This window comes from Anomaloglossus baeobatrachus, chromosome 3 (genome assembly GCF_048569485.1).
Source record: "Anomaloglossus baeobatrachus isolate aAnoBae1 chromosome 3, aAnoBae1.hap1, whole genome shotgun sequence".
Classification (NCBI taxonomy): Eukaryota; Metazoa; Chordata; class Amphibia; order Anura; family Aromobatidae; genus Anomaloglossus; species Anomaloglossus baeobatrachus.
In genome coordinates, this window is record NC_134355.1 from 418,057,373 (window position 1) to 418,129,461 (window position 72,089).

The window sequence follows — 72,089 nt, forward strand, 5'->3', positions numbered from 1 at the left end:
AAGGTGTGGGGGATTATCTCTGCACTGTTGGAAGTTGTGTGTTACATTAAGAGAAAGCTTGAGGGTACAGTTGGAGACCCCAGATGAAATGGAGGAGGTTGAAACAGTGGAGAAAGTGATAGATACAGAGGTTTGTCCTGTAAGCCTTTCGGATCCCAAAATTTGTTTAGCAGCCCCTTGCCCACCTTCCCCCGCAGCCAGCAGAGTCATCCAGTGCCCAGTGAGCGAGACTTAATGCTCCTGGCAATGATTGCTCATCCAGGGTGAAATGCAGCCTGTCAGATACAGAGTTGTTCAAGCAACGGGTGATGTTGTCTGTAACATGCTGGTGTAGCACAGGCACAGCTTTATTAGAGAAGTAATGGCGATTGAGAAACTAGTACTAGGGGAGTGAAACATCCATCAACTTTTGGAAATCATCTGTATCCACCAAGCAGAAAGGCAGCATTTCCTTGACCAACAGTTTATATATAGTAAAGTTTAAGCTCATTGTATTGGCATGTGTAGAAGGAAATTATCTTTTATGTGACTACAACTGCAGGACGATGGCTGGCTGCTGTGGAATAGGGTGTACACAACAAACTGGTGGACTGCAAGGGAGATGTAGGCAGAGATGGTATGGTGGATAGAGAAACATATGGTCTACTCAGTGTCTCAGATGGGTCAAAAATACCAGGCATATATACTTCCGCAACAGCTGATGGGCGCTCACTCACCCCCTACTGTAACGGCTTAACAAGTAGAGGTTCTGCATCTGGAGACCTGTGTGAGAACACTTTCAACGTTGATGAAGGAGGAAGAAGAAGCAGACGTGGTAGATGGGGCAACTGGTGGTTTGGGATGTCCGCTAGACGGAGTTTTAGCGTAGTAAGATTGCCAGAGTATAGTATATTGGTAGAGCATGTGTCGGTTCATGCATGTAGTAGTCAAATTATTGGAATTTTTGCCTCTACGGAGTCATTGTTTAGAAACTTGACAGATAACAAAAGTTGGGTCATCATCCTTTGCGGTCTTAAAAAAGACCCTGGCTAGGCAACCCTTCCTGCAAACTGCAGCCACACAACCACTGCTGGCCACAGGCAACGTTGTGGCTGAGGATGCAGTGCTTGTCATGTTTACATCACCAAGTGGGATCTTCAACCTCATCGTCATGTCCTTTGTCGTCCAACTCATCACCCTCCTCTTCCTGCCCTGACAGCACAGTAGAGTATGTGTGAACCACAGGTATCTGAGTCTCATCATCATCCCCTCCACCTCTAGGGCTTAATATTTGATGATAATGGATTTGATTCTGCTTGTACCCTACTTCGTCCAACCCCGGATCCAACTGACAAAGATTTTGGGAGTAGGTGCAGATGCTTTCCTCCTCTTGAACCTGGGAATCTTTGGATCAGACCTCTGTAGTACCATGTGTGAAAAGCTCTGCAGACTTGCTCAAACAAGGGTAATTGGAGTGCCACCTCTGAGGACTGTACTGTGTGGAAAGTTGAGGTAGAGGAAGAGGAGGAGAGGCCACTTGATGCAGCAGTTGCCATTCACTGTTGCACATGTTCTTCATGGCCCTCATTTACAAGTTGTATAGCTGTGCCAAAGAGAAGTGGAGCAGATTGTCCAGTAACAGAAATTTTCAATTGTCTTTGGCTAGGACAAGCTGGTGTTTGTTCAGTAGAGTTTTAGAAAGTTTAGCACCTACCTCATGTACACCTTGAACACCACACTTATTCCCCCTCCACCACAACCTAAGGATTTCCCACTCATGTTTGATATATCCTTTCCCCTTTTAAGCAGCTATTTTACATCCCTTGTTCGTCACCTATCACTAAATTAACAATCACTATTTAGGTGATTAAATGACCATTTTAATCTGAAGCACAGATGTGGTCCTATTTAGATGCAAAAATAGCAATTTGGAGCTGGGGCACAGATTTGGCCCTGTTTAGTTGCAGAATAGCAATTTTGAGTTAGAACAAAGATGTGGCCCTACTTTGATGCAGAATTAGCATGTTTTAGATGGAGCACATATGTGACCCTGTTTAGATGCAGAAATAGCAAGTTTTAGCTTGAGCACGAAATTAGCTATCACTAGTTGATGAAATGCTGATTTGTGGCACACAACGTTCCCTATACTGTACTTCCCTATTCTACACTATCGTCCTACGTCCTAACTATCTTAACTACCTATGATTAAATCACTAGTTAAGCTAGCTGTCTAGGAACAGCAGCGGCACCACTGTCCCTAAGCTTTAGCAATCACAAAATGGCACCGATGCTGCATGTCCACATATTATATGCAGCGAGACGTGAGACTTAGGCAGCCAATGACACAAGCCCTTATGTTTGCATGCTCTGGATCTTTTCTGTGCCCTGATTGGCTACCCGAAAATGTATACAGAATGTTAAGAAAAAAAAAATCTGCTGCCCTCTAACCTCTTGCCACCCCTCCTCTCATCAAACATGTCTCCCTGCTCATCATACAGCACCAATGTAATAGCCAAAGTAACCTTAAAGTATTAAAAAAGTCGTGAACATTTTTCGAACAAAACTGAACATTGCCAACTTTTGAAAAAAAGTGTTTGGTTCTCTGAGCCCAAGCTGATCCAGCCAAAATGCATACCGAATTTGAGATTGGCAAAAGATTATCGAACAAATTTGCTTTTCTCTAATAGTCAATAGCTGGTGCCTGTGAATAGCTTTACTTTACTGCCTTTCTCAGTCACCAGAGCTGCATTCAAGGAATGTGAACTACAACTGAACTTCGTGGAAACATTTTAGTTAATAAATTGGTAAATGAGGGATAGTGTGAGGGATGTTTTATTCAAATGAACTATTTTTGTATGTATGACTTTTTTTTTCACTAACTGGATTAGTAATTGGGGTGTCTTATTGACTCCTCTCCATTACTAACTCCTGGGCTTTATGCTAGCTGACATTACACAGCTAACATCAATCCCAAAAATTATTACCCAATTAGCACCACAACAGGGCAATCGGGTGGGAGGAGCCGAGGAAAGCATGAGAATTGGCACATCTAATGTGATTTGCCAATTCTGTTGTGGCTGCAGGCTGGTATTTTTAAGCTGAGATGGGCCAAATAACCATGGTCCTTTTAAGTCTGATAATATTAGCCCCCACCTGTCTACTTTACCTTGGCTGGTTATAAAAAATTAGGGGGACACCGTGTAATTTTTAAAATTAATTATTTATTTACTTAGTTCCCAGCAGCAGCCTGGGAGTCTTCCGCATGTTGTTTCCATCCATTTCATCAATGTTTTTAGGGTCTTTTGGAAAAATGCTTGAGTTTCCCATTGACTTACATTATGTTCGTTACTTGAATTGAGCCTGTCCAAGTATTCGATCTGCTCAATTGGAGTAACGAGCACAAAAGCATTTTAATGCTCGCTCATCAGAAGTACTGACATAAAATGTGTTGGAGTACTGAAGATGTTAAATTCAAGTTTTTAGAATCTTTCAAAATAATATTATGGTAGGTGTAATCATTTATTCACTCTCTAGTAACATTATTTAGGGAAGCAAGAATTATTATTTTTTTTAACCTATAGCTATTGTGGTATATAAGTGAGACATCATTGGCTGTCAAGATGCAAGTAAACATTTTGATATAAATGATAAAAATGTTGCTTTACTCATCTAAAACATCTCCATTAGCAGAAGCCAAAATACAACATCAACAGCAAGTGAGTGTTCTGATATAATTGAAAATCCTAAAATGAGGGATGCAAATCATTAAAACGTAATTATCTAAAGAATGTGGAACCTAGATGAAAAAGTCAACTATGTTAAAGAAGACTTTCATGCCAAAGAAAATACCAAATAATCAAAATGAAATGTCAACAAAATTACCCCAAAATGATAGATGAAGATGAAAAAATGGCAGCACAAGTATCCAATTAATTTCTTTTCTGAAATGCTTACCAGTGAGAAATCTCAAATTCTTCAATCTTGTTATTTTTTTTATAGGAAAGTAGTGTATGCAAAATATGTTCATTGATTGTATTTCAGGATAATCTTCAGCAGCGAACCTGAAGTTGCAATAATTAGCAAGATAAATGTCTTGTTAATGATGGCAATACTGCTGTAGTGCTGATGATTTTCATCCCTGTGTCAATCATAATACATATTCAAGTTTTCAATCATTATAATACTAAACAGATTGTATTATTTATTATGCTGCTATTGGCTTTTAAATGTATTCTTCAGTTAGACATTGTTCATTAGTGTGTTTTGCCTCTATTGCCCAATTTCCCAATTTTTCTGTTCCCCTAATTTACCAGTGGTGTATAATCTCTTTAGTCTTCCTTGGTTTTGGCCTTTATATAACTTTATAGCTATAAAACATCAACTGAACAAGGATAAACAAATAATACTGTATATCTGCATTGTTTATTTAAAGAGAATAATTTGAAGAGAGTATGACAAACATTACACCCTTAACACAAATGTATCCTTGAACTCTTTAAGACCTGTAAAGCTTCTAGTCAATTTAATGATTATTTGCTTTGTTAATATATGTGATACTGATAGTGTTCCTTAATATACCGTGATCAGCGGGTATGCAAGCTGGCTGAGGTTAAAGGTCACTTGTATTAGTTGGGGCTAGGATAGAAGAGTCTATTTGATGATCTTCTGATTCATATACAGCATGGGAAAGGATCTGAGGTTACATTTTTAGATCCCAAATCAGTGGAGGCTGCTGCTGATTATAAATGGTTGAGTAGTGTGTGGCTTATATTCAGTAGTCGATGAAACCGGGGAATCCCAGCCAGTCTCCCACGTTGGTACTTACCAGACTTCAAACTATGTAACGTCTGTGATTGCTGGGAATCCCCGGTTCCGTCGACTCAAGTTGATGGCCATGCTGAACTCATTGTGCTTGCCTGCGTCAGATCACAAACATGACTTAGTTTGAGGCCTGGCAAGTACCAGCGTGGGAGACTGGCTGGGAATCCTTAGCTCCGTTGACTCTGTCGATGGCCATGCTTATATTCAGTAGTGCTACCACTCAGCTAATAAGTGTGCACTGAGCATTCATTGGAAGGGATGAGAGTCAGTCCTCAAATAGGATGAGAAATAACTGTAGAGGAAGCCTGCCAGTCAATGGGAGACTAGCAAGAATTGGCTGCATGACAGCACAACTCAGCAAAAATACTTGATAAGATCTCTAAAAGTTAGAGCGAATAAGTTGGTCAATAGAAGGTAGTTAAGAAACAAGTGCAACAGAATGTTACTAAGCTAAAGGGCATGATTATTAGCTTGGTAGTGTAGCAAGAGCTCTCGATGGAGCCAGATCTGATAGTACGGAAACATTTCCTAAATTTGCCAAAGGGGTTGTACATTGGCATACACATCTTGGCAATGGAACCAAACTCATCTTAACTGCATATTTACAAATCTAGAAAAGGTTAAAGTGACTAAGGACTGGCCTGTCATGGTAGTAAAAGGGAAATTTCACACATCTTGACATTTGTAAATGGATTAGGCAAAACTAATCCGGTTGGCCAGGACTAAACAGATAATGCCTATACTTTGGATTGACTATTAATATGAAATTGGTGGAATTTTAGACTATTAACCTCAACTAATCAGCTGACATTAACTATTGCAAGTGCTGGATATAAACAATGTACAAAGCGAAAAACACCACAGCTCTGAAAATAAACAGAAGTATATCTCTATTTACTTACAATTAATTGTTTAGTCTTGTAAGCCACTTTATGTTATCTTAATTTTTTTGAAGGTATTCTTATTTAACAAGTTATAAACAATGCATTTTGAGTCAAGATAATCTTTGCTACATCCCTATAAAATGATCATAACTGTCTCTATATCCAATCTGGATTTTTTTGCCAAGCTATGGATGGTATTTTCTTCACTGTAGCCATGACTAGAAACAATTAAGAGGTGATGTGTCCTGGCTATATCCAAAACAGTGTGGACAACAACACAGCATCTACAAAACTAAGCACAACAGCTTGTGAGGAAGCCTCAACGTTTTACAAAGGTGTTGAAACTAGTGGGGTTTGCCTGCACTACACGTACTACTTCTTCAAAGCTAATTCATGGGGGCAAGATTATGCCAGATGAAAAACAAAAACATGAGTGCTTATTATGGGGCACTGAAAGATGTCGGAGAAGGGCAACATGAGCCTGCAGATATACAGTGCCTACAAGTAGTATTCAACCCCCTGCAGATTTAGCAGGTTTGATAAGATGCAAATAAGTTAGAGCCTGCAAACTTCAAACAAGAGCAGGATTTATTAACAGATGCAGAAATCTTACAAACCAATAAGTTATGTTGCTCAGTTAAATTTTAATAAATTTTCAACACAAAAGTGTGGGTCAATTATTATTCAACCCCTAGGTTTAATATTTTGTGGAATAACCCTTGTTTGCAATTACAGCTAATAATCATCTTTTATAAGACCTGATCAGGCCGGCACAGGTCTCTGGAGTTATCTTGGCCCACTCCTCCATGCAGATCTTCTCCAAGTTATCTAGGTTCTTTGGGTGTCTCATGTGGACTTTAATCTTGAGCTCCTTACACGAGTTTTCAATTGAGTTAAGGTCAGGAGACTGACTAGGCCACTGCAAAACCTTGATTTTTTCCCTCTTGAACCAGGCCTTGGTTTTCTTGGCTGTGTGCTTTGGGTCATTGTCTTGATGGAAGATGAAATGACGACCCATCTTAAGATCCTTGATGGAGGAGCGCAGGTTCTTGGCCAAAATCTCCAGGTAGGCCGTGCTATCCATCTTCCCATGGATGCGGACCAGATGGCTAGGCGCCTTGGCTGAGAAACAGCCCCACAGCATGATGCTGCCACCACCATGCTTGAATGTAGGGATGGTATCCTTGGGGTCATATGCAGTGCTATCCAGTCTCCAAACGTCACGTGTGTGGTTGGCACCAAAGATCTCGATCTTGGTCTCATTAGACCAGAGAACCTTGAACCAGTCTGTCTCAGAGTCCTCCAAGTGATCATGAGCAAACTGTAGACGAGCCTTGACATGACGCTTTGAAAGTAAAGGTACCTTACGGGCTCGTCTGGAACGGAGACCATTGCGGTGGAGTACTTTACTTATGGTATTGACTGAAACCAATGTCCCCACTGCCATGAGATTTTCCCGGAGCTCCTTCCTTGTTGTCCTTGGGTTAGCCTTGACTCTTCGGACAAGCCTGACCTCGGCACGGGTGGAAACTTTCAAAGGCTGTCCAGGCCGTGGAAGGCTAACAGTAGTTCCATAAGCCTTCCACTTCCGGATGAGGCTCCCAACAGTGGAGATAGGTAGGCCCAACTCCTTGGAAAGGGTTTTGTACCCCTTGCCAGCCTTGTGACCCTCCACGATCTTGTCTCTGATGGCCTTGGAATGCTCCATTTTCTTTCCCATGTTGACCAAGTATGAGTGCTGTTCACAAGTTTGGGGAGTGTCTTAATTAGTCAGAAAAGGCTGGAAAAAGAGATAATTAATCCAAACATGTGAAGCTCATTGTTCTTTGTGCCTGAAATACTTCTTAATACTTTAGGGAAACCAAACAGAATTCTTGTGGTTTGAAGGGTTGAATAATAAATGACCCTCTGAATAAACTTTTCACAATTTAAAAAAAAAATAAAAAAATAAATAACATTCTTTTTTGCTGCAGTGCATTTCACACTTCCAGGCTGATCTACAGTCCAAATGTCACAATGCCAAGTTAATTCCAAATGTGTAAACCTGCTAAATCTGCATGGGGTTGAATACTACTTGTAGGCACTGTATATTACTACTTGTCTCTGCATTACAAGTCATCCCTGTACAAGACAAACATACTCTATGTCATGATTTACAGGAAATGTCCTGGCTGCTATGTTGGAATGCAAATAGGAGATAATGAGAAGTACCAAATAGTGATGGACAAATGTGCTCGGCACTGTTCTGTACTCGATTGATCACTAGTGTTCTCAGGATGCTCGATACTCAATTGAGTATTCTGCTGCTCAGGCACCCTGCTTGAGTCCCTGCCCTGCATATTTCCTGGCTATCAGACAGTAAACATGCATGGATTGCCTGCCATTCCTGCTAATGCCATAGCCATCTTGGTTACTGGCGTTACTGTGATTGGTCAGTCATATAGCATCATCAGGTCTACAATATATAAGACCCAGAGACATCATGTTTCCTGCAATCTATCTGGAAATAGTGTAAGCACTAGAGAGAGATTCTGCTGGAGAAGGGACACTGTTTTATTGCATAACAGTACCTCGTGCAGCAACAGTAAAAAACAGTCCGTTTCAGGGCTAATAGAAAATTATTCTATTTTCTAATAACACTGTTCTTTTTATGCAGTTAGTTTAGGCCAATATTTATGAGTAGGCATAGTGTATTAGAGGCATGTAGGCAGGGATTCTAGCCTTACAGACCATGCTGACACTTTAAAAATGTAATTTATTCTCTAATAATACTGCTCTTAGCTGCATTTAGTGTGGAGCAGACTTTTGAAGTAGGGGTAGTATATTAGAGGCATGTAAGCAGCTATTCTAGCCTTACAGACCATGCTGCTGATACCTCAAGTTTAAAGGGAACCAATCATCAGGATTTTCGTATATAACCTAAAGCCAGTGCAATATTGGCACTATCAAGCAGATTATCTACATACTATAAGTGGTCAGCTCAGATGTTTAGGCTTTCATATCCAAGAAAGTGAAGTTTAAAAAATTGTCATCTTTTTGACTGACAGTTTCACCACAGCAGATAATAACCGGGCAGGAATTCATCTTCCCCCCCCCCCCCCCGCCTGTTTTTCCCTTTCTCTGGCTCTATGCTAATTTTTCTATTCAGTAAGATGGCATCGGAGTTAGCACATGCACATAGCGCTTATCTCCAGCGCCGTCTTTCTGAAGCCTGCGTTAACCCCTGCTGTTCTATTCTTCCGACTGAGAGGGTGGCGCATGCGCCCTCGCATATTCTTCTCTCTTGTGACCGCGGGAGCGCGTGCGGTCACAACAGAAGGGGAGAACAGCTGATCGGAGGACACCGTTCCAACACCAGAACACCTGCCAGCACCAGATTGAAGAAGATAGAAGACCAGGATCGTGGAGGAGTGAGAGGGAATAATAGACATAGAGTCCCGAAGTGTGTCTGCGTATTTATTTCTAATAAAGTATTTTTTTTCTCTGTGTGGTGTCTGTTGTTAACCTTTATTGCAGATTCTAAATGGCCAGGTCAAACTTGGCCTGAAATTAAGAATATAGGGCTTAATACCACCTGGTAAAACAAAGCTGGTATTAACCCCTTATTAACCAGCGTGCCATCCAGCACCAGGGCTGCTGGAGAGTTGGATACAGCTCCAGAAGCTTGGGCCAATTTTTGTATCCAGCCAGGTACAACTAGGCAGCTGGGGAATGGAATCCAAAGCGCAGGGTGGCCCAAGCTTTCTGGGCCCCCGCACTTTTAATTGCAGTGCACAGTCGCACCAGAAAATGGTGCTTTCATAGAAGCGCCATCTTCTGGCGCTGTATACAACTCTTCCAGCGGCCCTGGTGCCGGGCGGCACGCTGGGTAATAAGGGGTTAATACCAACTTTGTTTTACCAGCTGCTAGTAAGCCCAAGATTCTTAATGTAAGGCCAAGTTTCACCCGGCCATTAAGAATCTCCAAAAAAAGGGTTAAAAAAAGACACCACACAGAGAAAAAAAATACTTTATTAGAAATAAATCCACAGACACACTCAGGGACTCCTTGTCTATTACTCTCTCTCTCCCTTCAACGATCATCCTGGTCTTCTTCAACCTGATGCTGGCAAAGTGTCTTGGGGTGGCATGGTATCCTCCGATCAGCTGTTCTCCTCTGATGTTATGACCTCGCCTGGACCCGCGCACAAACGAGAGCAGAAGATGCAAGGGCACATGCACCACTCTCTAAGTCGGAAGAATAGAAAAGCACAGGGTAACGCGGGTTTCAGAAAGATGGCGCTAGAGATAAGGGCTATGCGCAGTTGACAACTCCGACACAATCTTACTGAATACAAAAATTAGCATAGAGCTAGTGAGAGGGAGGAACAGGCGATGGGGGGCGGAAATCCAGATAAATACCCACCCGGTTAAAATCTGCTACGGTGCAACTGTCAGTCAAAAAGATGACACATTTTTAAACTTTACTTTCTTGGATTTGAAAGCCTAAACATTAGAGATGAGCAACCCCCCTAGAGTTTGAGTTTGGTTCGTCGAATGAAGGACAAGTTCGTCAAATGTTCAACGAACGTTCAATGAACCAACTCGAACCCCATTGAAAACAATGGCAGGCAAACACAAACACAAATCAACACATAGAAAACACCTTCAAAGGTGTCCAAAGGGTGACAAATAACTCCCAAGACACCACAAACACATGGGAAAGTGACAAACAAATATACTCATGTGAAAACCAAAGAGCTAGATGAGTAAAAAGAGGAGGAGACACAGATATAGGCATGTCATGCCCTTCTAAAATCATGTAAAACACAGCAAAGGGGACTCCAAGAAGATTCTCCCTTTTTTCCAAAAATTAGGCCACACACAACTCCTCAGTGGCATCACTTGTGCCCCAGTTGCAAACTTGACATGTTGATTTGCATCAAGCACATTCAAAAATATGCCAGCCTTAACTGTCCCCAGGATGACACCGGGGTAGCAAAGTCCTTGCTGATCCATGACTTGTTCATCTTGGATCATTTTTAAAAACACAGCTATTTAAACCGAGCAAAAACAACCCCTTGTTTATATAAAAGTAGACATTTTATTCAGACAAATATAACAATAAAGTGCAAGTTAAAATTCAATTGGTTAGTGCATTTTTTATAGTTAGAGGAGGGTCCTTGGGCATCTTCCCTATCCTTCCCCTTCCTGTCAGTGGGGGTCGGCACCCTAGTGTGTGACGTTGTGGTGCCCCCACTCAGCGTTGACTGATCCTCACTGGCCCTTTACTCAACACTGTTACAAGCCGCTAACTTTCATGAAGGGCCTTACCAAAGTACAGTGATTCTCACTCATGCCATATCCCCATATGATCACAATTCTATCAATGTGGCCAATTCCCCCTTCACTTTATCTCATATCTGGGGTGTGAATCCTGTCAGCCTATGGTATCTATGGGATTCAGTCGTATTTGTTATGCCGCAATTTATGATCATAGATAAACTAGCGTAATAGCACGTCCTTCACCGCCCTAGACGGTTCTCTGCCCAACGCGTTTCCCCTCCAGGACTTTCAATCAAACGGAGGTTCCTCAGGGGCTGTCCAACATTTAGGATCATTTATGTGGAAGAATTATATCCAACATATCAAGGGGCTAAATTCGTCCTTCAATGAGGAATCCTCAATTAAGTGAACAGAAGCTTTGCAATGACCATAGGTATCTGCCTATGCAACAGTGCTGGGATGACACCTGTTTCTTCTGTCCACCCAAAGGGTGTAGTTATTTCTCCAATGTGGAATTCTCAATCATTGTTGGTATTGTTGTATGGTAAATCTGGGCATCTGCCTGTATGGCAGTCGGTTAAAAACACAGCAAGGGGACTCCAAGCAAAGTCTCCCTTTTTCCCAAAAATTTGGCCACACACACCACTTCAGTGGCAGCACTTGTGCCCCAGTTGCAAACTTGACATGTTGATTTGCATCAAGCACATTAAAAAATACGCCAGCCTTAACTGTACCCAGGATGACAAAGGGGTAGCAAAATCCTTGCTGATCCATGACTTGTTCATCTTGATGAACGTTAGTCTGTCCACATTGTCACTGGACAGACGCGTGCGCTTATCTGTCAGCACACACCCAGCAGCACTGAAGACACGTTCAGAGACAATGCTGGCTGCAGGACACGACAAGATCTCCAAGGCGTAAGTAGCAAGCTCAGGCCATTTTTCAAGATTGGAAGCCCAAAATTAGCAAGGCTCCAGTTGCACAGTCATAGCATCGATGTTCATTTGGAGATACTCCTGTATCATCCTCTCCAGCCGTTGACTATGTGTCAGACTTCTTGTCTCTTGTGGTCTTGCAAAGGATGGTCTAAAAAAATTATGAAACAATTCCATAAAATTGCTGTTACCACCAGATACGGTGTTGCTGGTACGGTTTGACTGATGATGACTCGACAGTCCCATGCTTGGCAAGTTACAACTGGGAGATTCACTCTATGCACCACTGGTGTTTGGGGGAAAAGCCGAGCTAAAATTGCATAACAGCTTCTGCTGATACTCCTGCATACGTGCGTCCCTTTCTATGGCTGGAATTATTTTGCAAATTTGGACTTGTACCGGAGGTCTAAGAGTGTGGCAACCCAGTAGTCATCATTACTTCTAATTCGGACAATCCGAGGGTCATGTTGTAGGTAGTGCAGGAAGAAGGCGCTCATGTGTCTTGCACATCCATGTGGACCAAGTCCTTGCTGTGTTTGTGGTGGCGAGGTGATAACCGTGCTTCCCTCCTCTGACATTTCCCCCCAACCTCGAACAATTGATATTTGACCAAGGTCTCCCTCATCCGCTGAGTCCTTTATGCCCATCGACAGTTCATCCTCCATTTCTTCCTCGGCTCCTGCACCTTCCTCAACAGTTTGGCTGCTACCATGCGCCCTTGTTAATCCCTCTCCCCCACCGTCCTATGCCTGCCGCCTTGGTGATACTGAACATCTGGACCTTGTAGATGTTGGTATCCCTTGCTCATATGAATCCTCCTGTACTTCCTCCCCTTCCTCTTTTCCCACCCCCGACTCCGAATACTGTTTAGCGTGTTCTCCAGCATGTAAATGACTGGAATTGTCATGCTGATAATGGCATTGTCAGCGCTAAACATATTCGTCGCTATGTCAAAACTGTGCAGAAGGGTGCATAGGTCCTTGATCTGAGACCACTCCACCGGCGTGATCTGCACCACCTCTGCATCTCGTTGGCCCAGGTTATACGTCATAACGTATTGCACCAGGGCTCGGCGGTGCTGCGACACTCGCTGCAACATGTGGAGAGTCGAAATCCAGCGTGTCACCACATCGCATTTCAGGCGGTTAAACTGCAGGCCGAAAGACTTCTGGAGTGATGCAAGTCGGTGAGCTGCACCGGTTGAGCGGCGGATGTGAGCAGAGAGTGACCGTGCCCTGTGCAGAAGCCCATCTAGGCCGGGATAGTGGGTTAAAAATTGCTGGACAACAAGGTTCAACACATGAGCCATAAAAGGCACGTGTGTCACCTTGCCCCGGCGAAGGGCCGCACCCAGGTTTGCAGCATTGTCGCGCACGGCCTTCCCTGGCTGCAGGTTGAGTGGAGACAACCATTTACGAAACTCGGTTGTTATGATCCGCAACCATGGAAGACCACCATAAATCATTGGTAAAAGGTGACAAGAGCATTGGCAACTAATCTGGCCGACATCCCCTTACTAACCATCAACACTAAAAGTAGCTGAGGGGTGAAGTAACATCCTATGTACCGCGAACTCAGCCGGAGAACTAGCTATCCTAAAGGAAGGAAAGATGAATAACTCTCTGCCTTAGAAAATAGATAAAGAATAGCAAGCCCCCCACGTTCAAAGACTGCGGTGATATAGGAAAACAAAATACACAGATAGATGATAGGAGGCACTTTGACCCCTTAACGTACAGTGCATTATCCTTAAGTATCTGAAAAACAGCCCGTACTTGCCCAACATGAGAGTCCCAATCATCAGAAAAAATCAAGATGTCATCCAAATAGACAGTCAAAAATTTACCAATAAGGTCCTGAAAAATATCATTCATAAAGGCCTGGAAGATGGAGGGGGCATTAGTGAGCCCTAAAGGCATCACTAGGTACTCAAAATGTCCCTCAGGAGTATTAAAAGCCGTCTTCCATTCATCACCCTCCTTAATACGGATGAGATTATACGCCCCCTTAAGATCCAGTTTCGTAAACCATTTGGCACTCTTTACTCTAGAGAAAAGATCAGACATAAGAGGCAAAGGGTACTGATATTTGATCGTGATATTATTAAGAAGGCAGTAATCTATACAAGGTCTCAACGACCCATCTTTCTTAGCAACAAAGAAAAAGCCAGCACCCAAAGGAGAAGAAGAGGGCCGAATGTGCCCCTTCTCCAATGATTCCCTGATATATGACCGCATGACATCATGTTCGGGCACAGACAAGTTGAAAATCCGCCACTTGGGAAATTTACAACCCGGCACCAGCTCAATGGCACAGTCACAGTCCCGGTGTGGGGGCAGAGAATCAAATTCCTGGTTATTAAATACATCACGGAAACCAGACAAGAAGGCCGGAACATCAACTGCCTGAGCAGACGTGGACCACACGGAAAGGTCCTGATGCACACCTTGACAACCCCAACTAGCTACCGACAAGGATCTCCAGTCAGGAACTGGATTATGGGTCTGCAACCACGGAAATCCCAGTACCAAGGTATCCTGTAGATTATGCAATACTAAAAATTTACAAGTTTCCTGATGCGCTGGTACAACTCTCATAGGCACCTGGGTCGAAAATTGGGGTTTAATTTCTGCCAAAGGGGTAGCATCAATGCCCCTTAAAGGAATAGGAGTTTGCAAAGGAACCATTGGGAAACCACAGTCCCTAGCAAACCCAACATCCATCAAATTGAGCACTGCCCCTGAGTCCACAAAGGCCAATGCAGAAAAGGAAGACAATGAGCAAATCAATGTGACAGACGAAAGAAACTTTGGTTGCAAAGAACCCACAGTAACAGAAGTAGCCAATCTCCTTTCACGTTTAGGGCAGACAGAGATATTATGAGAAGCGTCTCCACAATAGAAGCACAGTTTATTCTTCCGTCTCAACCTCTGCCGACTAGCATTAGAAAGGACCCTATCACACTCCATAGGCTCCAAAGGCTGTTCCACAGGCACAAAACCAGCAGGTATCTTCCTGCGCTCACGTAACCACCTATCAATCTGAATGGCTAAGGTCATAGAGGCATCAAGACCAGAAGGGATGGGGAATCCCACCATTACATCCTTCACAGTATCAGCAATACCCTTCCGAAAAAGAGCCACAAGCGCGTCATCATTCCATTTGGTAAAGACCGCCCACAATCCTGAGGGTCACCACGCAGCAGGGAGATGACCTGCTGTACGGGATTCCCTGAGGACTTAGGGCGCAGGTCAAAAAATAATTTACAATTGTTTTTGAAGCTCAAAAATCTCGATCTATCTCCCGAAAAAAATTCAGGAACGGGAATCTTAGGCTCTGCAAGGGGAGTCTGTGCAAGATAAGACTCTATACGATGAACCTTAGCATCAAGATTAGCAACACGCTCACCCAATTCATCCATGTAGAAAAAGATCTTCCACGGAACCCAGAGAGAAAGAGGACAAACACCAAAAAAAATCTTTCAGCAGACCTTTTTATTTCCCTTCTTAAGAGTACCCTTTAAATTTGTTGGCCAGATGTACTGTTAGGATCCGGAACCATGGAAGACCAACATAAATCATTGGTAAAAGGTGACAAGAGCATTGGCAACTAATCTGGCCGCCATCCCCTTACTAACCATCAACACTAGAAGTAGCTGAGAGGTGAACTAACATCCTATGCACCGCGAACTCAGCCGGAGAATTAGCTATCCTAAAGGAAGGAAAGATGAATAACTCTCTGCCTCAGAAAATAGATAAAGAATATCAAGCCCCCACATTCAAAGACTGCGGTGATATAGGAAAACACAGTACACAGATGGATGATAGGATTAGCAAAAGGTGAGGCCCTGCTGACTAAATAGGACAGGATAGGAAAGGGACTGATGGTTGCCAGAGAAAAACCCTGCAAAAATCCAAAAACCTGATAGTACAAAAGGCCCTCAGATCGCTAGATCTGAACTCCGTCCTATACCAGGCGCTCTTGTCATATCAATGAACAGAAAGCAGGAACCATTACAAATTCAAGAAGCAACAAACACATGGACTAATAGGAGCAATACTCCAAACATAGCTGCAGCGAGCTTCCCAGCTAAGCAACTGGGAGGGAAGATCCCTGCATGCAAATAAAGTGACAATAACCACAGCAAATGACAAACTCAGATAAGAGCAAAAAGAACCAAACAACAAATAAAACGCCAAGCACTTATCTGGGGTAGATGTGGTCTGGAGCAGGATGAAGCAGGCTGGTGAACAAAGAACAACTGACATCCGGCATAGCCAGCTAGCAGACCAGGGTTTAAATAGGCAGAGAGTTAGCAATGGAAACGCCCATTGCTCAACACACCTGATCTCTGTCCAAACCATTCCTGGCAACAAGAGGGAGCCTCACAGCAGCAAAAGCATAACAAACATTCACAACACTCGGTCTCCAGAGCTGACCACAACTCCTCAGCTGTGTGACTCTTATTTCCCAGACATTTCAAGGTAAAGACTGCCTGATGCCATTGAGCTCTGCTGCCAGCATAGTAAGGAGGTGTGCGGGATTCCTTGTGCGCAGTTACAACGCGGGTGGCCTGACCAGACAGACTTTGGGCGGAGGTTGAGGACCCAGACGAGGTTTAGGAGGCAGAAGCAGTGGAGGAACTTCGACATACAGAGGATTGATGCACAACTCGTGGGGACGGCAAGACTTGTACAGCAGACCCTTCTCCATCTCTCACCATAGTTACCCAGTGCCCAGTCAGCGACATGTAATGCCCCTGTCCATGCTTACTGGTCCAAGTATCGGTAGTGAAATGCACCCTGTCACACACAGAGTTTCTCAAGGAAGCGGTGGTCTTGTTTCTGACATGCTGGTGTAGTGCAGGCACACCTTTCTTGGAGAAGTAGTGGCGACTGGGCATCTGGTACTGGGGCACTGCGACGGACATAGGGTCTCGAAAATCCTCTGTGTCCACCAGGCGGAAAGGCAGCATTTCTGTAGCTAACAGCTTGCAGAGGGTGAAAGTCAAACCTCTTAGCTTTTTCATGGCTAGGAGGAAATGGTCTTTTAATTTTCCACATCTGAGGGACCGAGATCTGGCTGTTGTGCGGAGATGGCGTTGAGTAGGGTGTCCCTGGAAAACTGCTGGTCTGTGTGGAAAGTGCAGGCGGAGACATGATGTTGCCTTCATCCAAATTTGGTGCTCTCGATGTCTGAGAGAACATTACACTAGCACCTGTTTCCCCTTCCAAAACCACTGATGACCTGCCAATCAAACTGCCTGTTGTGGTTAGAGGTGGAAGGTCTGCGTCGAAAAGCATGTGTGACAGCTGTCCCCACAGTCATAGAGAATGAAGAGCGTGCGGTTGCACTAGGCCGCATTGTAGCACAGTGAGCTTCCCACTGGGACTTATGCTTGTTATTCATGTGACGGTTCATGGACGAAGTAGTCAAACTAGTGAGTTTTTGGCCTCTACTTACAGATTGGCGACAAAGCTTACAGATCACATAAGTTGGGTGATCCTTTGCGATGTCAAAAAAGGACCAGGCTAGGCAACTATTAGAGCCCATGCGACCTGCAGAGCCACCCCGACTTGTGCTCAGAGACAGAGTTGTAGCTGAGGATGCAGTTGTTGACGTGCTTCCAGTACTCCGTCTTTGTCCAGGAAGGTGCAAGCTAACCTCGTTGTCAGTTGCATCCTCCTCCACCACCTCTGCTGACCTCCTTGAGTGCCTTACTGTGGGTTGACAGTAAGTGGGATCTACAACCTCATCATCAACCTGCGTGTTTGCACTCTCCTTGCCCTCAGACCTAACCTCTTCCTGCCCTGACTGATAGTTAAGTTGTCATTCCAATCAGGTATCTGAGTTTAATCGTTATCAGTATGTTCCTCATTGTCTCCACCAAGAGGTGTTACAGTTTGGGAATGAGGGTCTACATTATGCTCATAAACGTGGTCATCAGGGCCTGAATCAGACTCACAAAGCTTCTGGGCATCTCTGCAGATCATTTCCTAGTCTGTACTCACTGTAGCTTAGGAGAAGACCTCTGATTCCCAGCCAATAGTGTGACTGAACAGCTCTGCAGACTCACCCATCTCTGTTACAACATACTCTGCAGGGCGGGTGGAGATTTGAGAGCTGTTAAAAAGCAAGTGCGACCGGGGTGACTACTTAGGGGACTGTTGTTTTTTGGATGCTGAAGTTGAGGTGGAGGAGAGGCCACTTGTTGGAGCACTTGAGATCCATTCAAGCATGTTCTTTTTTTGTGCATCATCTACCTTTGATAGAGTTGTTCAGCTCCGTAAAAAAGGGAGCACATCAGATTGTCCACGGAAAGTAGTAGACATCTTACTTTTGCTGGAAGATGGCCTTTCTTCAGCAGATGTTACTGTAGCTTTGCCACCTTCCCCACGGACACAAACTTTTTTTCCTTTTCCAACACGCCTGTTCCCCTTTACACCAGCATCTGTCCTTTTGCCACTCATTTTGTTTGTGACCAGATTGGACACTTAAAATGTTGTAGCAAAAATGAAGAGGATGTGTACAATGCAGAGGTGGTCTAGCTTTATTGACAGCTGAAGAACCAACACTTTCTATCCCTGCCAATGACAAAATGCACCAAGGAATTGGCTGAGCTGATGTAGCCAGACGCTGTTATATAAACCCCTGCACAGCGTTGGCATGGACCTGCCTAGCAACAATTAGGTTAGGAAAAAAAAAAAAAGGCAATCGCCATTCTTTCAGCACTCAGCAGCACTGATCTAAACCCTGTCCCCCCCGCACACTATACGCTGAATTTTGATAATATCATGATTCATAGTTACTCACACTATTACAGTGAAAAGCCAGCTAGTAACTAGCTATGTTTTTTGGTGATCAAACCATTCTTGAACGTAACTCGAACTAAGAACTTTTAGCAAATCGTTCGAGTTCGTTGAACACCCCCCAAAATCACTCGAACATGAAATTGGCGAACCTCGAACATCGCTCATCTCTACTAAACATCTGAGCTGACCACTAATGGTATGTAGATAATCTGCCTGATAGTGCCAGTACTGCCCTGGCTTTACCTTATATACAAAAATCCTGATGATTGGTTCCCTTTGATCTATTTGCTAATAATAATTAGAGATGAGCGGTGTTCAAGTCGAACTGTTCGCCAATCTTAAATTCGACCTGTTTTAGGTGATGTTCGAGTCATTTGTCGAACGCAAACAATTATTTTCAAGTTCGACAGTTCAAGGTTATGTTCGATAATGGTTTGATCACCAAAAGTGTAACTGGCTTTTCACAGTAATACTGTCATTCAATGTTAATACAGTGGAACCTTTATTAACGAGAACAATCCATTCTGGAGTGTGCGATGGTTACCCGATACACGTAGTTCGCCGCTACTGGATGTGTATCGGGTAACAATTGCGACAAGGGAGGAACTTCCTCTGTCAGATGCTACTCAAAGGCAGCGCGCTGGCCAATCAGAGGCAATCAGCTCCTGCCTTTGACGTCAGCGCTCTGGCAGCGGCAGTTCCGGAATCGGTCGCGATGGTTACCCGATACACATCTTATACCAGCGAACTGCAAGTCCCAGAAGGCCATCGATGGAGTGGAAGGTAAGGTGAGCATAATATGTGTGTGAGCGTTCATGTTTGTGCATGTTTTTATGTGTTTGTGTTTGGCTGTCATTGTTTTCAATGGTGTTCGAAGGTGTTCGACAAATATTCGTCGAACGTTCGACGAATACACCCGCCGTTCGACGAACCGAACTCGAACACTAGGGTGGTGGCTCATCTCTAGTCATCAGCTGACCCTCAGCTGTCATGACAAACATTGGTGCCCCACGATCACCTCAAGGGTCCTTCAATGGGATGCTCTCCGTGCCAGCACACATTAAATCCCGCCGTCAGAGACTGACAGCGGGATTTAACTAGTTAATCAGAGATCTGCTCGCCACTGTTAGAGGCACATGTTGGCTGATCAGATCAACTGACATGTGTAGGGAAAGATGTGGGCTCAACGTGCGAGCCGGCATCAAATGGAGGGACATGATCTATGATGTACCAGTACGTCATAGGTCGTGATGGGGTTAATGGTGCCACACTCATCAATGAAGGTTTATCTTTACCTCCTGTTACATAAAACCATTGTAGTGCAAGATGAAGCTTCTTGCATACTTTTTTGTAGCCCTAAATACCTCCCTGTACAGGGACACACATTTTCAGGTTTTTCTCAGTCCTTTACTTGTTATCTTTTAACTGGGCTTTTTGCTTCTGCTTGCAATCCTCTACTCAGCTCATATGACACACTCTGTAAACTTTAAGCAAGTGGGCTTGCATCCTATTGCTAATACCACAATCGAATTAAGAGTTCACTCACATTTGCATATGAAATATGGTTTCATTGTCGCTCCTAAAACCGTCTTGGAGAGATATGCGAGTGTCATTAAGTATGTCATATGAGTGCATTTTTCCCCCTCGCCTAGCCTGCATGTGACAACCGTGTGACATCTGTGTGACATTCGTTTTTAACATAATCTTTTACATTAGACAACACTTTTTCTACTTTTTAGATTTGGGTCCCCTCTATTTTTGGTAGCCAGCTAGGGTAAAGCAAACAGATGGTATGAGGTGACCGCAGTTCACTGACAGAGGAAGTTCTCATACAGCACAGCATGAGAGCCGACAGTGGTTGCTCTCCAAGCCTATAAAGTTTGTTCTACGAACCCGATTAATAGGCTGGAACAGTGAGTCTGGGAATGTCGTGGCATCTCCACATGAATTACAATGGACCTGATTTGGATTATGATGGGGAATAAATTGGTGAATGAGGGTGTCTTTTGTCTTTATTTCTTTACTAATTCTCTCTTTCTGTGTCTATCAGGGTCACTTTTGTAGAACGTCGTGAGACCTCATTGTGGAATACAGCGGAACTTCAAGGCTTTTTATTTATTCTAATAAATAGGTGAATGAGGGCTGTTGTTGGGTGGTGTTTTTATAAATAAAATACTTCTTGTGCATTTTTTTCTATTTACATCTACTCTATAAGTAATTGGGGTATCTGATTGAGTCCTCCTACCCATTGCTATTACCAGGGCTTGATGCCAGCTTTCAATTCCCAGCTGGAATCAACCTATTATACTATATTTGCTACTGCACCAAGGCAACAGGATAAGCTAAATGATGCTATTTGGATTCAAATATGCAGAAATTCAAGCATCCACAATTTCGTTTCTCAAAATAAAATGTTTATAAAAACATATTTTTATTCATGCCATAAAATTAGTATACACAAATGAATGTCAGACAGTCATTCATTTGTTCATACTACTTTTATGGCTTGAATAAAAGGTATGTTTTTATGAACATTCTACTTTGAAAATACATTTTTGCGGATGCTGGAATTTCTGCACATTTGGATCCAATTGGTTTTGTAGCCAGGATCCGGCCAGGATCTCCATGCACCATACTCATATGAGCAATCTATGTTAGCAGACTTGAGAGTAGCTGATAATTTTTCCTTTTGTATTTTGTTCTAATGGATATGCCCCTTCTGGGACATCTGCGGACTGGGAAGGGACTAGAGATGAGCGAACTGGCCGTGGTTCGGCTCGAGTTCGGTTCGTCGAACGGAGGTCTCGTTCGAGTTCAGTTCGGCGAACGTTCGACGAACCGAACTCGAACCAATAGGCTATAATGGGAGGCAATCACAAACACATAAAAACGCATTATAAATGTACACATACAGTTAATAAACATTGCCATAACACTTACCGGTCCCTGCGATCCCTCCTGCACTCTGTCTCCTGCCGCTATTCCATCCGATGATCGCTGAATCCTCCCAAAGACCAGCACTGCCAGCAGTGATGGAGGACCTATCGTGACGTCAAAATAGCCATGTGACCAGTCACGTGGCTATTATCTCATTGGCCACAGACTAGTCACATGACTATGACTGACGCGTCATGTAGGACCTGTCATTGCACTCTCCGGTACAAGGTGCACATTTGTGTATCGCCGTGTACCGGTGACATGCTCTAGCACACGGTCGACTCCCCGTTCCGTTAGGGACCGGCTGACACAGCCGGTCATTAACGGAGATCACCATTGCCATAGCAACGCAGTTAGCGGTGATGTCACCGCTAACCGCGGCTCCGGGAATCACATGATCGGAGCCATGTTGCTATGGTAACGCGTCTGTCACCGCCAGCAGCCAGCAGCACTGATCTCTCACGGAGTGAAGGCTGCACGCTGCTTCCCGTGCAGCCTTCACGGAGTGAAGGCTGCACGGGAAGCAGCGTCTTCCCCCATGCAGCAGTGATGGAGCAGAGCTGCATTTGTTGAACGAGAAAGACAGAAGACCATGGATCGTGGAGGGCTGACAGGGGGTAATAAAGATGGAGTCTCTAATGTGTCTGTGTATTTATTTCTATTAAAGTATTTTTTCTCTGTGTGGTGTTTTTTTTTAACCCTTTATTGGAGATTCTTAATGGCCGGGTCAAACGTGCCTGACATTAAGAATCTCTGGCTTAATACTGGCTAGTAAAACAAAGCCAGTATTAACTCATGATTACCCAACAAGCCACCCGGCTCCAGGGCTGTTGGAAGAGTTGGATACAGCGCCAGATGATGGCGCTTCTATGAGAGCGCCATTTTCTGGGCCGGCTGCGGACTGCAATTCGCAGCAGAGGCGCCCAGAAACCTCGGGCTAACCTGTGCTGTGGATTCTAATCCCCAGCTGCCTAGTTGTACCCGGCTGGACACAAAAATGGGGCGAAGCCCACGTCATTTGTTTTTTAATTATTTCATGAAATAAGTGAAATAATTTAAAAAAAACGGGCTTCCCTATATTTTTGGTTCCCAGCCGGAACTGGCAACTGGGGGTTAGAGGCAGCCCGTGGCTGCCTGCTGTACCTGGCTAGCATACAAAAATATGGCGAAGCCCACGTCATTTTTTTGGTGGGCAAAAAACTTCTGCATACAGTCCTGGATGGAGTATGCTGAGCCTTGCAGCTGCTGTCTGCTCCTCTCCATACAGACAGACAGCAGCTGCAGAACTACAAGGCTCAGCATACTCCATCCAGGACTTTATGCAGAAGTTTTTTGCCCCCTGAAAAAATTATGTGGGCTTCGCCATATTTTTGTATGCTAGCCACGTACAGCAGGCAGGTACGGCTGCTCCCAACCCCCAGTTGCCTATTTGTACCCGGCTGGGAACCAAAAATAAAGGGAAGCCCTTTTTTTATTATTTCATGAATTTCATGAAATATATAGAAAACAAATGACGTAGGCTTCGCCCCATTTTTGTGTCCAGCCAGGTACAACTAGGCAGCTGGGGATTGGAATCCGCAGCACAGGTTGGCCTGAGCTTTCTGGGCCCCACTGCTGCGAATTGCAGTCTGCAGCCGCCTCAGAAAATGGCACTTTCATAGAAGCGCCATCTTCTGGCGCTGTATCCAACTGTATCCAATACAAAAAATGCAGCGGGAGCCCATATATATATTTTTTAATTATTTATTTAAATAACTAAAAACAAAATGGGCTTCCCTGTATTTTGATTGCTGGACATCACAGTGTTGTAAAAATAAAGCTTTAAAAAAAATTACGTAGCATAGCATAGGTATTTTTGATTCTCAGCGCAGATAAAGCAGAGAGCTATGGGTTGCCACCCCCATCTGCCTGCCGTTACCTTGGTTGGCAATCAAAATACAGGGAAGCCCATTAAATTTTTCTATTTAAAAAATAGTTAAAAAAAAAATGACGTTGGGTCCCCCCATTTTTGATAGCCAGCTAGGGTAAAGCAGATGGCTGTAGCCTGAAAACCACAGCTGGCAGCTTTACCGTGGTTGGGGATCCAATGTGGAGGTCCCCCCAGGCTCTTTTTTTATAATTACTTTATAAATATTAATATTTACACAAAAAAAGTAGGGTCCCCCCCAAAATGGATCACTAGCCAAGGTAAAGCGGACAGCTGTGGTCTGGTATTCTCAGGGTGGGAAGGTCCATAGTTATTGGGCCTTCACAGCCTAAAAATAGCAGGCCGCAGGCACCCCAGACGTGGCGCATCCACTAGATGCGCCAAACCTGGCGCTTCACCCCAGCTCATCCCGTGCCCTGGTGCAGTGGCAAACGGGGTAATAAATCGGGTTGATACTAGCTGTAAAGTCACCAGAGATCAAGCCCAGCAGTTTGTGATGTCATGGCGTCTATTGGATACCCAACATCATAAACTGTCAGTACTAACAAAAAAAAAAAATCGACAAAAGAAATTTATTTGAAAAAATAGTCCCCAAAACATTTCCTCTTTCACCAATTTATTGTAAGAAAAAAAATAAAGGGGTCCCACGATGACTCTGGACCGTCTAGAATATGGGGGGGAGACACTCAGGGAACGTATCCCCCCTTTTCTAGAAGTGCAGACCCTTCATGTGAGGAGTGTGGGTGCAATGAATCTGCACTCACTCTCCCCGGGTCCACAGCAGCAGAGTCCATGTCGTAATGGTTGCTACCAAAGCTGCAATGCCCTGCTCATGAGGTAAGGGCATGGCTAATCAGGAGAACTATTCTACATTTCCAAATATTGGTATTTGCTGATATTATTGCTATTCCACCTACTATATTTTGGGGATAGGATCTTGGAGATGGAATACCCCTTTAAGTCCAGTTATCCAGCTGAATGAATACTTAACAACAGAGCTCGCTATTTAGATGTGTTTTCTTGTGGTGTATAATGGACTCTCATGTTTGGTAGTCGTTCAGCAGGGAAACTATAAAAGCAAATCCCTCCATTTGGAAATGTAGTATATAGCTCTCCTGATCAATTATGTTCCTTACCTCATGAGCAGGGCATTGCAGTAATAATAATAATTTATTCATTTATGTAGCGTTATTAATTCCATAGCGCTGTATGTCTTTGGAGTGTGGGAGAAAACCAGAGTACCTGGAGGAAACCCACGCAAACACGAGGAGAACATACAAACTCCTTGCAGATGATGCCCTTGGTGAGAATTGAACCCAGGACCTCAGCGCTGCAAGACTGCAGTGCTAACCACTGAGCCACCGTGCCGCCCATTTAGCTTACAGATGCATAAACACCACTCACTTTGTCTGAACACAGGAAGCTGAGCTGACAGCCGCTCTGTGCATGCGGCAGTGTCTATTGTGAAGGAGAGGACCGTGGGGGGATCAACGCTGCACAGGTACCGTGGAACACCGGGGAACACCGGTGGGGTTATAGGGGGTGACCTGGCAGCGCCTGGGGAGGAGTTTTCTGTCGCATATGTCATGGCACATGCGACAGAAATCAGAGGAGTAGGGTGAATGCGGTCGGCGCGCTGCTGTGCGCGTGGCCATCTTGGATTTCTGGGAGGGCATCAGGGGGGGCACGTTGGCGACACCGGGGGACCGGAGGGAACCGGGGAGGAGATTTATCATGTTTGTTCATGCCAGATGGGAGATAAATAATTTTTTACCGGCGCTGTCATTTACTGTAACGTGATCATCGGTATACAGTGTATACCTGTGATCACGTGAGCGGGGACCAGAAAAACCGTCCTGAATCATGATCTCCAGGGTCTCAGCTAGCCCTGAAACCCCGGAGATTTTCTGACGCTGGGGGGCGTTATTCACTTATTTCTGCCTGCTGTTTATAAACGGCAGATCAGAATAAGGCTACATTCACACGACCGATCCATTTTTGTGGTCTGCAAAAAACAGTCCGTTTTTTTTCACGGGTGCATCCGTGTGGCATCCGTTTCCATTCCGTAGACGGTCCGTATGTCATCTGTTTGTCATCCGTGTGCCTTCCGTTTTTTTTGTGTACTGCAAAAAAACTGAAGGAGGGAAAATACATAAATTTACCCAGGATCCTTAGCTTCAACCTACATGAGGCGGTCACATGTTCACTCCAGTTCCATTTTCTACTGCTTTTCACAGCGTAGAGCGCTCTGGTGATTTTCCTGTGCTTGTACACTTCATATAAGTCTTTTCTGTCATTATAATGGCAGAAAGACACATAATGTCCCACTCTCCTGCATTTTGTAATTTTGCACCCTTTGGTGCCTTTCATGTGGCACTAAGGGGTGCTTAGCTTTGTATTTAGCCAAAAAAATGAAAAAAAAAATGACGTAGGGTTCCCCCTATTTTTGTAACCAGCTAGGGTAAAGCAGACGGCTGCAGACCGCAGACCACAGCTGGCAGCCTCACCTTGGCTGGTAATCCAAAACTGAGGGCACCCCACGCTGTTATTTTAAATTAAATAAATATTTAAAAAAAAAAAAACACGTAGGGGTCCCCCCAAAATTGGATCACCAGCCAAGGTAAAGCATACAGCTGGGGTCTGATATTCTCAGACTAGGGAGGTCCATGGTTATTGAACTCTCCCCAGCCTAAAAATAGCAGGCCGCAGCCGCCCCAGAAGTGGCGCATCCATTAGATGCGCCAATCCTGGTGCTTCGCCCCAGCTCATCCCTGGTGAGGTGGCAAACGGGGTAATATATGGGGTTAATACCAGATATTTAATGTCACCTGGCACCAAGCCCTGGGGTTGGTGAGGTCAGGCGTCTATCAGATACCCGACATCACCAACCCAGTCAGAAATAAAAAAAATAGACGACAAACACATTTTTATTTGAAAAAACACTCCTCAATACATTCCCTTTTTAACCAATTTATTAGAAAGAAAAACAAATCCAGGTCTGGTGTAATCCAAGGGGTTGCCATGACGATCCACACTGTCCCAGTCAATGAAGAGCAGGATGTTCCCCATTGGCTGGGAGAGCAGTGCAGTGACCTGAGCTAACATCAATGGGTCAGCCCAGGTCACTGCAGGGGATGACAAGTGCTGCTGTCAGCGAGGTACATTACCTGCGCTGACCTCTACTGTACTGCTGACAGCACCTGTCACTGAGTTCAATGACCGCCGCCTTCACAGCCAATTATCGCGAGAGGCCCGTGATGTCACCGCTAGTTAGTCTCGGGTCGGAAGCGAGAGAAGGTGATGTGACAAGCGGCAGCCATGGAGGACAGTGACAGCGCTGAGGTCGGGACTTCATCACCGCAGGTAAGCTGAGCGGGACCATGTGTGCAGAGTGCCAGGAGGACGTCAGTGTCGTGGACTGCATGGCTGGGGACGTGTGTGTGTGTGTGTGTGTGAGTGTGTGTGTGTACATGCCGCGTGCAGGAGGGGGCAGAGTGAGCTGAGCGGGGAAGTGTGGGCTTCCTGCACGTAACTAGGATAAACATCGGGTTACTAACCAAAGCGCTTTGCTTGGATACCCGATGTTTATCTTGGTTACCAGCTTCTGGCAGGCTGCCAGCGATGGTTCCTGCACACTGTAGCTGTGAAAAGCCCTGCTTTTTGCTGCTAGAACCGTTCTCGAACGTATCTAGAACTATCGAGCTTTAGCAAAAAGCTCGAGTTCTAGTTCGATCTAGAACAGCCCCCAAAATCACTCGAGCCGCGAACTGGAGAACCACGAACCGCGAACCGCGCTCAACTCCAGAAGGGACCAATAACTTTGGACCTTCCCACCTTGATAATTTCAAACCTGAGGTGTCAGCTTCACCTAGGCTGGTGAACCAATTTTGGGGGACCCCACTGTTTGTTTGTTTTTTTAAATTATTTAATTTTAAATAAATAATTAAAAATAACAGAGTGGGGTGACCTCTGTTTTGAATTACCAGCCAAAGTAAACTTGCCAGCTGCGGGCTGCAGGCTGCAGCTCTCTGCTTTACGAGCCGAGTGTCATGCAACTGTGATCCGATCTTGCAATGGAATAACAGGTGCAGAGGAGAGGCAAAGAGTGATCTCTCCATTTCCTCCATTGTCAGCCTGTGCATATATCACACTGCGCTTGGATGACATCCTAGTGTAGTCCGATGATTCTCTTGTACCAATAGATTTGTATAGCCGAGATCACAGACAATTGTGTGGCACCCCTGAGGCTTCAGTTGCCACAGAGTATTGCACTAAAATTTGGATGTAAAACTAAACTGAGGAGGTCAGTCCCGGTCTCACCACATTACACATTCAAATACACACCAGGTTGCCCTGTTCCCACTGGGGACTGGGCTAGGGTAGGGTAATAAATGGGTCGCCGACAGAGTGGCATTTACAGGATGCCCTCAACAGGGGCCCCAGTCCCACTTGCTTAGGACCTGGGAGGGTGAAGGTGCAGCCAGTAGGGGGAGTCAGGAGTAAACACAACAGTTAGGAAATTCTCCAGCAGGGAAGCAGCAGAGCAGACGTGCCTCACAGGTGCTCCGATGGGAAGGAGGAGAAAGTTCACAAGGTTGCCGTGGGGATAGTGAATCTGCTCCCCTCGGAACCGATGCTATGCATAGCGGCAGGACACTAGGGAACATCATACTTTATGTTGGTTTTCCATAATCTGCCTGGACGGGGAAATTTCAAGCTTCCCTGACCACACAGTGCCTGACAGCACAGTGCCATATAGGATCTGGGGTCTCGCTTCAAACTGGGCCCCACATCTGAACTGTGGCACCTGCAGGTAGGGACAAGAGTATATGTTGTGAAACCCAGGGTCCCCTCGTAGCTTCAGGCCAGGGGATCTACAGACAGGCGTTACAAGGAAAAACCCACCGAACACCAAACCGGACTGATCGCTGAAGAGATTCCGGTTCGACGGAGCCCATCATTGCAAGTGACCGGTATTACCTGGGTGAGCGGCATCGTTAAAAAGTGAGTAAACAACCTGGAACCACAGCTATAGCCTCTGACTCTTCATTACTCATACTGCCGTTCCCTGCCGCCATCACTACTCCACTCATCATCCTCCCCAGGCCCCGCTCTACCTGTGGAGAGTGATGCCATCTCTGTTGGCTACCACCATCTGCCCCAGAGGACAGCGACAACAGCGGTGGCCCATTCCTTGGCCGCATTACACAGGTGGCATTACGACAAAAAACACTTCACCACTACCCCCATCATCTCTCCCCTTCCATCTTCTGTATGCCTCGGGGCAACAAAGCCGGACTAGGCCGTCCGTAATGACAGTCGACGGCCTGGCGACGAGTAGGTTAAATGCACGTGGCTCATGGGGCGCTACAATTGCAGCATGCTGCAATTTTTTCCTCAGTCTAATTAGGGCTGAGGATAAACTCACAGATCTGAGCTGCCTGACTGGCAACATTAACATTAGGCTGAGTGCAATGAGAGATCTTTTCATACTCGTGCGAGTCATACACCAGTGTGATGCTGGCCTACCTCAGGACTCCACACAGCAGCTTAGTGGGTTAACTGTTTATACTCTACATTTACTACTTCATACATCACTCATGCTATTCAATGGCGTGTTGCCTGAGCATGTTAAACCAAGGTTATTTAGGCCACAAAATGCATTGGTACATACAACACCAAACCCTCACAACAAAATGGAGCACTTCTGTCACACATAGCTGTTGTGGCATAGATAGTATAAAACATTGTATTAGATATACGTACATTTCATAACAACGTAATGGTGTTATCAGATTCCTGAACAATTTAACTGGTAGCAATATGTGTTCAACTAGTAGCAGTATATAATATTTGTATAAGTATGACAAACCCATTTTCAATTTTCTTACAAGTAGGCAATGGGATAATATAATATAATATAATATACAATATAATATAATAAGTCACCTTTCAAATATCTGCTATGCTAATGCTGCCTGTCAAGAGTCTCAACTGTTCCTGCAGCTTGTAATGTCCTATACATCTTATCCTTCAACTGGTCATGTGCTCTATGCCATATCCTGCAGCTTGTCATGTGCTAAATGCCATATCCTGCAGCTGGTCATGTGCTATATGCCATATCCTGCAGCTAGTCATGTTCTATACGCCATATCTTGCAACTGGTCATGTACCAATTACTGGCTACAGTGAACAGATGCCATGTATGCCAGGAACCGAGGACAATGAATGGTTGGACCAGCCATGTGAACGAGAAACAGCATTGAATCAGTGGAAAATTTCAAAGGTGTGTTTCAGTTATTTTATTGCCTCATCATATTGATTGCTATTAAAGTGGCATATGTCAGGGAGCAGAATATTCATCAGAACTAAACATCTGCCCTTCTTTTGCTACAAAATGTGCCTACTGTGATAGCTATCACTCCATTGGCTAATTATCATTTGTGCATTCACAGGATCAGTTAATTTGGTAAAAAGAATAGAACCTTTTTATATTCTTTGCTGTTTTTCCATATTACCTCCTGAGGTGTATTGCATTCAGACTCTAGAGGTAATGAAGCAATAAGAAAATTAGATCTTAACAATTACTTTTTATTTCATTTCCATTGTTTATTACATAATAACAACAAATAATAAAAATCAGAATTACAGAATAATATTTAATATCAGAAAACTTGTCCAAAAATATAGAAAAATGAGAAAAGCAAGGTTTGGAGACACAACAAAATCAGAAAATGGATATACAAATAAATATTTATTTGTGTATTTTTGTAAAAATGAATTCAGTTGACTACTACTTACAAGAAAGCTTTGAAAAATAATGAGCTTTAAAAAGGAAAAAAAAAGTTATTTGTAGTTGTCATTACTGACAAAAGCAGATTGTTGTGCAAGCTTTAATGGTATCTGGCATGTCACCTACTGCTCCTGTTTACTGAGGTTTGGTAGGTAATTCCCAAATGATGTAAAAGTCTAGAATAAAAATACATAATTTAAACATATAAGAATCTCAGCAGATCAACACACAAGCTTCTCAAAAGATAAGTCACAAAAAGGAGTTTATTTTATTATTGTTGTCAACAAAGGAAAAAATATTAATCTCAAGAAAAGCAATGCAGATCAACAGTGACATCTAATGGCCCTAGAATCCTAATTATAGTCTTAGTTTTCTTTAAAAATGTAACATTAAATAAAAGAAAATTAAAATATTTCAAGATATTTTGTGTTCAAAGTCATCAAGATAGTAAGCCATTTACTACTTAGATAGTTTGCTTTTTTATAAAAAAACAAAACCATAAAATTTTGCCTAAATTTAGTCACGGTTGTTTTAAGCAAGCGTTCACCAAAATGTACCAGTAATAGAAAGACTTACATAGTGATGCTAACGCAGTTGCACTATGAAACCAGATCGTAATCAGGTGCCGCGAAACCTGGTATTGAATCCAACCGTGAACAGAAGAATCCCCTTTATAGTTCAGTATTGTTGTTATGCGTTCCCTTGAAATTGCAAGGCTATCGTCAAATAACTTGTAAAGACACATACAATATAATTGACTCATGTTACCCAATGTGTTCTTTTTCCCATTTTTCTTTCCAAAAAAATTGGGCTTTCCAATATTTCTCACAATTGCTCAATATTTTAGTAATATTTTCACTGTCAGAAAGTTGAAAGGGACACTATTTAAAGTGGTGGTTCACCCATATTTTTAATTGTCTAGTTCGATATTATATTGAGAAACAATGTTTCTCTCAAATACCTTGTGTTGGCAATAATGCATGTGAGAGGCACTATTGCAGACCACTGTTCCCTGTCCAGTGACATCTCCGTCAAGTGCCACACATGTCACATCTGTGCAGCCGGCTACAGTCTTCCAGACTCTGAGCTGTGAGCGGTGTTTCACGGCTGTCACAGCCCATCTCCTCCCAATCCCTCCTTCTTCCTCCTTCCTCGAAGAACGCTGCAAGTAAGAGACGCGCTGTGCTGTGGGGGAGGAGTGAGGAGGGAGGAGGGAGCAGATGGGCTGTGACAGTGAAACACAAGAATACAGCCGACTGCACGGATTTGACGTGTGCAGCACTTGACGGGGACGTCCCTGGAGCAAGAACAGCAGTCTGCAATAGTGCCTCTCACAGGCACTATTGCCAACATAAGGTATTTGAGAGAAACATTGTTTCTCAATATAATATAGATCTAGACAATAAAAAATATGGGTGAACCACCCTTTTAAGTCAAATTTGACCATCATATTTTGGTATCCACTAGGAAATAAATCATTGCTCTATTACAAACCATGACTATGTGGTGAACAGAGTTAGATTAGCAAAAGTTTGAGATTTTCTTTTACTATGCTATCTCCAGGGAAAGAAATAAAAAAGAAGTAAATGTTTTTTAAATACTGTTATGTTCTTTATGATCATCTTTTCAAAATCATAATTATTTGTTTTTCTGGTAACACAATCCTCTTCCCGACACATGACGTACTGGGTACATCATGGCTTATGTCGAGGGAATCACCGTCGGCTGCTGGTAGTGAGTCCCGCACATGTCAGCTGATTTGAACAACTGACATGTGCGGCTATCAGGAGAAGATGAATCCGTGATCCACCCACGCCTGTTAACCCCTTAGATGGCACTATTAAAATGTGACAGCATGATGTAAATGTCCCACGTGGTAAACATGCACGCACCTGCCGCTACCGGAAGTCACGTGATGTGATCCCGTGGAGCCGATGGTTGCCGTTGTTGCACAGGGTAATGTGATGACTCTTGTAGCTATCATGACTCATTTCCTCTTACGTCCGGCAGAGCACTGTCTGTAATAGGAGAGCAGCATTTCATCATATTAGAACTGTGCAGCTGTGATCTACAGAAATGAACAAGCGAACCTAAAAGTTTAAATCACTCCAATTCGCCCCATTGAAAATTAAAGGCTACAAAAATACACATATTTGGTATCACTGCGTTCCGAAATGCTCGATCTATCAAAATATGAAATCAATTAATCTGATCGGTAAAAGTCATAGCGTCAAAAAGATTCCAAATGCCCAAATTATTTTTTTAGTCACTTCAAATTTTTCACAAAATGCAATAACAGGCAATCAAAACGTAGCATGTGCAAAAATGGTACAGTTAAAAATATCAGCTTAAGATGCAAATAGAAGCCATCACTGAGCCCCAGATGCCAAAAAGTAAGAACGCTACCAGTTTTGGAAAATGCTGCAAAAAGTGCGCCACTTTTTTTGGACAAACTTGTGAATTTTTTTAACCCCTTAGATAGAAGTAAATCTATACATGTTTGGTATCTACAAACTGCTACTGAACTGAGGCATCACACTGAAACATCAGTTTTACCAAATACTGAACAAGGTGAATAAAATATCCCAAAAACAATTGTGCAATTACAGGTTTTTTGCAATTTTTCCGCACTTGGAAGTTTTTTGCCATTCCAGTTCACTAAATGGTAAAACTCATGGATTCATTTAAAATTTCAACTCATCCTCCAAAGGATAAGCCCTTATATGGCAAGACTGATGGAAGATACAAAAGGTACGCCTCTTGGAAGAAGGGGAAAAAACAATTGAAAAACAGAAATTAACCCGGGGGTGAAGGGGTTAATAAAACTGTATAGGCAAAGTAAATACAGATGAGGCTATATGCACGGCAAGTCTATTCGGCATCTTTTTATACAAATCTTATTTCAACATTACTATCAACTATTTTCACAAATACTAAAAAATCTATACTATAGAAGTGTCTTAGTTTTAATTGTCTCTTATTTATATAGGGAAAACAATATATTTTAAAGTAAAGACTTATCAAAAATACAAAGAAAACAGAAGCCATGATTCCAGTGCAGAATATGCATAATTCCTCTTCTGAATAATAGTCAAAATTCACCTTGGTTCTGATTAACATAAGACTTTTTATTTTTAAACAAAGGATTTTACTTAAATCAAATATCATCTATTTACTTTATCTATGTCAATTTATCTGTATGATGATTTCTGAAAATTTAAGGATATTATACAGACATTGGTCAAGTTAATAATTTTGCTATTAGAAAACGAGAAAACGTGTTCACCAAGAATAAGATAAAATAGAGTCCCTTGTATAACCTAAACATCAGCCTGTCCTAGAAATATGTCGGTAAGGGCTAAAGACTGAAGATTAGAGTTGAGCGCGGTTCGTGGTTCGTGGTTCTCCAGTTCTAGGCTCGAGTGATTTTGGGGCATGTTCTAGATCGAACTAGAACTCGAGCTTTTTGCAAAAGCTCGATAGTTCTAGAAACGTTCGAGAACGGTTCTAGCAGCCAAAAAACAACTAAATCATAGCTTGGTTTCTGCTGTAATAGTGTAAGTCACTCTGTGAATCAAACTATTATCACATTTCAGTGTATAGTGTGCGTGAACAGCGCCTTCAGATCACTGCTGTTTCTATAATGGCGATCGCCATTTTTTTTTTTTTTTTCTTGTCTTCCTTCCCTAAGCGCGCGCGTCTTGTAGGGCGGGCCAGCATGTCAGCCAATCACAGACACACACACAGCTAAGTGGACTTTGAGCCAGAGAAGCAACGGCATGTGTGATAGGATCTGCATGTCACATGTCCCTGCATTATAAAACCGGACATTTTCTTCACGGACGCCATTATCTGCCTTCTGCGTCTTGGGTGTCAGACATCACTGTCGCAGCTCCGTCATCCTGAGTCCTATAGCCGATACAGCTGTATGCGCTGCATACACAGCGTTAGACAGCATAGGGAGAGCACTTTATAGCAGTCCTTTTAAGGGCTCAAACCGGCAGGGTCAGAGTTAAGGTGACAGGTCCTGAAAACAGCGCCAGCGTCTGTGCAGCCAAGGTCAGGGATTTCCTCCCTGCATTTCACCATTAGGAGGGAATAGAAAGGCAGGCTTCCATTCCTCTACCCAGAGCACCACAATCCTGCCACTGTACCCTCTTGTCCTCTGCACACTCCAACTCATAACTAAGCCATTATACTAGCAAACACTCAGTGTACCTAGTGGCATCCTATCTGTGGCTATTGGACTTTGCTATAGTCCCACTAGTGCAAAGACATTTGCAGAGCACGTCTGCCTGCATTGCACACTACAACTAATTATAACTAAGCCATTATACTAGCAAACACTCAGTGTACCTAGTGGCATCCTATACGTGGCTATTGGACTTTGCTATAGTCCCACTAGTGCCAAGACATTTGCAGAGCGCCTCTGCCTGCGTTGCACACTCCAACTAATTATAACTAAGCCATTATACTAGCAAACACTTAGTGTACCTAGTGGCATCCTATACGTGGCTATTGGACTTTGCTTTAGTCCCACTAGTGCCAAGACATTTGCAGAACGCATCTGCCTGCGTTGCACACTCCAACTAATTATAACTAAGCCATTATACTAGCAAACACTTAGTGTACCTAGTGGCATCCTATACGTGGCTATTGGACTTTGCTTTAGTCCCACTAGTGCCAAGACATTTGCAGAACGCATCTGCCTGCGTTGCACACTCCAACTAATTATAACTAAGCCATTATACTAGCACACACTCAGTGTACCTAGTGGCATCCTATACGTGGCTATTGGACTTTGCTATAGTCCCACTAGTGCCAAGACATTTGCAGAGCGCATCTGCCTGCGTTGCACACTCCAACTAATTATAACTAAGCCATTATACTAGCACACACTCAGTGTACCTAGTGGCATCCTATACGTGGCTATTGGACTTTGCTATAGTCCCACTAGTGCCAAGACATTTGCAGAGCGCATCTGCCTGCGTTGCACACTCCAACTAATTATAACTAAGCCATTATACTAGCAAACACTTAGTGTACCTAGTGGCATCCTATACGTGGCTATTGGACTTTGCTTTAGTCCCACTAGTGCCAAGACATTTGCAGAACGCATCTGCCTGCGTTGCACACTCCAACTAATTATAACTAAGCCATTATACTAGCACACACTCAGTGTACCTAGTGGCATCCTATACGTGGCTATTGGACTTTGCTATAGTCCCACTAGTGCCAAGACATTTGCAGAGCGCATCTGCCTGCGTTGCACACTCCAACTAATTATAACTAAGCCATTATACTAGCACACACTCAGTGTACCTAGTGGCATCCTATACGTGGCTATTGGACTTTGCTATAGTCCCACTAGTGCCAAGACATTTGCAGAGCGCATCTGCCTGCGTTGCACACTCCAACTAATTATAACTAAGCCATTATACTAGCAAACACTTAGTGTACCTAGTGGCATCCTATACGTGGCTATTGGACTTTGCTTTAGTCCCACTAGTGCCAAGACATTTGCAGAACGCATCTGCCTGCGTTGCACACTCCAACTAATTATAACTAAGCCATTATACTAGCACACACTCAGTGTACCTAGTGGCATCCTATACGTGGCTATTGGACTTTGCTATAGTCCCACTAGTGCCAAGACATTTGCAGAGCGCATCTGCCTGCGTTGCACACTCCAACTAATTATAACTAAGCCATTATACTAGCAAACACTCAGTGTACCTAGTGGCATCCTATACGTGGCTATTGGACTTTGCTATAGTCCCACTAGTGCCAAGACATTTGCAGAGCGCATCTGCCTGCGTTGCACACTCCAACTAATTATAACTAAGCCATTATACTAGCAAACACTTAGTGTACCTAGTGGCATCCTATACGTGGCTATTGGACTTTGCTTTAGTCCCACTAGTGCCAAGACATTTGCAGAACGCATCTGCCTGCGTTGCACACTCCAACTAATTATAACTAAGCCATTATACTAGCACACACTCAGTGTACCTAGTGGCATCCTATACGTGGCTATTGGACTTTGCTATAGTCCCACTAGTGCCAAGACATTTGCAGAGCGCATCTGCCTGCGTTGCACACTCCAACTAATTATAACTAAGCCATTATACTAGCAAACACTTAGTGTACCTAGTGGCATCCTATACGTGGCTATTGGACTTTGCTTTAGTCCCACTAGTGCCAAGACATTTGCAGAACGCATCTGCCTGCGTTGCACACTCCAACTAATTATAACTAAGCCATTATACTAGCACACACTCAGTGTACCTAGTGGCATCCTAAACGTGGCTATTGGACTTTGCTATAGTCCCACTAGTGCCAAGACATTTGCAGAGCGCATCTGCCTGCGTTGCACATTCCAACTAATTATAACTAAGCCATTATACTAGCACACACTCAGTGTACCTAGTGGCATCCTATACGTGGCTATTGGACTTTGCTATAGTCCCACTAGTGCCAAGACATTTGCAGAGCGCATCTGCCTGCGTTGCACACTCCAACTAATTATAACTAAGCCATTATACTAGCAAACACTTAGTGTACCTAGTGGCATCCTATACGTGGCTATTGGACTTTGCTTTAGTCCCACTAGTGCCAAGACATTTGCAGAACGCATCTGCCTGCGTTGCACACTCCAACTAATTATAACTAAGCCATTATACTAGCACACACTCAGTGTACCTAGTGGCATCCTATACGTGGCTATTGGACTTTGCTATAGTCCCACTAGTGCCAAGACATTTGCAGAGCGCATCTGCCTGCGTTGCACACTCCAACTAATTATAACTAAGCCATTATACTAGCAAACACTCAGTGTACCTAGTGGCATCCTATACGTGGCTATTGGACTTTGCTATAGTCCCACTAGTGCTAAGACATTTGCAGAGCGCATCTGCCTGCGTTGCACACTCCAACTAATTATAACTAAGCCATTATACTAGCAAACACTTAGTGTACCTAGTGGCATCCTATACGTGGCTATTGGACTTTGCTTTAGTCCCACTAGTGCCAAGACATTTGCAGAACGCATCTGCCTGCGTTGCACACTCCAACTAATTATAACTAAGCCATTATACTAGCACACACTCAGTGTACCTAGTGGCATCCTATACGTGGCTATTGGACTTTGCTATAGTCCCACTAGTGCCAAGACATTTGCAGAGCGCATCTGCCTGCGTTGCACACTCCAACTAATTATAACTAAGCCATTATACTAGCAAACACTCAGTGTACCTAGTGGCATCCTATACGTGGCTATTGGACTTTGCTATAGTCCCACTAGTGCCAAGACATTTGCAGAACGCATCTGCCTGCGTTGCACACTCCAACTAATTATAACTAAGCCATTATACTAGCACACACTCAGTGTACCTAGTGGCATCCTATACGTGGCTATTGCACTTTGCTATAGTCCCACTAGTGCCAAGACATTTGCAGAGCGCATCTGCCTGCGTTGCACACTCCAACTAATTATAACTAAGCCATTATACTAGCAAACACTCAGTGTACCCAGTGGCATCCTATACGTGGCTATTGGACTTTGCTATAGTCCCACTAGTGCCAAGACATTTGCAGAGCGCATCTGCCTGCGTTGCACACTCCAACTAATTATAACTAAGCCATTATACTAGCAAACACTTAGTGTACCTAGTGGCATCCTATACGTGGCTATTGGACTTTGCTTTAGTCCCACTAGTGCCAAGACATTTGCAGAACGCATCTGCCTGCGTTGCACACTCCAACTAATTATAACTAAGCCATTATACTAGCACACACTCAGTGTACCTAGTGGCATCCTATACGTGGCTATTGGACTTTGCTATAGTCCCACTAGTGCCAAGACATTTGCAGAGCGCATCTGCCTGCGTTGCACACTCCAACTAATTATAACTAAGCCATTATACTAGCAAACACTCAGTGTACCTAGTGGCATCCTATACGTGGCTATTGGACTTTGCTTTAGTCCCACTAGTGCCAAGACATTTGCAGCACGTCTGCCTGCGTTGCACATTCCAACTAATTATAACTAAGTTACATTGTCAGGGATATTTATTCTTTATTATTCTGCTGTTAATAAAGCTAGACCAACACTGCAATCTTCACTACCTCTCAATTTTTACTACCACATTTTCAGTCCACAATCTTGTCGCAATCAACATGAGTGGCAAAATGACAGATGCTGGTGGAAAGGGGAAGAGGCGTGGTGGAAAAGGCAAAAAAGGTTTTGTCAGTGGGGAAGGTGGCAAAGCTCCATTATCATCTGCTGCAGATAGACCATCTACTAGCAAAAGTAAGATGTCTACTACTTATTGTGGACAATCCGATGTGCTCCCTTTTTTACGGACACGAACAAGAGGAACAAAGGTAGATGATGGGCAAAAAAGGAAAATGCTTGAATGGATCTCAAGTGGTCCAACAAGTGCCCTCTCAGCCACTTCAAGTACCGCATCCAAAAAACACCAGTCCTCTGAGTTGTCATCCCAATCACACTTGATTTCTCCCAGCTCTGAAGTCTCCATCAGCCCTGCACAGTATGGTGGAACTGAGATGGCTGAGTCTGCAGAGCTGTTCAGTCACACTATAGCCTGGGAATCAGAGGTCTGCTCCCAAGCTACAGTGAGTACAGAACAGGAAATGGTCTGCAGTGATGCCCAGAACCTTTGTGACTCTGATTCAGGCCGTGAGGACCAAGTTTCTGAGCATAATGTTGACCCTTTGTCACAAACTGTAACACCTGTGGTTATAGACAATGAGGAACATACTGATGAAGATGAGACGCAGATACCCGATTGGGATGACAACTTAAATATTCGGTCAGGGCAAGAAGAGGCTCGGTCTGAGGGGGAGGGGAGTGCAAACACAACAATTGATGATGACGTTCTAGATCCCACCTACTGTCAACCCCCAGTCAGGCACTCGAGGAGGTCAACAGAGGCGGTGGAGGAGGATGCAACCGACGACGAAGTTACCTTGCGCCTTCCTGGACAGAGTCGGAGCACTGGTAGCACGTCTACAACTGCATCCTCAGCCACCACTCTGCCTATGAGCATTATTCGGGGTGGATCAACAGGTCGCATGGCCTCTAAGCCTTGCCTAGCCTGGTCCTTTTTTCACATCGAAAAAGATCGCCCAACTCATGTGATATGTAACATTTGTCATGATTCTGTTAGTAGAGGTCAAAACCTCAGCAGTTTGACAACTTCTTCCATGAATCGTCACATGACTAAATATCATAAGTCCCGGTGGGAAGCTCACCGTGCTGCAATGCGGCCTAGCGGAGCGAACCATCCACCGCCCGCCCCTTCCAGTGCATCCGCGCGCTCTTCATCTTCTAGGACTGTGGGGACAGCTGTCACACCTGTTTTTCCACGCAAAACTTCCACCACTGTAACCGCAACAGGCAGTTTGCTTGTAAGGTCGTCAGTTGGTTTGGAAGGGGAAACAAGTGAGTGTGTACAGCTCTCTCAGACATCGATAGCACCAACGTTGGATGAAGGCAACATCATGTCTCCGCCTGCACTTTCCTCACAAACCTGCATTTTTCCAGGGACACCCTACTCAACACCGTCTACACACAGCAGCCAGATCTCTGTCCCTCAGATGTGGTCAAATAAAAGGCCACTTCCTCCGACCCATGACAAAGCTAAGAGGTTGACTCTATCCCTCTGTAAGCTGTTGGCTACCGAAATGCTGCCTTTCCGCCTAGTGGACACACAGGATTTTAGAGACCTTATGTCTGTCGCTGTGCCCCAGTACCAGATGCCTAGTCGCCACTACTTCTCTAAGAAAGGTGTGCCCGCGCTACACCAGCATGTCGCACACAACATCACCGCTTCCTTGAGAAACTCTGTGTGTGAACGGGTGCATTTCACCACCGATACTTGGACCAGTAAGCATGGACAGGGACGTTATATGTCGCTGACTGGCCACTGGGTAACTATGGTGATAGATGGTGAAGGGTCTGCTGCACAAGTCTTGCCGTCCCCACGACTTGTGTGTCAATCCTCTGTCTGTCCAAGTTCCGCCACTGCTTCTGCATCCTCCACCTCATCTGGGTCCTCCACCTCCGCCCCAAGCCTGCCTGGTCAGGCCACCAGCGTTCTCACTGCGCAGAAGGAATCACGCACCCCTCATTACTATGCTGGCAGCAGAGCGCAATGGCATCAGGCGGTCTTTAGCTTGACATGTCTTGGGAATAAGAGTCACACAGCTGAGGAGTTGTGGTCAGCTCTGCGGTCCGAGTTTAATAAATGGTTGTCTCCACTCAACCTGCAGCCTGGTAAGGCCGTGTGCGACAATGCTGCAAACCTGGGTGCGGCCCTTCGCCTGGGCAAGGTGACACACGTACCTTGTATGGCTCACGTGTTGAACCTTGTCGTGCAGCAATTTTTAACACAGTATCCCGGCCTAGATGGCCTTCTGAACAGGGCACGAAAACTGTCTGCTCACTTCCGCCGTTCAAGCGCCGCAGCTGAGCGACTTGCATCACTCCAGAAGTCTTTCGGCCTGCCGGTTCATCGCCTGAAATGCGATGTGGCGACACGCTGGAATTCAACTCTCCACATGTTACAGCGACTGTGGCAGCACCGCCGTGCCCTGGTGCAATACGTCATGACGTATAGCCTGGGCCAACGAGATGCAGGGGTGGGGCAGATCACCCTGATGGAGTGGTCTCAGATCAAGGACCTATGCACCCTTCTGCACAGTTTCGACATGGCGACGAATATGTTTAGCGCTGACAATGCCATTATCAGCATGACGTTTCCAGTCATTTACATGCTGGAACACACGCTAAACACTATTCGGAGTCAGGGGGTGGGACAACAGGAAGGGGATGAGCTACAGGAGGATTCATATGCGCAAGACACAACAACATCACCAAGGTCCAGACGTTCATCATCACCAAGGCGCCAGGCATGGGAGCATGGGGTACAGGGATCAACAAGGGCGCATGGTAGCAGGCGAGATGTTGAGGAAGGTGCAGGAGGACATGAAGAAATGGAGGACGAACTGTCCATGGACATGGAAGACTCAGCAGATGAGGGAGACCTTGGTCAAATTTCAGTTGAAAGAGGTTGGGGGGAGATGTCAGAGGAAGAAAGAACGGTTAGCACCTCTATGCCACAAACACAGCGTGGACTTGGTCCACATGGCTGCGCAAGACACATGAGTGCCTTCTTGTTGCACTACCTCCAACATGACCCTCGTATTGTCAAAATTAGAAGTGATGATGACTACTGGCTTGCCACACTATTAGATCCCCGGTACAAGTCCAAATTTTGTGACATAATTCCAGCCATAGAAAGGGACGCACGTATGCAGGAGTATCAGCAGAAGCTGTTACTCGATCTTAGATCTGCTTTTCCACCAAACAACCGTGCAGGTGCAGGGAGTGAATCTCCCAGTTGTAACTTGACAAACATGGGACGGTCTCGTCATCTTCAACAGTCTACACGTACCAGTAGGACCGTATCTGGTGCTGGTAACAGCAATTTTATGGAATCTTTTCATAATTTTTTTAGACCCTCCTTTGCAAGGCCACCAGAGACAACAAGTCTGACACATAGTCAACGGCTGGAGAGGATGATACAGGAGTATCTCCAAATGAACATCGATGCCATGACTGTGCAACTGGAGCCTTGCTCCTTTTGGGCTTCAAACCTAGAAAAATGGCCAGAGCTCGCAACTTACGCCTTGGAGATTTTGTCGTGTCCAGCTGCCAGCGTTGTCTCTGAACGTGTCTTCAGTGCTGCTGGGTGTGTGCTGACAGATAAGCGCACGCGTCTGTCCAGTGACAATGTGGACAGACTGACGTTCATCAAAATGAACAAGTCATGGATCCAGAAGGAATTTACAACCCCTGTGTCATCCTGGGGAGAGTAAATGCTTGTGGATTTTGAATGTGCTTGATGCAAATCTAGCTGTGAAGTGTACAACTAGGGCACAAGTGCTGCCACTGAATGGGTGGGTGTGTGGGGCCCAATTTTTTGAAAAAAAGGGAGACTCCGCTTGGAGTAACCCTTGCTTACATTGTTTTTAAAAGAAGCCAAGATGAACAAGTCATGGGTCAGCAAAGACTTTGCTACCTACCCCGGTGTCATCCTGGGGATGGATAAGAATGGCGTATTTTTGAATGTGCTTGATGCAAATGTAGCTGTGAAGTGTACAACTAGGGCACAACTGCTGCCACTGAATGGGTGGGTGTGTGGGGCCCAATTTTTGGAAAAAAAGGGAGACTCCGCTTGGAGTAACCCTTGCTTGATGTGTTTTTAAAAGAAGCCAAGATGAACAGAGCTGGGATCAGGAAAGACTTTGCTACCTACCCCGGTGTCATCCTGGGGACGGATAAGAATGGCGTATTTTTGAATGTGCTTGATGCAAATGTAGCTGTGAAGTGTACAACTGGGGCACAACTGCTGCCACTGAATGGGTGGGTGTGTGGGGCCCAATTTTTGGAAAAAAAGGGAGACTCCGCTTGGAGTAACCCTTGCTTGATGTGTTTTTAAAAGAAGCCAAGATGAACAGAGCTGGGATCAGGAAAGACTTTGCTACCTACCCCGGTGTCATCCTGGGGACGGATAAGAATGGCGTATTTTTGAATGTGCTTGATGCAAATGTAGCTGTGAAGTGTACAACTGGGGCACAACTGCTGCCACTGAATGGGTGGGTGTGTGGGGCCCAATTTTTGGAAAAAAAGGGAGACTCCGCTTGGAGTAACCCTTGCTTGATGTGTTTTTAAAAGAAGCCAAGATGAACAGAGCTGGGATCAGGAAAGACTTTGCTACCTACCCCGGTGTCATCCTGGGGACGGATAAGAATGACGTATTTTTGAATGTGCTTGATGCAAATCTAGCTGTGAAGTGTACAACTGGGGCACAACTGCTGCCACTGAATGGGTGGGTGTGTGGGGCCCAATTTTTGGAAAAAAGGGAGACTCCGCTTGGAGTAACCCTTGCTTACATTGTTTTTAAAAGAAGCCAAGATGAACAAGTCATGGGTCAGCAAAGACTTTGCTACCTACCCCGGTGTCATCCTGGGGATGGATAAGAATGGCGTATTTTTGAATGTGCTTGATGCAAATGTAGCTGTGAAGTGTACAACTAGGGCACAACTGCTGCCACTGAATGGGTGGGTGTGTGGGGCCCAATTTTTGGAAAAAAGGGAGACTCCGCTTGGAGTAACCCTTGCTTACATTGTTTTTAAAAGAAGCAAAGATGAACAAGTCATGGGTCAGCAAAGACTTTGCTACCTACCCCGGTGTCATCCTGGGGATGGATAAGAATGGCGTATTTTTGAATGTGCTTGATGCAAATGTAGCTGTGAAGTGTACAACTAGGGCACAACTGCTGCCACTGAATGGGTGGGTGTGTGGGGCCCAATTTTTGGAAAAAAAGGGAGACTCCGCTTGGAGTAACCCTTGCTTACATTGTTTTTAAAAGAAGCCAAGATGAACAAGTCATGGGTCAGCAAAGACTTTGCTACCTACCCCGGTGTCATCCTGGGGACGGATAAGAATGACGTATTTTTGAATGTGCTTGATGCAAATCTAGCTGTGAAGTGTACAACTGGGGCACAACTGCTGCCACTGAATGGGTGGGTGTGTGGGGCCCAATTTTTGGAAAAAAGGGAGACTCCGCTTGGAGTAACCCTTGCTTACATTGTTTTTAAAAGAAGCCAAGATGAACAAGTCATGGGTCAGCAAAGACTTTGCTACCTACCCCGGTGTCATCCTGGGGATGGATAAGAATGGCGTATTTTTGAATGTGCTTGATGCAAATGTAGCTGTGAAGTGTACAACTAGGGCACAACTGCTGCCACTGAATGGGTGGGTGTGTGGGGCCCAATTTTTGGAAAAAAAGGGAGACTCCGCTTGGAGTAACCCTTGCTTACATTGTTTTTAAAAGAAGCCAAGATGAACAAGTCATGGGTCAGCAAAGACTTTGCTACCTACCCCGGTGTCATCCTGGGGATGGATAAGAATGGCGTATTTTTGAATGTGCTTGATGCAAATGTAGCTGTGAAGTGTACAACTAGGGCACAACTGCTGCCACTGAATGGGTGGGTGTGTGGGGCCCAATTTTTGGAAAAAAAGGGAGACTCCGCTTGGAGTAACCCTTGCTTGATGTGTTTTTAAAAGAAGCCAAGATGAACAGAGCTGGGATCAGGAAAGACTTTGCTACCTACCCCGGTGTCATCCTGGGGACGGATAAGAATGACGTATTTTTGAATGTGCTTGATGCAAATCTAGCTGTGAAGTGTACAACTGGGGCACAACTGCTGCCACTGAATGGGTGGGTGTGTGGGGCCCAATTTTTGGAAAAAAGGGAGACTCCGCTTGGAGTAACCCTTGCTTACATTGTTTTTAAAAGAAGCCAAGATGAACAAGTCATGGGTCAGCAAAGACTTTGCTACCTACCCCGGTGTCATCCTGGGGATGGATAAGAATGGCGTATTTTTGAATGTGCTTGATGCAAATGTAGCTGTGAAGTGTACAACTAGGGCACAACTGCTGCCACTGAATGGGTGGGTGTGTGGGGCCCAATTTTTGGAAAAAAGGGAGACTCCGCTTGGAGTAAGCCTTGCTTACATTGTTTTTAAAAGAAGCCAAGATGAACAAGTCATGGGTCAGCAAAGACTTTGCTACCTACCCCGGTGTCATCCTGGGGATGGATAAGAATGGCGTATTTTTGAATGTGCTTGATGCAAATGTAGCTGTGAAGTGTACAACTAGGGCACAACTGCTGCCACTGAATGGGTAAGTGTGTGGGGCCCAATTTTTGGAAAAAAAGGGAGACTCCGCTTGGAGTAACCCTTGCTTACATTGTTTTTAAAAGAAGCCAAGATGAACAAGTCATGGGTCAGCAAAGACTTTGCTACCTACCCCGGTGTCATCCTGGGGATGGATAAGAATGGCGTATTTTTGAATGTGCTTGATGCAAATGTAGCTGTGAAGTGTACAACTAGGGCACAACTGCTGCCACTGAATGGGTGGGTGTGTGGGGCCCAATTTTTGGAAAAAAAGGGAGACTCCGCTTGGAGTAACCCTTGCTTGATGTGTTTTTAAAAGAAGCCAAGATGAACAGAGCTGGGATCAGGAAAGACTTTGCTACCTACCCCGGTGTCATCCTGGGGACGGATAAGAATGGCGTATTTTTGAATGTGCTTGATGCAAATGTAGCTGTGAAGTGTACAACTGGGGCACAACTGCTGCCACTGAATGGGTGGGTGTGTGGGGCCCAATTTTTGGAAAAAAAGGGAGACTCCGCTTGGAGTAACCCTTGCTTGATGTGTTTTTAAAAGAAGCCAAGATGAACAGAGCTGGGATCAGGAAAGACTTTGCTACCTACCCCGGTGTCATCCTGGGGACGGATAAGAATGACGTATTTTTGAATGTGCTTGATGCAAATCTAGCTGTGAAGTGTACAACTGGGGCACAACTGCTGCCACTGAATGGGTGGGTGTGTGGGGCCCAATTTTTGGAAAAAAGGGAGACTCCGCTTGGAGTAACCCTTGCTTACATTGTTTTTAAAAGAAGCCAAGATGAACAAGTCATGGGTCAGCAAAGACTTTGCTACCTACCCCGGTGTCATCCTGGGGATGGATAAGAATGGCGTATTTTTGAATGTGCTTGATGCAAATGTAGCTGTGAAGTGTACAACTAGGGCACAACTGTTGCCACTGAATGGGTGGGTGTGTGGGGCCCAATTTTTGGAAAAAAAGGGAGACTCCGCTTGGAGTAACCCTTGCTTGATGTGTTTTTAAAAGAAGCCAAGATGAACAGAGCTGGGATCAGGAAAGACTTTGCTACCTACCCCGGTGTCATCCTGGGGACGGATAAGAATGGCGTATTTTTGAATGTGCTTGATGCAAATGTAGCTGTGAAGTGTACAACTGGGGCACAACTGCTGCCACTGAATGGGTGGGTGTGTGGGGCCCAATTTTTGGAAAAAAAGGGAGACTCCGCTTGGAGTAACCCTTGCTTGATGTGTTTTTAAAAGAAGCCAAGATGAACAGAGCTGGGATCAGGAAAGACTTTGCTACCTACCCCGGTGTCATCCTGGGGACGGATAAGAATGGCGTATTTTTGAATGTGCTTGATGCAAATGTAGCTGTGAAGTGTACAACTAGGGCACAACTGCTGCCACTGAAGGGGTGGGTGTGTGTGGGGCCCAATTTTTGGAAAAAAGGGAGACTCCGCTTGGAGTAACCCTTGCTTGATGTGTTTTTAAAAGAAGCCAAGATGAACAGAGCTGGGATCAGGAAAGACTTAGCTTTCTACCCTGGTGTCATCCTGGGGACGGTTAATTATGGCGTATTTTTCAATGTGCTTAATGCAAATGTAGCTGTGAAGTGTGCAACTGGGGCACAAGTGCTACCACTGAAGGGGTGGGTGTGTGTGTGGCCCAATTTTTGGAAAAAAGGGAGACTCCGCTTGGAGTCACCTTGCGGTGTTTTACATGATTTTAGAAGGGCGTGCCATGCCTATATCTGTGTGTCCTCCTCTTTTTCCTTGTCCAGCTGTTTTGTTTTCGCATGAGTATATGTCCTTGTCACTTTCCAATGTGTTTGAGTTGTTTGTCACCTTTAGGACACCTTTGAGGGTGTTTTCTAGGTGTTTTTCTGTGTTTGTGATTGCCTGCCATTGTTTCCTATGCAGTTCGAGTTCGGTTCGTCGAACGTTCGACGAACCGAACTCGAACGGGAGGTCCGTTCGGCGAACCAACCTCGAGCCGAACCGCGACCGGTTCGCTCATCTCTACTGAAGATATATAGCTCCCAAGACCCGTGTTTCAAATGACAAGAGCTCTAGCACACATACCTCTACCAGGATGTCATGTGAAGAAATAAATCTCTTTTTTTTCTGTTCAGAAATGCATATACTCCCCCATGACCCTACTGCCTCACCACCGTGCCGCAAACAGCCTCCATACTATTGTGCCAGAACTGCTTCCTCACCACCGTGCCGGAACTGCTGACTCATCACCGTGCCGGAACTGCCACCTCATCACTGCCGGAACTGCCACCTCACCACTGCCGGAACTGCCACCTCACCACTGCCACAAGTACTGTCTCCTCCCCAATATCCTATAGAATGTAAGTTTGCGAGGGCAGGATCCTCTTCCCTCTGTACCAGTCTGTATACTGTAACTTGTATATGTATTCTGTATGTAACCGCTTCTCATGTACAGCACCATGGAATCAATGGTGTTTTACAAATAAATATTTATATTATTATTAGTAGTAGTAATAATAATAATAATGTCTCTATGATGTCCACGTTTATTCTTTTTAATGTTTAATTGTTTTCCAGCTTGGGGTAATCAGCCTCTCTGAACAACTAAAAAGCTATTAGGCTGATGGAGAAAGTGGACGAAGCTAGAGTTGGCAACTGAATGAGGCATGTGATACAGCTTTTGTAAGTTAAAACACAGGAGCAACCAAGACGGCAGCCCATACTGACACATGACAATGACAGGCTGCAGTTTGAATTATAATAAGGAATAACATTTGGAACACCATTCTAAGTCTGAACTGGGTGCAAAAACCTAAAAAAACATCACTATGGGGAGATAAGGTATGCGCACCAGTGACTATGTAAGGGGAATACATGAAATAGCAGAAACTGCTGTGTGAATACTGACTTGAAAAATCCAATAGCTATATGTAAGAGTGAAAATGTGAAAAATGGAATCTGCATTACTGCCATGAACATATGAATCAAGAGAAATTTAGCTACTGAATTGATCAATGCAATAGAGCCCCAACACTACGCCAAAGTATTTCTCTACGTTGGGGTCCCTAGCTTGTGTGTGTCCTCTCGTGCAGTTAAAAAACTTACCGTGTATGGGAAGCTGAGACCCAGGCTATTTATGCGTATGATATGGATTGGCAATAGGTGTGGTTGGGGAGGGTTCACAAACGAAAAACTACTAACAATAAGGAATAACGTTTGGAACACCATTCTAAGTCTGAACTGGGTGCAAAAACCTAAAAAAATATCACTATGGGGAGATAAGGTATGCACACCAGTGACTATGTAAGGGGAATACATGAAATAGCAGAAACTGCTGTGTGAATACTGACTTGAAAAATCCAATAGCTATATGTAAGAGTGAAAATGTGAAAAATGGAATCTGCATTACTGCCATGAACATATGAATCAAGAGAAATTTAGCTACTGAATTGATCAATGCAATAGAGCCCCAACACTACGCCAAAGTATTTCTCTACGTTGGGGTCCCTAGCTTGTTGTCCCATTTTCACTCTTACATATAGCTATTGGATTTTTCAAGTCAGTATTCACACAGCAGTTTCTGCTATTTCATGTATTTCCCTTTACATAGTCACTGGTGTGCATACCTTATCTCCCCACAGTGATGTTTTTTTAGGTTTTTGCACCCAGTTCAGACTTAGAATGGTGTTCCAAACGTTATTGCTTTTTGTTAGTAGTTTTTCGTTTGTGAACCCTCCCCAACCACACCTATTGCCAATCCATATCATACGCATAAATAGCCTGGGTCTCAGCTTCCCATACATGGTAAGTTTTTTAACTGCATGAGAGGACACACACAAGCTAGGGACCCCAACGTAGAGAAATACTTTGGCGTAGTGTTGGGGCTCTATTGCATTGATCAATTCAGTAGCTAAATTTCTCTTGATTCATATGTTCATGGCAGTAATGCAGATTCCATTTTTGACATTTTCACTCTTACATATAGCTATTGGATTTTTCAAGTCAGTATTCACACAGCAGTTTGAATTATGACAGGGACACCATTTGATCTTTTTCACAGAGAAATCCTTCAATATGATCTAAGCCATTATGTTGTACAACATATATCTATAAATCCTAGTCAATATGAAGGTGATTTTTGTGATTGCTATACCGGTTCCTATATAAGTCTACCATATACAGTAAGTGTACTGAGACTAGAGGTAGTAATGGGCATACAATAAGTAATTCACATTATTTATAGAAGAAAATGCTATTGGTCCATTAACACTAGAAGTCCCAGAGAGGGGTCATTTAACATTTCTACCTTTGGAACCCAGAGACGGGTCGAATGACCTGAAGGATTTTAGCTAACATCCTATAATTGCCGTCTTTTGTTCTGTAATTAAGGCTATTACTGTCACACCACAGGAGGTTGTTTTCCATTGACTTTAGCCATTTAGTTTCTAGTTAGTTCTATTCAGTTTGGACTAAGGGTCATTTTACCCTCTTTCGGGACTTCAGGGGGGTGCTCGAAATTTCTGGGACTTCTAGTGTTAAAAAAATTACTTGTTGCTTGGAGTGGAAAAAATTTACAAATAATCTTTTTTAAGTTTTTTGTCACGCATGAACTTGGGGAAGGTACGGCGTTTAGGCGAGACACACAACTAACAAGGATTACACCACGGAAAGTCAGGGTAAACAATGATGGGCCCTAGTGCTAGTGAGGGGAAGTTGGAACACCTCTTGCACTCACCTGCAGCTTCACATTGCACTCCTAGCCATTCCCTGTACAGGTTCCTCCCCTGTCGCCGAGCAGGAATACCTGAAGCCCTGAGAGACCCTGCAGTAAACACTGGCTAGTGGGCTGGCATGTAAGGATCATTAGTCTCATCACTGGACTAATACAATATGAAGGTTTGCCGTGACGTGGCGAGGCAGCTCAAGAAATTGCAATTTTTTGCCAAAAATCTCAAAATTTTTATAATAAGTACAGTTTGGAATTTTAGTGCTGAAGTGCACATTTAGTGCTGGCTTTTTGTTTTTCTTCATTGAATTGGTCGGTGGTTGACCTCCACCTTGCTATGCACCCTAATTTGGGATGTATTCCATCTGTCTAGATTTTGGCGGTTGGTGACTGTTCACATTAAGTCATCAGGCCTTGTCCACAGGCTATTTACTTCATGCAGCATTTGCTTGGACCTGTGCCGCCCACAGCCATGACTCAGTCATGGGTACGAGATTGAAATAGACCAGGTGAGTGCTGCTAAGAGCAGTTCTACTATTCATATGTGAGGCCGTATGGCACATTTTATAAAAATATTTTAGTGTAGGACTGCCTCAAATGAGATTTGCCGTGACGTGGCAAGGCAGCTCAAGAAATTGCAATTTTTGCCAAAAATCTCAATATTTTTATAATAAGTACAGTTTGGAATTTTAGTGCTGAAGTGCACATTTAGTGCTGGCTTTTTGTTTTTCTTCATTGAATTGGTCGGTGGTTGACCTCCACCTTGCTATGCACCCTAGTTTGGGATGTATTCCATCTGTCTAGATTTTGGCGGTTGGTAACTGTTCACATTAAGTCATCAGGCCTTGTCCACAGGCTATTTACTTCATGCAGCATTTGCTTGGACCTGTCCCGCCCACAGCCATGACTCAGTCATGGGTACGGGATTGAAATAGACCAGGTGAGTGCTGCTAAGAGCAGTTCTACTATTCATATGTGAGGCCGTATGGCACATTTTATAAAAATATTTTAGTGTAGGACTGCCTCAAATGAGATTTGCCGTGACGTGGCGAGGCAGCTCAAGAAATTGCAATTTTTTGCCAAAAATCTCAAAAATTTTATAATAAGTACAGTTTGGAATTTTAGTGCTGAAGTTCACATTTAGTGCTGGCTTTTTGTTTTTCTTCATTGAATTGGTCGGTGGTTGACCTCCACCTTGCTATGCACCTTAATTTGGGATGTATTCCATCTGTCTAGATTTTGGCGGTTGGTGACTGTTCACATTAAGTCATCAGGCCTTGTCCACAGGCTATTCACTTCATGCAGCATTTGCTTGCACCTGTCCCGCCCACAGCCATGACTCAGTCATGGGTACGGGATTGAAATAGACCAGGTGAGTGCTGCTAAGAGCAGTTCTACTATTCATATGTGAGGCCGTATGGCACATTTTATAAAAATATTTTAGTGTAGGACTGCCTCAAATGAGATTTGCCGTGACGTGGCGAGGCAGCTCAAGAAATTGCAATTTTTTGCCAAAAATCTCAAAAATTTTATAATAAGTACAGTTTGGAATTTTAGTGCTGAAGTGCACATTTAGTGCTGGCTTTTTGTTTTTCTTCATTGAATTGGTCGGTGGTTGACCTCCACCTTGCTATGCACCCTAATTTGGGATGTATTCCATCTGTCTAGATTTTGGCGGTTGGTGACTGTTCACATTAAGTCATCAGGCCTTGTCCACAGGCTATTTACTTCATGCAGCATTTGCTTGGACCTGTCCCGCCCACAGCCATGACTCAGTCATGGGTACAGGATTGAAATAGACCAGGTGAGTGCTGCTAAGAGCAGTTCTACTATTCATATGTGAGGCCGTATGGCACATTTTATAAAAATATTTTAGTGTAGGACTGCCTCAAATGAGATTTGCCGTGACGTGGCGAGGCAGCTCAAGAAATTGCAATTTTTTGCCAAAAATCTCAAAATTTTTATAATAAGTACAGTTTGGAATTTTAGTGCTGAAGTGCACATTTAGTGCTGGCATTTTGTTTTTCTTCATTGAATTGGTCGGTGGTTGACCTCCACCTTGCTATGCACCCTAATTTGGGATGTATTCCATCTGTCTAGATTTTGGCGGTTGGTGACTGTTCACATTAAGTCATCAGGCCTTGTCCACAGGCTATTTACTTCATGCAGCATTTGCTTTGACCTGTCCCGCCCACAGCCATGACTCAGTCATGGGTACGGGATTGAAATAGACCAGGTGAGTGCTGCTAAGAGCAGTTCTACTATTCATATGTGAGGCCGTATTGGCACATTTTAAAAAAATATTTTAGTGTAGGACTGCCTCAAATGAGATTTGCCGTGACGTGGCGAGGCAGCTCAAGAAATTGCAATTTTTTGCCAAAAATCTCAAAATTTTTATAATAAGTACAGTTTGGAATTTTAGTGCTGAAGTGCACATTTAGTGCTGGCTTTTTGTTTTTCCTAATATGAAGGGGATGGTACGACAAACAACCAACAAAAGGATAAGCCCAGCTTCATGTCTGCAGTCAGTCACCATGACTGCAGTCTACACTTCTTCAAAGCAACAAGAGTCCAGCAGCTTTTTCCACCCTCAGGCTAAGCTTCAAAAAGGATTCAGAATAAACGGCACATCTACTGAGATTTGTGACCATATAAAGGACAAGGGAGTGGTCACCAACCAGAAACATCTGAGGCCTGTAGTCAGAAGCTACTGGAAAGCAAAACTGACATTAACCATTGGAACACTGAAGGAAAGGGAATACATTTAATTTGAGGAGTCTCAGATGGCAAAGAGGGACTCTAGCCCAGATCCTGTGAGAAGTTTCTAGTAACAGACAGACAGCCTTGGTAGTTTTCTGCTATTTATATTGTGATTACTAGTTGAGATATTTAAAAGTGATACATCAAAAAGTTTGACACAGTCAAATAAAAGATTGGGACACCTTGAAAAGATTATACTGCACTTTGTATACGATCTGCTTGCCTACAAGAGAGTAAAATGTATTTTTTAACCCCTTCACCACCCTGCAATTTTCCATTTTTTGTTTTAGTATTTTCCTCCTCTTCTTCCAAAGAGCCATAAATTTTATATTCTTCTGTCAACATAGCTATATGAGGGCTTCTTTTTGCAGGACAAGTTGTACATTTAAATTAAACCATTAATTTTCCAATATATTGTCCTAGAAAAGGGGAAAAAAATCCAAATGCAGTGAAATTACAAGAAAAGTGCAATTGTTTTTTGGCTTTTTTCATTTACCATGTTCATTGTCAAGGTCAGTAAGAATACATACACCATGTGCAGAATTATTGGGCAAGTTGTATTTTAGAATATTGTTTTAATATTGATCAACAACTATGTTCTCAATCAACCCTAAGACTCATAAATATCAAAGCTTAATATTTTTAGCAGTTTGAGAAAGGTTTTTTTTTAAATTTGGCTATCTTAGGAGGATATCTGTTTGTGCAGGTAACTATTACTGGGCAGAATTATTAGGAAACTTAATAAAAACTAAATATATTCCCATATCACTTGTTTATTTTCACCAGGTAAACCAATATAACTGCACAAAATTTAGCAATAAACATTTCTGACATGCAAAAACAAAACCCCCAAAAAATACTGACCAATATAGCCACCTTTCTTTATGATGACACTCAACAGCCTACCATCCATAGATTCTGTCAGTTTCTTGATCTGTTTATGATCAACATTGCATTCAGCAGCCACCACAGCCTCCCAGACACTGTTCCGAGAGGTGTACTGTTTTCCCTTCCTGTAGATCTCACATTTTATAAGGGACCACAGGTTCTCTATGGGGTTCAGATCAGGTGAACAAGGGAGCCATGTCATTATTTCTTCATCTTTTAGACCTTTACTGGCCAGCCACGCTGTGAAGTAGTTAGATGCATGTGATGGAGCGTTGTCCTGCATGAAAATCATGTTTTTATTGAACAATACCGACTTTTTCCTGTACCTCTGCTTGAAGAAGTTGTCTTCCAGAAACTGGCAGTAGGTCTGGGAGTTGAGCTTCACTCCATCCTCAACCCAAAAAGGTCCCACAAATTCATCTTTGATGATACCAGCCGATACCAGTACCCCACCTCCACCTTGCTGGCGTCTGAGTCGGAGTAAAGCTCTCTGCCCTTTACTGAGTCACTCTCATTTCATCAGTCCATAAAACCTTTAAAAAATCAGTCTTAAGATATTTCTTGGCACAGTCTTGACGTTTTATCCTGTTTCTTGTTCTAAGGTGGTCGTTTTTCAGCCTTCCTTACCTTGGCCATGTCCCTGAGTATGGCACACCTTGTGCTTTTTGATACTCCAGTAAGGTTGCAGTTCTGAAATATTTCCAAACTGGTGGCAAATGGCTTCTTGGCAGCTTCACGCTTGATGTTCATCAATTTTTCGCCTTTTTTGCCCAACACGCTTCTTGCAACCCTGTTTGCTATTTGCCATGAAACGCTTGATTGTTCGGTGATCACGCTTCAAAAGTTTGGCAATTTCAAGACTGTTGCATCCCTCTGCAAGACATTTCACAATTTTGGACTTTTTAGAGCCCGTCAAATCTCGCCTCTGATCCATTTTGCCAAAGGAAAGGAAGTTGCCCAATAATTAAGCATATCTTATATAGGGTGTTGATGTCATTACACCACACCCCTCCTCATTACAGAGATGCACATCACCTGATTTACTTAATTGGTAGTTGGTTCTCAAGCCTATACAGCTTGGAGTAGGACAACATGTATAAAAAGTATCATGTAATCAAAATACTCATTTGCCTAATAATTCTGCACATGGTGTAATAAAAACCTGAATAACTGAGAAAATGTAAAGTTTAATAAAACATGAAATTTTATTTGCCATCATTAAAAATATGAAAAACCACTCATAAGACAAAAGTGTACATGTGGAAAAGGCAATACAAAACAGAAAACAGAAAAAAGATGTGGTAGGTATTATTACTGGGCTGCACACATATATAATCACACATAAAAGCAATAGATCAATTGCTCTCAACAAAGAAATCGTGCTCCCAGGTGCCAATATGCAGTGTTGGGGGGCTAGTCAGCCAACAGAATACAGGAATTCATGAAGCAAAAATAGTTAAGACAATGCATTCCATCAAAGTACTGTGTGCAGTCCTATAGATGGGTTGGAATTTCAAAAGAAGGGGGTCTTCTTTGGATCTAACAGTTGGGTGAGCTGTAGTCCTGGCAGTGATTATCTCCTGATGATAAAACATTTATTCTGTGGAAACAACAGCACACAGCCTGACAAGTGACACATTATTGATATCAATATTTGAAGTCCTACATCAAGCTGTCTTCAGAATACATAGCAAAAACCAGCCCACAGATTACCTTTAACAGACCAACTATTTTACCCTTTTTCCAAGCTTTCTTTCTTTCTTTGTATTACGCTATACGTTTTATTTAATTCATTGTATTCACAACATCTCCAAACCTACCATATTTGCACGTTCTCCAAAAAAAGCCCATTTCTAACTCAACGGCCACTCAATTCCTTGTTCACAACATAGTATTTTTTAGTCTTTGCTACTATGGGATCCATTAGTCCAATATTTCTATGACAAGACTCATATATTTAATCAATAATGAATGCATCTGTGTGAATTATTTACTTCTTCCACTATGCATTCTTAAGAGTCTTTTTACTGACTTGTTATGACAATGATAGTAAAAATCAGTGTGTTGTGTTTTACCATCAACCGATTCATGAATGTATCTCATCCTGAGCCACAAATACCAACATAACCTCTCATTCTACTTTTCCTCTAGGCCCTATTTTCTAACCTCATTATTTGCTTAGGTAAACATTTACATGCGTTCTTTACACCCTCTGGAATTTTATGTTTTATCAGAGCTTTACAACGTTCAAAAAGTTTCTTAAAAATGTATACTTGTATCACCTATAACTACTTAAGTTACGGTAGTTATGTAACTTAAAATGTCTCCATCAAACATGACCTGAACCTCTACTGAATGGAAAGTGAGGCAGCACGTTGAATGCAAATAGTAATTTTTTAATCACCAGTACAATTTTTCAACTCTTCTGAGCTTTTCTCTTTTAAGTGAATAATGGTAAAGATAAAAAAATTGTTTAAAAGAACAGAGAGTCCTCAGTGGTTGATACCTTTTAATGGCTAACTGAAAAGATGGTAATAATTGCAAGCTTTCGAGACTACTCAGGTCTCTTCATCAGGCATGGTATAACACAAAATCTGAAGAGTCACGTATTTATACACAACAGGACTTAGAATAGTGCAGTAAAAAAAAAAAAAAAAAAAAAAAAAAAAAAGAACAAGTTATATGAAACAGAACTATCTCTATGGCAGGGGGACAAGCTGTTCTAGCCATAAATACTGCTGCAGTTCAGTGTGAAAGTTTTATTGTCCTTTGATAAGGGTCTGGTCCAGGGCTGTGACATGCTCGGATGGTCAGAGGAGCACATCTTTTAACTGATGTAAAAAGACATGAATCCATGAGACACATTCATTCCTTCTCTGAATGTGTCAAAGGTCATCATAAGTTTGTACTCCCATAGTCTCCTGTCTCTCTGGGACTTGAAGTTTCCTTTCAATACCAGCAATTTCATGTCCATGATGCTGTGGTCTGGGTTACAAAAATGTTTGGCCACAGGTAGATCCATCCTTTTTTCTCTAATTGTGTGGCGGTGAGAATTCATCCTTGTCCTGAGCTGTTGTCCTGTCTCCCCTACATACAGACCCCCAGTTGGACATTTGGTACATATAATTAAGTACACCACATTGGTTGTGGTGCAGCTGAACGTACCTGGGATCTTGTAGTCCTGATGTGATCTGGGAATCTTTATCTTGTCCGTTGTCAATATTAATGGACAGGTCTTGCATTTTTTCTGGTTGCAGGGAAATGTTCCTGTTGGTGTTGGAGAGGACAGGGAGCTTCTGACAATGATGCTTCTTAGATTTGGGGGCTGTCTAAAACACAGAAGTGGGGGGTCTGGAAAAATAGATTTTAACCGGGCATCTTTTTGCAGTAATGGTTGTAGTTTCCGTGCAGCTCCTCTAAACACCTCCAGATGTGGATTGTAGGTGACTACAAGAGGGACCCGGTTGTTCTCTTCTTTGGTTTTATAATGTAGAAGATGGTTTCTTGATATTCTGGTGGCTCTTATAATCTGGTTTTCAATTGTTCTTGGGTGGTAGCCTTGATTCAAAAAGGTTTTTCTGAGGCCCTCAAGGTGATTGTCTCTATCTGTACTGTTGGAACATATCCGATTGTACCTGATAGCCTGGCTGTATACAATAGAGTTTTTTATGTGTTTTGGATGAAAACTGTCCCATTTCAGGTATGTTGGACGGTCAATTGGCTTCTTGTACAGGGATGTCTGTATTTCATTGTTCCGTAGTTTAATGATGGTGTCCAAGAAGTTGATTTCCGTGCAGGAGTAGTTGAGTGTTAGGTTGATGGTGGGATGAAACTGATTAAATTGTTCATGGAAGGTCTTCAGCTGCTCCTCAGACTCTGTCCAGATGATTAAAATATCATCAATGTAACGGTAGTAGGCCAGAGGCCTGATAGGACAAGAGGATAAAAAGTCACTCTCAAGCTTGGCCATGAAAAGATTTGCATATTGTGGTGCCATTTTGCTTCCCATTGCAGTCCCAGTCTCCTGTAGATATATGTCATTGTCAAATTCAAAGTAATTATGGGTGAGGATAAATTTTGTAAGCTTCACCACAGAATTGGCATCAGTTCCTGTATTTTCCAGGAAAATTTTGCAAGCATTTAATCCATCCTGGTGTGGAATATTCGAGTACAAGGATTCCACATCCATGGTGGCAAGGATGGTTCCCTCTGGAAGAGGACCTATTGCTGATAGTTTTTTCAATAGGTCAGTAGTGTCCTGGATGTAGCTGGTTGTATCCCTTACCAAGGGTTTAAGGATACCCTCTACCCATCCAGAGACTTGTTCAGTGAGGGTGCCCACACATGAAATGATGGGTCTTCCTGGGTTTCCAGATTTGTGAATTTTGGGAAGCATGTAGAATGTGCCTATTCTTGGACTCACCGGTATCAGTTCATCAGTTCTTATGGATATGTCAGGCAGACAAGAGGCCAACTTGTTAAGTTCCTTGTAATAGTCCTGTGTAGGGTCAGACTCCAATTTCTTATAGTAGCGTGTGTCCATCAGTTGTCTGTGTGCTTCCTTCATGTAGTCTGATTTGTTCATCATGACTATTGCACCCCCCTTGTCTGCAGGTTTAATGATGATTTCTTTGTTGGTTTTCAAAGATTTTATGGCCCTTCTCTCCTGGGCACTGATGTTGGATGGTTGCCTCCTGTGTGTGTCTAGGAAAGTGGATTTTACCAAATGTCTGAAAGTGTCTATATAGTTATCCAGATGAGGGTTGCGTCCTGGTGGAGGTGTCCAATCTGATCTTTTCCTGGTTGTCAAGATCCGTCTTCCTTCAGTCTGGGAGGATTCTGAAACATCTGCATCGCTAAAATATTCCCTCAGACGTAGTCTCCTGAAGTAATCTTCCATGTCGCTGCAGAGTTCAATTTTGTCTAGAGCTTTAGTCGGACAAAATGAGAGTCCTCTAGAAAGCACAGCAACTTCCATTTTGTTTGGTTTGTAATCCGAGAGATTGATAACACAGTTAGATGCTTTTGTGCCTTGAATGGACTTGGTTTCCAAGTTGTCAGGTTTTGGCTTTGTTCTCCACCTGTTTGTATTAAGTCCTGAATTGAGGCGCAGTCTGTGTAGCTTCTTTTCCTTGTTGTGGATCAGAAGGGTTCGTAGTCTGTAGTAGTATTGTTGTACTTCTTGTTCTGTGCTTTCTGGAAGTGTCTTCCTTTGTGTTTCAAATTCCCTCTGGATTTTACTCTTGATGCTGTAGAAGACATGCAAAAGGTGATTCCTTAGTCTCTCAGAAGTCCTGTGACAAAGGTTTTGTGCATAATGGGTATTGTAGGTATGTAGAATTGGGTTTGTAATCCAGAGTCCTTTGGGGATCAGATTCTCCTTTTTGCATTTGGATAAGAAAAATATGTCGCTGTCCAGTTGTGCGCGTTTCTTCAGAAGTGTCTTTAGTTCCATAAAGATGCGGTACATTCTGGTATCCTCCATTTTGATACAAGTAAAATATATCTTTGTACCGTGTTAGCCAGTAGAGATAAAAAAATTGTTTAAAAGAACAGAGAGTCCTCAGTGGTTGATACCTTTTAATGGCTAACTGAAAAGATGGTAATAATTGCAAGCTTTCGAGACTACTCAGGTCTCTTCATCAGGCATGGTATAACACAAAATCTGAAGAGTCACGTATTTATACACAACAGGACTTAGAATAGTGCAGTAAAAAAAAAAAAAAAAAAAAAAAAAAAAAAAGAACAAGTTATATGAAACAGAACTATCTCTATGGCAGGGGGACAAGCTGTTCTAGCCATAAATACTGCTGCAGTTCAGTGTGAAAGTTTTATTGTCCTTTGATAAGGGTCTGGTCCAGGGCTGTGACATGCTCGGATGGTCAGAGGAGCACATCTTTTAACTGATGTAAAAAGACATGAATCCATGAGACACATTCATTCCTTCTCTGAATGTGTCAAAGGTCATCATAAGTTTGTACTCCCATAGTCTCCTGTCTCTCTGGGACTTGAAGTTTCCTTTCAATACCAGCAATTTCATGTCCATGATGCTGTGGTCTGGGTTACAAAAATGTTTGGCCACAGGTAGATCCATCCTTTTTTCTCTAATTGTGTGGCGGTGAGAATTCATCCTTGTCCTGAGCTGTTGTCCTGTCTCCCCTACATACAGACCCCCAGTTGGACATTTGGTACATATAATTAAGTACACCACATTGGTTGTGGTGCAGCTGAACGTACCTGGGATCTTGTAGTCCTGATGTGATCTGGGAATCTTTATCTTGTCCGTTGTCAATATTAATGGACAGGTCTTGCATTTTTTCTGGTTGCAGGGAAATGTTCCTGTTGGTGTTGGAGAGGACAGGGAGCTTCTGACAATGATGCTTCTTAGATTTGGGGGCTGTCTAAAACACAGAAGTGGGGGGTCTGGAAAAATAGATTTTAACCGGGCATCTTTTTGCAGTAATGGTTGTAGTTTCCGTGCAGCTCCTCTAAACACCTCCAGATGTGGATTGTAGGTGACTACAAGAGGGACCCGGTTGTTCTCTTCTTTGGTTTTATAATGTAGAAGATGGTTTCTTGATATTCTGGTGGCTCTTATAATCTGGTTTTCAATTGTTCTTGGGTGGTAGCCTTGATTCAAAAAGGTTTTTCTGAGGCCCTCAAGGTGATTGTCTCTATCTGTACTGTTGGAACATATCCGATTGTACCTGATAGCCTGGCTGTATACAATAGAGTTTTTTATGTGTTTTGGATGAAAACTGTCCCATTTCAGGTATGTTGGACGGTCAATTGGCTTCTTGTACAGGGATGTCTGTATTTCATTGTTCCGTAGTTTAATGATGGTGTCCAAGAAGTTGATTTCCGTGCAGGAGTAGTTGAGTGTTAGGTTGATGGTGGGATGAAACTGATTAAATTGTTCATGGAAGGTCTTCAGCTGCTCCTCAGACTCTGTCCAGATGATTAAAATATCATCAATGTAACGGTAGTAGGCCAGAGGCCTGATAGGACAAGAGGATAAAAAGTCACTCTCAAGCTTGGCCATGAAAAGATTTGCATATTGTGGTGCCATTTTGCTTCCCATTGCAGTCCCAGTCTCCTGTAGATATATGTCATTGTCAAATTCAAAGTAATTATGGGTGAGGATAAATTTTGTAAGCTTCACCACAGAATTGGCATCAGTTCCTGTATTTTCCAGGAAAATTTTGCAAGCATTTAATCCATCCTGGTGTGGAATATTCGAGTACAAGGATTCCACATCCATGGTGGCAAGGATGGTTCCCTCTGGAAGAGGACCTATTGCTGATAGTTTTTTCAATAGGTCAGTAGTGTCCTGGATGTAGCTGGTTGTATCCCTTACCAAGGGTTTAAGGATACCCTCTACCCATCCAGAGACTTGTTCAGTGAGGGTGCCCACACATGAAATGATGGGTCTTCCTGGGTTTCCAGATTTGTGAATTTTGGGAAGCATGTAGAATGTGCCTATTCTTGGACTCACCGGTATCAGTTCATCAGTTCTTATGGATATGTCAGGCAGACAAGAGGCCAACTTGTTAAGTTCCTTGTAATAGTCCTGTGTAGGGTCAGACTCCAATTTCTTATAGTAGCGTGTGTCCATCAGTTGTCTGTGTGCTTCCTTCATGTAGTCTGATTTGTTCATCATGACTATTGCACCCCCCTTGTCTGCAGGTTTAATGATGATTTCTTTGTTGGTTTTCAAAGATTTTATGGCCCTTCTCTCCTGGGCACTGATGTTGGATGGTTGCCTCCTGTGTGTGTCTAGGAAAGTGGATTTTACCAAATGTCTGAAAGTGTCTATATAGTTATCCAGATGAGGGTTGCGTCCTGGTGGAGGTGTCCAATCTGATCTTTTCCTGGTTGTCAAGATCCGTCTTCCTTCAGTCTGGGAGGATTCTGAAACATCTGCATCGCTAAAATATTCCCTCAGACGTAGTCTCCTGAAGTAATCTTCCATGTCGCTGCAGAGTTCAATTTTGTCTAGAGCTTTAGTCGGACAAAATGAGAGTCCTCTAGAAAGCACAGCAACTTCCATTTTGTTTGGTTTGTAATCCGAGAGATTGATAACACAGTTAGATGCTTTTGTGCCTTGAATGGACTTGGTTTCCAAGTTGTCAGGTTTTGGCTTTGTTCTCCACCTGTTTGTATTAAGTCCTGAATTGAGGCGCAGTCTGTGTAGCTTCTTTTCCTTGTTGTGGATCAGAAGGGTTCGTAGTCTGTAGTAGTATTGTTGTACTTCTTGTTCTGTGCTTTCTGGAAGTGTCTTCCTTTGTGTTTCAAATTCCCTCTGGATTTTACTCTTGATGCTGTAGAAGACATGCAAAAGGTGATTCCTTAGTCTCTCAGAAGTCCTGTGACAAAGGTTTTGTGCATAATGGGTATTGTAGGTATGTAGAATTGGGTTTGTAATCCAGAGTCCTTTGGGGATCAGATTCTCCTTTTTGCATTTGGATAAGAAAAATATGTCGCTGTCCAGTTGTGCGCGTTTCTTCAGAAGTGTCTTTAGTTCCATAAAGATGCGGTACATTCTGGTATCCTCCATTTTGATACAAGTAAAATATATCTTTGTACCGTGTTAGCCAGTAGAGATAAAAAAATTGTTTAAAAGAACAGAGAGTCCTCAGTGGTTGATACCTTTTAATGGCTAACTGAAAAGATGGTAATAATTGCAAGCTTTCGAGACTACTCAGGTCTCTTCATCAGGCATGGTATAACACAAAATCTGAAGAGTCACGTATTTATACACAACAGGACTTAGAATAGTGCAGTAAAAAAAAAAAAAAAAAAAAAAAAAAAAAAGAACAAGTTATATGAAACAGAACTATCTCTATGGCAGGGGGACAAGCTGTTCTAGCCATAAATACTGCTGCAGTTCAGTGTGAAAGTTTTATTGTCCTTTGATAAGGGTCTGGTCCAGGGCTGTGACATGCTCGGATGGTCAGAGGAGCACATCTTTTAACTGATGTAAAAAGACATGAATCCATGAGACACATTCATTCCTTCTCTGAATGTGTCAAAGGTCATCATAAGTTTGTACTCCCATAGTCTCCTGTCTCTCTGGGACTTGAAGTTTCCTTTCAATACCAGCAATTTCATGTCCATGATGCTGTGGTCTGGGTTACAAAAATGTTTGGCCACAGGTAGATCCATCCTTTTTTCTCTAATTGTGTGGCGGTGAGAATTCATCCTTGTCCTGAGCTGTTGTCCTGTCTCCCCTACATACAGACCCCCAGTTGGACATTTGGTACATATAATTAAGTACACCACATTGGTTGTGGTGCAGCTGAACGTACCTGGGATCTTGTAGTCCTGATGTGATCTGGGAATCTTTATCTTGTCCGTTGTCAATATTAATGGACAGGTCTTGCATTTTTTCTGGTTGCAGGGAAATGTTCCTGTTGGTGTTGGAGAGGACAGGGAGCTTCTGACAATGATGCTTCTTAGATTTGGGGGCTGTCTAAAACACAGAAGTGGGGGGTCTGGAAAAATAGATTTTAACCGGGCATCTTTTTGCAGTAATGGTTGTAGTTTCCGTGCAGCTCCTCTAAACACCTCCAGATGTGGATTGTAGGTGACTACAAGAGGGACCCGGTTGTTCTCTTCTTTGGTTTTATAATGTAGAAGATGGTTTCTTGATATTCTGGTGGCTCTTATAATCTGGTTTTCAATTGTTCTTGGGTGGTAGCCTTGATTCAAAAAGGTTTTTCTGAGGCCCTCAAGGTGATTGTCTCTATCTGTACTGTTGGAACATATCCGATTGTACCTGATAGCCTGGCTGTATACAATAGAGTTTTTTATGTGTTTTGGATGAAAACTGTCCCATTTCAGGTATGTTGGACGGTCAATTGGCTTCTTGTACAGGGATGTCTGTATTTCATTGTTCCGTAGTTTAATGATGGTGTCCAAGAAGTTGATTTCCGTGCAGGAGTAGTTGAGTGTTAGGTTGATGGTGGGATGAAACTGATTAAATTGTTCATGGAAGGTCTTCAGCTGCTCCTCAGACTCTGTCCAGATGATTAAAATATCATCAATGTAACGGTAGTAGGCCAGAGGCCTGATAGGACAAGAGGATAAAAAGTCACTCTCAAGCTTGGCCATGAAAAGATTTGCATATTGTGGTGCCATTTTGCTTCCCATTGCAGTCCCAGTCTCCTGTAGATATATGTCATTGTCAAATTCAAAGTAATTATGGGTGAGGATAAATTTTGTAAGCTTCACCACAGAATTGGCATCAGTTCCTGTATTTTCCAGGAAAATTTTGCAAGCATTTAATCCATCCTGGTGTGGAATATTCGAGTACAAGGATTCCACATCCATGGTGGCAAGGATGGTTCCCTCTGGAAGAGGACCTATTGCTGATAGTTTTTTCAATAGGTCAGTAGTGTCCTGGATGTAGCTGGTTGTATCCCTTACCAAGGGTTTAAGGATACCCTCTACCCATCCAGAGACTTGTTCAGTGAGGGTGCCCACACATGAAATGATGGGTCTTCCTGGGTTTCCAGATTTGTGAATTTTGGGAAGCATGTAGAATGTGCCTATTCTTGGACTCACCGGTATCAGTTCATCAGTTCTTATGGATATGTCAGGCAGACAAGAGGCCAACTTGTTAAGTTCCTTGTAATAGTCCTGTGTAGGGTCAGACTCCAATTTCTTATAGTAGCGTGTGTCCATCAGTTGTCTGTGTGCTTCCTTCATGTAGTCTGATTTGTTCATCATGACTATTGCACCCCCCTTGTCTGCAGGTTTAATGATGATTTCTTTGTTGGTTTTCAAAGATTTTATGGCCCTTCTCTCCTGGGCACTGATGTTGGATGGTTGCCTCCTGTGTGTGTCTAGGAAAGTGGATTTTACCAAATGTCTGAAAGTGTCTATATAGTTATCCAGATGAGGGTTGCGTCCTGGTGGAGGTGTCCAATCTGATCTTTTCCTGGTTGTCAAGATCCGTCTTCCTTCAGTCTGGGAGGATTCTGAAACATCTGCATCGCTAAAATATTCCCTCAGACGTAGTCTCCTGAAGTAATCTTCCATGTCGCTGCAGAGTTCAATTTTGTCTAGAGCTTTAGTCGGACAAAATGAGAGTCCTCTAGAAAGCACAGCAACTTCCATTTTGTTTGGTTTGTAATCCGAGAGATTGATAACACAGTTAGATGCTTTTGTGCCTTGAATGGACTTGGTTTCCCTCTGACCATCCGAGCATGTCACAGCCCTGGACCAGACCCTTATCAAAGGACAATAAAACTTTCACACTGAACTGCAGCAGTATTTATGGCTAGAACAGCTTGTCCCCCTGCCATAGAGATAGTTCTGTTTCATATAACTTGTTCTTTTTTTTTTTTTTTTTTTTTTTTTTTTTTTACTGCACTATTCTAAGTCCTGTTGTGTATAAATACGTGACTCTTCAGATTTTGTGTTATACCATGCCTGATGAAGAGACCTGAGTAGTCTCGAAAGCTTGCAATTATTACCATCTTTTCAGTTAGCCATTAAAAGGTATCAACCACTGAGGACTCTCTGTTCTTTTAAACAATTTTTTTATCTCTACTGGCTAACACGGTACAAAGATATATTTTACTTGTATCAAAATGGAGGATACCAGAATGTACCGCATCTTTATGGAACTAAAGACACTTCTGAAGAAACGCGCACAACTGGACAGCGACATATTTTTCTTATCCAAATGCAAAAAGGAGAATCTGATCCCCAAAGGACTCTGGATTACAAACCCAATTCTACATACCTACAATACCCATTATGCACAAAACCTTTGTCACAGGACTTCTGAGAGACTAAGGAATCACCTTTTGCATGTCTTCTACAGCATCAAGAGTAAAATCCAGAGGGAATTTGAAACACAAAGGAAGACACTTCCAGAAAGCACAGAACAAGAAGTACAACAATACTACTACAGACTACGAACCCTTCTGATCCACAACAAGGAAAAGAAGCTACACAGACTGCGCCTCAATTCAGGACTTAATACAAACAGGTGGAGAACAAAGCCAAAACCTGACAACTTGGAAACCAAGTCCATTCAAGGCACAAAAGCATCTAACTGTGTTATCAATCTCTCGGATTACAAACCAAACAAAATGGAAGTTGCTGTGCTTTCTAGAGGACTCTCATTTTGTCCGACTAAAGCTCTAGACAAAATTGAACTCTGCAGCGACATGGAAGATTACTTCAGGAGACTACGTCTGAGGGAATATTTTAGCGATGCAGATGTTTCAGAATCCTCCCAGACTGAAGGAAGACGGATCTTGACAACCAGGAAAAGATCAGATTGGACACCTCCACCAGGACGCAACCCTCATCTGGATAACTATATAGACACTTTCAGACATTTGGTAAAATCCACTTTCCTAGACACACACAGGAGGCAACCATCCAACATCAGTGCCCAGGAGAGAAGGGCCATAAAATCTTTGAAAACCAACAAAGAAATCATCATTAAACCTGCAGACAAGGGGGGTGCAATAGTCATGATGAACAAATCAGACTACATGAAGGAAGCACACAGACAACTGATGGACACACGCTACTATAAGAAATTGGAGTCTGACCCTACACAGGACTATTACAAGGAACTTAACAAGTTGGCCTCTTGTCTGCCTGACATATCCATAAGAACTGATGAACTGATACCGGTGAGTCCAAGAATAGGCACATTCTACATGCTTCCCAAAATTCACAAATCTGGAAACCCAGGAAGACCCATCATTTCATGTGTGGGCACCCTCACTGAACAAGTCTCTGGATGGGTAGAGGGTATCCTTAAACCCTTGGTAAGGGATACAACCAGCTACATCCAGGACACTACTGACCTATTGAAAAAACTATCAGCAATAGGTCCTCTTCCAGAGGGAACCATCCTTGCCACCATGGATGTGGAATCCTTGTACTCGAATATTCCACACCAGGATGGATTAAATGCTTGCAAAATTTTCCTGGAAAATACAGGAACTGATGCCAATTCTGTGGTGAAGCTTACAAAATTTATCCTCACCCATAATTACTTTGAATTTGACAATGACATATATCTACAGGAGACTGGGACTGCAATGGGAAGCAAAATGGCACCACAATATGCAAATCTTTTCATGGCCAAGCTTGAGAGTGACTTTTTATCCTCTTGTCCTATCAGGCCTCTGGCCTACTACCGTTACATTGATGATATTTTAATCATCTGGACAGAGTCTGAGGAGCAGCTGAAGACCTTCCATGAACAATTTAATCAGTTTCATCCCACCATCAACCTAACACTCAACTACTCCTGCACGGAAATCAACTTCTTGGACACCATCATTAAACTACGGAACAATGAAATACAGACATCCCTGTACAAGAAGCCAATTGACCGTCCAACATACCTGAAATGGGACAGTTTTCATCCAAAACACATAAAAAACTCTATTGTATACAGCCAGGCTATCAGGTACAATCGGATATGTTCCAACAGTACAGATAGAGACAATCACCTTGAGGGCCTCAGAAAAACCTTTTTGAATCAAGGCTACCACCCAAGAACAATTGAAAACCAGATTATAAGAGCCACCAGAATATCAAGAAACCATCTTCTACATTATAAAACCAAAGAAGAGAACAACCGGGTCCCTCTTGTAGTCACCTACAATCCACATCTGGAGGTGTTTAGAGGAGCTGCACGGAAACTACAACCATTACTGCAAAAAGATGCCCGGTTAAAATCTATTTTTCCAGACCCCCCACTTCTGTGTTTTAGACAGCCCCCAAATCTAAGAAGCATCATTGTCAGAAGCTCCCTGTCCTCTCCAACACCAACAGGAACATTTCCCTGCAACCAGAAAAAATGCAAGACCTGTCCATTAATATTGACAACGGACAAGATAAAGATTCCCAGATCACATCAGGACTACAAGATCCCAGGTACGTTCAGCTGCACCACAACCAATGTGGTGTACTTAATTATATGTACCAAATGTCCAACTGGGGGTCTGTATGTAGGGGAGACAGGACAACAGCTCAGGACAAGGATGAATTCTCACCGCCACACAATTAGAGAAAAAAGGATGGATCTACCTGTGGCCAAACATTTTTGTAACCCAGACCACAGCATCATGGACATGAAATTGCTGGTATTGAAAGGAAACTTCAAGTCCCAGAGAGACAGGAGACTATGGGAGTACAAACTTATGATGACCTTTGACACATTCAGAGAAGGAATGAATGTGTCTCATGGATTCATGTCTTTTTACATCAGTTAAAAGATGTGCTCCTCTGACCATCCGAGCATGTCACAGCCCTGGACCAGACCCTTATCAAAGGACAATAAAACTTTCACACTGAACTGCAGCAGTATTTATGGCTAGAACAGCTTGTCCCCCTGCCATAGAGATAGTTCTGTTTCATATAACTTGTTCTTTTTTTTTTTTTTTTTTTTTTTTTTTTTTACTGCACTATTCTAAGTCCTGTTGTGTATAAATACGTGACTCTTCAGATTTTGTGTTATACCATGCCTGATGAAGAGACCTGAGTAGTCTCGAAAGCTTGCAATTATTACCATCTTTTCAGTTAGCCATTAAAAGGTATCAACCACTGAGGACTCTCTGTTCTTTTAAACAATTTTTTTATCTCTACTGGCTAACACGGTACAAAGATATATTTTACTTGTATCAAAATGGAGGATACCAGAATGTACCGCATCTTTATGGAACTAAAGACACTTCTGAAGAAACGCGCACAACTGGACAGCGACATATTTTTCTTATCCAAATGCAAAAAGGAGAATCTGATCCCCAAAGGACTCTGGATTACAAACCCAATTCTACATACCTACAATACCCATTATGCACAAAACCTTTGTCACAGGACTTCTGAGAGACTAAGGAATCACCTTTTGCATGTCTTCTACAGCATCAAGAGTAAAATCCAGAGGGAATTTGAAACACAAAGGAAGACACTTCCAGAAAGCACAGAACAAGAAGTACAACAATACTACTACAGACTACGAACCCTTCTGATCCACAACAAGGAAAAGAAGCTACACAGACTGCGCCTCAATTCAGGACTTAATACAAACAGGTGGAGAACAAAGCCAAAACCTGACAACTTGGAAACCAAGTCCATTCAAGGCACAAAAGCATCTAACTGTGTTATCAATCTCTCGGATTACAAACCAAACAAAATGGAAGTTGCTGTGCTTTCTAGAGGACTCTCATTTTGTCCGACTAAAGCTCTAGACAAAATTGAACTCTGCAGCGACATGGAAGATTACTTCAGGAGACTACGTCTGAGGGAATATTTTAGCGATGCAGATGTTTCAGAATCCTCCCAGACTGAAGGAAGACGGATCTTGACAACCAGGAAAAGATCAGATTGGACACCTCCACCAGGACGCAACCCTCATCTGGATAACTATATAGACACTTTCAGACATTTGGTAAAATCCACTTTCCTAGACACACACAGGAGGCAACCATCCAACATCAGTGCCCAGGAGAGAAGGGCCATAAAATCTTTGAAAACCAACAAAGAAATCATCATTAAACCTGCAGACAAGGGGGGTGCAATAGTCATGATGAACAAATCAGACTACATGAAGGAAGCACACAGACAACTGATGGACACACGCTACTATAAGAAATTGGAGTCTGACCCTACACAGGACTATTACAAGGAACTTAACAAGTTGGCCTCTTGTCTGCCTGACATATCCATAAGAACTGATGAACTGATACCGGTGAGTCCAAGAATAGGCACATTCTACATGCTTCCCAAAATTCACAAATCTGGAAACCCAGGAAGACCCATCATTTCATGTGTGGGCACCCTCACTGAACAAGTCTCTGGATGGGTAGAGGGTATCCTTAAACCCTTGGTAAGGGATACAACCAGCTACATCCAGGACACTACTGACCTATTGAAAAAACTATCAGCAATAGGTCCTCTTCCAGAGGGAACCATCCTTGCCACCATGGATGTGGAATCCTTGTACTCGAATATTCCACACCAGGATGGATTAAATGCTTGCAAAATTTTCCTGGAAAATACAGGAACTGATGCCAATTCTGTGGTGAAGCTTACAAAATTTATCCTCACCCATAATTACTTTGAATTTGACAATGACATATATCTACAGGAGACTGGGACTGCAATGGGAAGCAAAATGGCACCACAATATGCAAATCTTTTCATGGCCAAGCTTGAGAGTGACTTTTTATCCTCTTGTCCTATCAGGCCTCTGGCCTACTACCGTTACATTGATGATATTTTAATCATCTGGACAGAGTCTGAGGAGCAGCTGAAGACCTTCCATGAACAATTTAATCAGTTTCATCCCACCATCAACCTAACACTCAACTACTCCTGCACGGAAATCAACTTCTTGGACACCATCATTAAACTACGGAACAATGAAATACAGACATCCCTGTACAAGAAGCCAATTGACCGTCCAACATACCTGAAATGGGACAGTTTTCATCCAAAACACATAAAAAACTCTATTGTATACAGCCAGGCTATCAGGTACAATCGGATATGTTCCAACAGTACAGATAGAGACAATCACCTTGAGGGCCTCAGAAAAACCTTTTTGAATCAAGGCTACCACCCAAGAACAATTGAAAACCAGATTATAAGAGCCACCAGAATATCAAGAAACCATCTTCTACATTATAAAACCAAAGAAGAGAACAACCGGGTCCCTCTTGTAGTCACCTACAATCCACATCTGGAGGTGTTTAGAGGAGCTGCACGGAAACTACAACCATTACTGCAAAAAGATGCCCGGTTAAAATCTATTTTTCCAGACCCCCCACTTCTGTGTTTTAGACAGCCCCCAAATCTAAGAAGCATCATTGTCAGAAGCTCCCTGTCCTCTCCAACACCAACAGGAACATTTCCCTGCAACCAGAAAAAATGCAAGACCTGTCCATTAATATTGACAACGGACAAGATAAAGATTCCCAGATCACATCAGGACTACAAGATCCCAGGTACGTTCAGCTGCACCACAACCAATGTGGTGTACTTAATTATATGTACCAAATGTCCAACTGGGGGTCTGTATGTAGGGGAGACAGGACAACAGCTCAGGACAAGGATGAATTCTCACCGCCACACAATTAGAGAAAAAAGGATGGATCTACCTGTGGCCAAACATTTTTGTAACCCAGACCACAGCATCATGGACATGAAATTGCTGGTATTGAAAGGAAACTTCAAGTCCCAGAGAGACAGGAGACTATGGGAGTACAAACTTATGATGACCTTTGACACATTCAGAGAAGGAATGAATGTGTCTCATGGATTCATGTCTTTTTACATCAGTTAAAAGATGTGCTCCTCTGACCATCCGAGCATGTCACAGCCCTGGACCAGACCCTTATCAAAGGACAATAAAACTTTCACACTGAACTGCAGCAGTATTTATGGCTAGAACAGCTTGTCCCCCTGCCATAGAGATAGTTCTGTTTCATATAACTTGTTCTTTTTTTTTTTTTTTTTTTTTTTTTTTTTTACTGCACTATTCTAAGTCCTGTTGTGTATAAATACGTGACTCTTCAGATTTTGTGTTATACCATGCCTGATGAAGAGACCTGAGTAGTCTCGAAAGCTTGCAATTATTACCATCTTTTCAGTTAGCCATTAAAAGGTATCAACCACTGAGGACTCTCTGTTCTTTTAAACAATTTTTTTATCTCTACTGGCTAACACGGTACAAAGATATATTTTACTTGTATCATAATGGTAAAGAAATACATATCAGGCCTGCTAAATTTCAAGATACCAAGATCTTTGTTCTCATAGGAGATAAGCCAGTGCTAGATTTTTCTTACATCGACATACTCCTTTCTTCCCATTGAGGTTGCATGCCCTTCCTGCCTAAATGTATGTGCATGTGTTTATGATAGTCAGGAGGAACAGCTATTGACCAACTGATTAACCAGCAGACAGCTATTGAAGGTAGTAATCATTAGGGATGAGCAAACCTTTCGGTGCTCGGATGCTTGCTAAACTTAGGCTGCTTTTACACTACATTTTTTTAACATGCGTCATGAACGTTTTTTTGCTGTAAAAGCGGATCCTGCTTTTACAGCAAAAAACACATGCAAACGCATGTGTTATTTTGCAGGATCCTGTCACTCTAAGTTTATGGGCCAGCATTGGAGTCATGTGATCGGGAGTCAGTGGAACTGAACGGGATAGACTGGGAGCCGGCTTCTGACAGCTGCAGAGGCTCGTAATCAAGGTAAACATCGGGTAACTTGCTTGGATACCCAATACTTATCTTGGTTCCGAGCATCCGCAGCTGCTAGGAGCCGGGCTGCCTGCACACGTAACCAACGTAAACATCGGGTAACTAAGAAAAGTGCTTTGCTTGGTTACCCGATATTTATCTTGGTTACGAGGGTCCGCAGCTCTCGGGAGAGGGAGAGAGGGAGGAGGAGAGAGACAGAGAGGGAGGAGGAGAGAGACAGAGAGGGAGGAGGAGAGAGACAAAGAGGTAGGGGGAGAGAGATAGAGAGGGAGGAGGGAGACAGAGAGGGAGGGGGAGAGAGACAGAGAGGGAGAGAGACAGAGAGGGAGGGATAGAGAGGGACTGATCACCCGA